Source organism: Xenopus laevis, chromosome 2L, assembly GCF_017654675.1.
Source record: "Xenopus laevis strain J_2021 chromosome 2L, Xenopus_laevis_v10.1, whole genome shotgun sequence".
NCBI lineage: Eukaryota > Metazoa > Chordata > Amphibia > Anura > Pipidae > Xenopus > Xenopus laevis.
This window is the reverse complement of record NC_054373.1, coordinates 101,555,430-101,627,518: the sequence shown is the minus strand read 5'-3', so window position 1 is coordinate 101,627,518 and position 72,089 is coordinate 101,555,430. Positions and strand designations below refer to the sequence as shown.

At 37.4% G+C, this 72,089-nt stretch overlaps 1 protein-coding gene and 1 long non-coding RNA gene across 5 annotated transcripts; one reads left to right on the top strand and one right to left on the bottom strand.

Annotated features, from left to right (window-relative positions):
* The first annotated feature begins 20,244 nt into the window (after positions 1-20,244).
* Positions 20,245-60,192, top strand: tpst1.L (tyrosylprotein sulfotransferase 1 L homeolog). Of its 4 annotated transcripts, none has more exons than NM_001092121.1 (7): positions 20,300-20,559; positions 38,048-38,982; positions 39,902-40,100; positions 51,309-51,359; positions 54,233-54,263; positions 57,224-57,263; positions 59,041-60,192. In NM_001092121.1, the coding sequence occupies exons 2-5, from the start codon at positions 38,144-38,146 to the stop codon at positions 54,260-54,262; spliced, it is 1,119 nt and encodes a 372-aa protein (NP_001085590.1). In that variant the 5' UTR covers positions 20,300-20,559; positions 38,048-38,143; the 3' UTR covers position 54,263; positions 57,224-57,263; positions 59,041-60,192. The 4 variants fall into 4 exon arrangements, with proteins under 4 accessions (XP_041436910.1, XP_018100530.1, NP_001085590.1 ...); XM_018245038.2 differs by lacking the exon at positions 20,300-20,559 and adding an exon at positions 36,668-36,781; XM_018245041.2 differs by lacking the exon at positions 54,233-54,263 and having other exon boundaries at positions 20,246-20,559.
* On the bottom strand, positions 43,681-46,236 carry LOC121400004. The gene is made up of 4 exons (XR_005965466.1): positions 45,976-46,236; positions 44,521-44,579; positions 43,893-43,985; positions 43,681-43,769 (listed from the first exon to the last, which is right to left on the bottom strand). It is a non-coding gene; the product is annotated as an uncharacterized LOC121400004 (long non-coding RNA).
* Positions 60,193-72,089: the final 11,897 nt, after the last annotated feature.

The window sequence follows — 72,089 nt, the reverse complement described above, 5'->3', positions numbered from 1 at the left end:
TTTTCCAATTTACATTTTTTGAACTGTAGTAAATTAAACCAAATTCCATTGCAATAATCATTCCAAACAGAGAGTGACACAAGGGCTAAACTAAGGGTCTTTGAGATCAAATAAACTGTCTGTCTCTTTGTTTCTTTTATAACATAAAAAAAGAAGAATGATACACTGCACATTTCTAGCTTCTACTCCAGATTCAGCTTCATGTTCATTTATGTGATTCAAAGTAAGTTACAGGGCTTTTGGTTGGGCTTTTAAGATTAGGTATATTAATTAAATAGAAAGTGTGGGGAGCTGATTATAGATAACAGACTGTATTGAGCTCACATTACTCTGCTTTTATTATCATCAAGGTATGCAGAGTTATGGATGAAATGTATTAGTATTATTATTATTATTGTTTAAAACAATAATAATACACTACCATCACCTTAGAGAAGTTGGCAGCCTCAGGGCTCCACAGAATCAGTAGGTGCACTGTGAGTGACTCGTCCAAACAGACTGGTGTTTAGTACTGGGATTGTTTTGAATGGTGCCATTTTGCTATGTCTGTGGCTATCTTTGTTTGAGCTCCATCTGTAATAAAAATGATTTTTAATAAAAATGTTTCCTTTCCACTTGAATGTGCTATGTTCGTCTGTTACCTTCTTTAGACATGTGGGATATGTATGGGCTATGCTCAGTAAAATTATTTATATTCACATAAAAAAGAACAGGGTCTATAAACACAGGGTTATTTAAATTCCAGACCTCTATGTCACCCTCTCAAAATAAACACACACTGATCTCTGCTACCTATTTGAAGCCCTAGGGATCCAGTTATTCTTCAAACCCTGCAAAACCCCTTGGTGGTCTCAATATGATTATATTTCCTTATTTATGTGGCCTATAGAAATACAGCTAATGTAAGTAGGAAGTATTACTCCCTTATCATGCAATTCAATGTTAAATACACACAGCCATGTATTATCCACTGTCAGATGACTTGAGGACATGCAGTCTCACCGTGATACAAACACAATATAATGGATATCATGTGCACAAGACTTTAAGTACAATTCCTCTTTTCAACAAACCTGCTGGGAGCAGGAAAGAGAACCTCCCCAAAGCATTTCTGGAAGGCCTACATCACACATTGTTTCCATGATGATGCCCGTCTGGCATTCTGCACTAAACACAAGCTATTTTGTGTGAACTCTGCAAAATGTGTTTATGTATGACTTTTTGCTTTAAAATTAGAGGTTTTTATAGTAAACAGGCTTAGATCTTCTTTCATTATACCAAAGCTTTTAAATGTATTGTGTCATGTGTTTATTTTCCAGGATGTTCTGAAGCTTTTGGTTATAAATATAATATGCAGCAACAGAAAGCTGGCGTTGTTACTGATTCATTGCAATGCTAAACATACAGAAAAGGGATTTTTTAAAAAATTTTTGAATCATTGGTTTTTATCATGGATTACTTACCCTTATTGAAGGTAATAAACCATTTATCTGCTTTGTGCTTCTGCCCCCATTGAACAACATATGGTAGGTTAAAAGTCTCATCTGCTTGACCGCCACTCAAATTCTTGTATCATTGTTTCTTTATGGCAAAAGTATGAATATATTCAATATAGGACACGCCATAAAGCTACACCTGTAGGCTACTACCTTTCATATTTTACACAAAGGTGTATATGCTTTTAAGGTGCTTTTCATATGCTGAAATGTATGTATTTTGAAAACCATTAGGGATGCACCGAACCCAGGATTCAGCCTTTTACAACAGGATTCGGATTAGCCCAAATCCAAGTGCCTGGTCGAATAAAATCTTGAAGAACTCAAAATTTCTTTACTCTTTTTAATCTCTTTCCACCGCATTCCCTAATTTACATATGCAAATTAGGGTATCATTCAGTTTAGTATTCAGTCAAATCTTTCACAAAGGATTCGGGATTCAGCCAAATCCTGAAATAGTGGATTTGGTACATCCCTAAAAACCATACAGACCATATTATTGACAATAAATGCAATCAGTCCCACATTGATTCTAACCTTTAGATCCCTACAGAGATAGATAGTAGTAGTATCATACTATTAGACACAATAATGTAAATAGGGTTATGGTAATTGCAACAGAATCAGGATTCAGAAGTGGTCTCACATTTATCCACAGTGGTTTTTCTACAAATGCAGGCTTTATTTGACGGGAATATCTCCATTGTTAGGAAGTGTAAGCACATGATCCTATCTTCTTGCTCTGCACTGCTGGATTCTGGCCTCTGGTTTTGACTATGGTTTTATAATCTCACAATTCTTGCCAAGCTTACCTTAAAACCATCCGTTCACAGAATCCTTTGGCAATTGATGGTTCATCCCTTTCCATTACCTTCTGCCTCACCATCCCATTTTAGAATCTTCCTTTAAACCTTGCCTGTTCTGTCTCTGCTGTACATACACAGTGAGTCCCAGACCTTTGTTTGTCTGCTGCCTCCTCCTATATTTGCCCTATTGTCCCACTGGTTTCACTACTATTTCTGACTTTGGGATACAACAGGATAGTCTGCTAGAGTAATTGAAGTCTGGTTTCTCATAATGTCCTTAGTTTGTTATGTGCATAACAAAGAAAGAATGTCCTTGATTCTATGCCATTATGAAACATTGTTGGTTTCAACTACTGTGATTTTTTAATGTAATTTTATTTACACACACTCTTAAAAAAATGCATATATTGTGTTTATATGCATTTAAAAAAAATGCAACTAAGTGTTTTTTTCCCAAAAGCAAACATTTATTCTATTGTGTTCTGAACATGCAAGAAAATGCAGAACGTTGCATTCAAAAACAGGAATGCAATAAAAAATCAGGCAGCATATTATTGAATCAGTTAGCTGATGTGTCTCAAATGCTTGTGTGTAAGAGCCCTTAAACAACTGAGAACACTCCTTATATGGTTGCTGTAAATACATGAAATTATTAGATTACCAGACAATACCACATTGTTTTACTCACTGATACATTATTACTTTTTGTGATTGTACAGTCAGTTATGGGAATAATCACACTGGAACATCTGCTGGTAATGTGTTTCCAAAGAACTGAGTATTTGTTTAGGGGTAATTGGCAGTGACTCAAATGACTGCTTTCCTCTCAAAGCCTTTTACATTCCATAATCATGTCATTCCGTGAAATGATAAATAAATAAAAACCTGCATGGATATTTTTCACCTTTGTGACTTTTCCTTTATCCCTGCAGTAATCAACCTCTGTGCAATTTCTATTAAGTTTATAAAGCACTTCATAAGTTATTACAACATTCTAGGAACCACAGTCCAGCAACACCAGGGATGGATTTTTCAAAAACATTGTAAATAACAACTACACATAACAATAACAGTCTGCTAGTTCTCTAGGTTTTTACGTTCAACCAGGGAACTAGTAAATGCAAGATAATCCTTCGATGAGAATTCTGCCTGCTCTGTGTACCCCAAACTCTTGCTGCAGGCATTAAGCACATTACTGTACTAGCACTTTTCTGCTATCTCTGATGTTTGATTGCAAACTAGAAGGCAAGGATGTTCTTTAGATATTCCTCTTACTATTAGAAAAACAGATAAACTACAAATGTGAACTTTTTAATTTTACCATTTTAATGTTATAAACCTGCAGTGCAATAAATAGTAGGTGTAGGATGAAGGGGTGAAACAGAGGATATGAAACATGCATATATGATAATAATTCTCTGGAAGGCAAAGTAAATGTATTTCTGCATTCCACATAGCATGTGCATTTCAGGAAATTATCAGCTAGCTGGTGAGTAAGCCAACTGACAAGTAGAGCAAAATATATTAAACAAATGAGTTGCAGAGAAAGGCATGCATCTGCTAACAAATTTACACAAACACAACATTATAGGGGTTTGATATACAGTTATGGGGCCTGTTATCCAGAATACTTGGAACCTGGGTTTTTCTGGATAATGAATCTTTATACCTTAAGTCTAAAAGAAAATCATTTAAACATTAATGGGGAGGTTCACCTTAAAGTTTACTTTTAGTATGTTATAGAATAACCAATTCTAAGCAACTTTTCAATTGGTCTTCATTTATCGCTTTTGAATTAATTTGAATCCTAGCAGCCAGATTGCTGAAATTTCAAACTGGAGAGCTGCTGAATAAAAAGCTAAATAACTCAAAATCCACAAAAGAAAAATGAAAACCAATTTCAAATTGTCTCAGAATATCACTTTCTACACTATACTAAAAAGTTAACTCAAAGGTGAACAGCCCCTTTAAATAAACCCAATAGGTTGGTTTTGCCTTCAATAAGGATTACTTAAGGTGGCCATACACGGGCCGATAAAAGCTGCCGACAGACCGTGTCGGCAGCTTATTGGCCCGTGTATGGGGGCCCCCGACGGGCTTCCCCGATCGAGATCTGGCCGAAAGTCGGCCAGATCTCGATCGGATGGGATTAAAAATCCCGTCGGATCGCGGCCGCATCTGTTCGTTGATGCGGTCCCGCGATCCGACCGCCCGTTTGGCGAACGCTAGGATCCGATCGTTGGGCCCTAGGGCCCAACGATCGGATCAGCCCGATATTGCCCACCTCAAGGTGGGCATATCGGAGGGAGATCCGCTCGTTTGGCGACATCGCCAAACGAGCGGATCTATCCGTGTATGGCCACCTTAACTGTATATCGTAGTTTGGATCAAGTACAAGACACTGTTTTATAATTATAGAAAAAAAGAATAGTTTTTAACAATTTGGATTATTTGGAGTCTTGTAACTCAGAGTCCTGTAACGCAGAGCTTTCTGGATCATTAGTTTCTGGAGAACGATCTCAAACCTGTACTATAAAGCAAATAAAAATGTTGTATAAACTCTCCAGACTTCTACCTCCAAATTTGGTATTCTGACTGCTACAGAAGTATCACTCTTGGTATACCTCAGCTGGTGCTGTTAGATGAGAATAGTGCTGAGAGCTGTAGTCCCATTACAACTGGAGTGCCAGAGGATTTTCTTTATCTGCAATCCTACAGAAAATATTGGAATATGGATCGGTAACTATGCACTAAAGAAAATATTGTAGGCATTGTGCAACATACAAAATATTCAGCTGGGTAAAGCATAGTGCTTATAATGGTAAGATTGTGTGTGTTCAGTCTTTCTACAGTTTTTATAAATGATTTGCAGCATTGCATCCATCTTCTGCCAAATAAATTGAATAAATTCAACATACAGTCCAGAGCTTAGGTGCATTTTATTGGATTTATACAGTTTCTGGGTGTGAGCTGTAAGTCTATAAAATGTAATTCCCACAAAGGGTGCTCAGGTAAATGTATTTTATGTCAAGCACCAAAAGGTATAAGCACATGACTCTCTGGAATAGATAAAAAATTGGGTTACAATCCAAATTTTTTATTTTCTCTCTTTATACCATCTATTTTTACAACCTCTTTGACTGCCATTAAGTGATTTGGATTATGCACTTAAAACTAAATAAGAATGTGAAAAGGCAAAGCCACATAAAACAGATAGAAAACAGAAACAAGAAGGAAACCATCTCCTGCTGTTTGCAAAGATAAAAGCCATGAATATAAAATAGAATCCTTCAGCCACAAACTCAGACAAACTCATAGAAATAACAGTGGACAATAAGAACTTAGTCAAACGCAATACATTGCTGCAAAAATTGTGCTTTTATCAATCCACACAAACTCACTCTGGCAAAATAATGCAAATGTTATTAAATGTGTTGGTCTTCTGGGTGAAAGCACCATCACATTTTTTTTAGGAAAATATGATGCTCTGACAAACAAAGGGGATATATGAAGTGCAAATGATGCAGTTCAGGTGGGGGAAATGTGCCCTCTATCATACATTATTATTATTATTATTATTAACATGTATTTATATAGCGCCAACATATTGCGTAGCACTGTAAAGTAAATGTGATTATACAACTACATCACATGAATTACATGTATAGAATATATGGCGTAACAAACATCACAATCAATACAGGTACAAAAAGGTGAGGAAGGCCCTATGGATAGGCATACAGTCTAAAGGGAAGGGAGTAATACACAAGGTGTGGGAGTGGGCAAGATCGAAGTAAGTGGGTGAGAAATGTGGTGTTGTATGTGGTATTGCGTTTGGTAGCTAAGCAGAGTGAGGGTAGGATTCTCGAAAGAAGTGCGTTTTCAGAGATTTTTTGAAAGCAGAAAGGTTGGGAGAAAGTCGGACAGACCGTGGGAGAGCGTTCCAGAGGAGGGGTGCAGCCCTTCCAAAGTCTTGAATGCGAGCATGTGAGAAGGTAATGAGAGAAGAGTTAAGTAGCAGGTCAGTAGAGGAGCGTAGTAAGCGAGTGGGTGAGTATATAGAGATGAGTTCAGAGATGTAGGGTGGAGCAGAGTTGTGAAGTGCTTTGAAAGTCAGTGTCATTAATTTGAATTTGATTCTGAAAGGTAACGGAAGCCAGTGCAGGGATTGACAGAATGGCGAGGCAGTGGAGGAGCAATTGCGAGGTGTATGAGCCTCGCAGCAGTGTTCATTATGGACTGGAGCGGTGACAGTCTCTGGAGGGGGAGGCCAATTAAAAGAGAGTTACAGTAGTCTAGACGCGATATGATGAGAGAGTGAATAAGAATTTTGGCAGCGTCTTGGGTGATAAATGATCGTATTTTGGATATGTTCCTTAGGTGGAAGTGACATGGTAGGAAAATGTAGGGTGTGCATTGGGTTGTACACCCAAGTGTTATGCTGTCCACTGCATATTATGTACATTGGAATCAAACATGGGAATAAAGCAAAGACTTGTTCAGTGCTAGGAAACTATGCTTAAAGCTTCCAAATCAAGCTGCAGGAACAAAGAACAGGGAACCAGCTTTACACAGAGATGTGGGGAAACGTTTTGGAAAAGTTCCATTGTGCAATATTACTTTAAGAATACAACCCTGGTTTTGCTGATCTACAGCTCCCACATGCCACAATAACTCATTAATTTGTGGACGTCATAATTGACGCATGCGCCAATTGGATACGCACCTATTTTGTCTAATTGCATGAAAGTCAATTGATGCACGGTAAATTGTCGCTGGCGTCAAAATTTTTAGGACACCACAAATTTTTTCCCGCTGAATTTTTGTGGCTGTTTTTCAAAACTGCAGCGGTGAAACACGGTACTTCGCCACAAATTCGCTCCTGACGAATAAATTCTCCCATCACTATTCATTATATGTAACATTCTTCAGGGATTGTAGTCTAGCAGTAAAGTTAAAGTGAGCAGTGCAGTGCAGCAGGGTTTACTACCCCTTTAAATTTGTATTCAGTGGCCCTTTCAGTCAGTACTGAATATTGATTTCATTGTTATTGAACTGATGGTTACTAAAGATATACAGTAGGGTCCAAAAGTCTCCATCTGCTTCAAGTACTCTATATATTTACATCATGTATAGATTTTTATGAAAATAAGATTTTTTAAAAGGAGTAAAACGTTTGCAAGAATTAACTGACATTAAAAATGTCTCCATATTGGGGTATCAAACAATTACTTTCAGCACAGAGGCCTACAAAAAATGGGCAGATGCAATGCAAATCAGTCGTAATTAGGGATTTGGCCTCTCTGCCCTCACACTAGAACATTAGGGTGATTGCCAGTCCTTGCATCCTTCCCAAAAGCAGTTAATGATATACATCATCATGCTAGTAACACTGCTAGCTATTTTAAGCATTAAAACTTGCAGCACTTTATCATCTTTGCATGAACTATTAATTCTGGAATGTTATTGCTGGCAGTATTTGATTAAGTCTGCATAAATTGGTATGTTTATTTCTGCGATAATGGTAGTTACTGTGATGTTGTACAGTTCCTCAATCCAAAATAAACAGACAATATAAGGGCTTATTTCTGAACACAGGGCACAGTGCAAAATTTGTGAGCAAATGTCCATGTTTTTACCTACAATTAAGTATTTTTTTCTCTGCATTCCAACACAATTCTGGGCCCCCACTGAGTTCACTACCAATGCAACGTATGCATTAAATTACATGCAAGTCACAGCACACTTTTTTCCTCGGTGCTAGTGTTTAAATAAGATATTACTTCATTGTTCCTTCATCTGAATTTTTGAAACATGTGCATTGCCTCAAGAAATTATATTATATATTATGCTATTATTTAATATATTTAAAAATACTGTAGATTGTGCTCTAAAGGAAAATATTTATTGTTTTACTTTTACATGTGTAGTATTATAATCTATTTAGTGGTGCCTTCCCTTCTGTTCTTAAGGGTAAAGCACTGCTACATGCAATTCCACCTCAGCTGGGTCCTTGCATTAGTAATTTAGGAATGACCTTTTCCTTTAGACACCAGATAAGTAAAGGCAGGCACATATTCACAGCCCGCACTGAATTCAAAATGCATATTGCTCACAGCAAGTGCATCTGCCCCTCAGTGTACCAAGTCTCTCAAAAGTTGCTCCAACATTAAGGGGCAGATTTATCACTATGTATAATTAACACTATGTATCACTCCTAAAGATTTCTATAATAGGAGCTACCCGGAACTCTGTTATCTTCATGCACAGGGTTCCTTTGCCCTGACTTCACTAAAGATCAATTTTCCTTAGGGCTCAAACTTTTTTCTGAGGTCTTCTGTCCAAGGCTTCCAGCAACATCCAACCCTTCCTAGTGTCAAGTCCAAAGTAGCAGAACTATTTGCTCCTTCCCACTAAACAGGAACTGCAATCGCTACCCCAAAGCCTATAGGAACACAATCCTCCTTATACTTTCTCATAATAGGGATGGTTAATTCCTTACATCCTCTACATTTGCTTGATCTACTCTTTTATAAACAATATTAACTGTCTTGCATCTATTGAGGATTTTCATAATTATGGATGCTCATAATACATCTTCCTAGATCTCTGCAAAAGTAGTTATTAAGGAATCCTCAGTTTCTTTTTTCTGTTCCTCTTAAAAATATGCGCACCACTTTATATTGTCACATAAATATATATATATATATTCTGCAGAGATTAATTCAGATCCAGTTGAAAATCACTCTCAGGAAAAATACTGTTTTAGGAATGTTGAAATTGTAGAAACTTAAAATGAAGGCAAATATTCCCTAAAACTGTTGCAGAACTATGGCTGTGTGTAATGAGGAAGAATGCTTATTATAACCCTTTAATTTACTGTTTATGAAGGATGGCAAAATCATAACACCAACATCACATTACAGTTATATAAGGTCCAATTAACGATTATATTCTACATTTCTGTCACATACAGAGACTTTATTCGAGTAAGTCAGTAAAATGAAGCAGGGTGGAGACATCTGTTTGTTGCTGAGCCCAGTTTAGAGGAATAAAGCTGAGGAGAATAAAAACGATCTGGCAGAAAGATTCTAAAATAATATGCACAAATCCCTGCTGTCTCATGGGGAAATTAGCAACAGTAAAATAAGCTTCAATAGATAACAGTGACCAGAGCCTTTAACCCTGAAGTACACTTTGCAAACCATTATAGGGGTAGTAAAGAGGCTGTATCACAATGCTACAAAACAAAGCAGCAACTTGAACACACAGACATGTAGCCACTGTTAGCAGGATTGTGACTGTAATACAATTAGGGGCCAATTTACTAATAATTTCTATAGTTTTCTAATTAAATAAATATTGCCATGAAGCTGCATTTTTGGATTCGGAGAGTGAAGCATGAACTAGAAAGACTCATATATGAATACAAATGCAAATTCAAAATCGATTGCAATTGAGGTTGATGTGCAATATGTGCCTTGCTGGGAATCGGACACAATATTTTGCATTGTTTCCGGCAATTGCCTTCAAAATGACATCTGCTTGCTTGTGATACTTTAGGTCTGCTATGCCTATTGACACAGCTAGCAAAGGAACAATGGAATTACCACTAGTTTAAAAGTGGAAGTAGCTCCAGGATTCCCCTGCACTAAACAGAAAGAGGGATGAGCAGTGCAAAACTATAGGGAAGTGTAATAATCATCTTTGAACACAAGTAACTATAATGAATGTTTGATTTGTGCAGTGACTGTGTCCATTTTTGTGGTTGTAAATCAACCTTTTATCTATGGAAAAAAGAGAAATAGAGAATGCTTTGTTTGATGACATTTTCTTTAATGAAAAGGTTTTAAATTCTCCAGAGCTGAGCAAAGAGTATGTTGATTCACTACACTGACAGAAGGCAGGCGGATGATATGATTTTTAATAAAGCTCCTGGAAAAAGAATACACATGATAAAACATCTGGAAATATAAAAGACAAAGCACTCTCCAGGGTAGTCATCATTCCTTTATAAATGATTATGAATTACCATAGCAGTAAACAAAACAATTATATATTTCCTGCTTTTTCATGTATGATGTTACCATATGCAGCTTTTTGAAAACAGATTTAATCTAAATAACTCATATGCTTGTGTTCTATTTAAAAGCTGCAGTGCCTTTTGTTTTCAGATTTATTTTGGTATACCCATTCTTGGCAAATATTATAGAGTACATAAATGGCACTAAGGAAATTAGTTTTTTTATAAAACCAACCAGTCAGCATGGAAATAAATAATCTATAAAAGTGCAATGTGAAATCCAGTACATGTTTATGAGTAAATACAGAATAGATTTAAAATTCCATTGACCCTCTTGAGCTTATCTTACTTCAGTTAGGCTTTGTCTGGCAGGCTATGTTTACGCAGTGATACTTTGTTTGCTTAGAGCAGAGGTTGTCAAACCTGTCCAGTTTAAACCCCAATTTATCCAAGACAATGATAAATTAGGATAGGAAATAAATATGCACCTGAAATCATGCATTAGCTGGACCTTCACTTGTATCTAGAAGACCAAATGGCAATTGTGGCCAATTATTTCCTTATGGGCCTTCTGGCTGAGCCCCACTGCAACTAGCTCTACAGTTTTTTAAACAGTTGCTCTACAATGTCTTCAGTGTGTTGCATAATAGCCAATGCACTACATGTTTGAGAGCCTTATAATATATATATTATAATAAACTTTAGTATGGAAATACATTATTACAGCAAAACCTACACAGACCCAGGTTAATTGGTTAATATTAGCAGTTAGCTGTGTGCATAATTATTCATCCAATATGTTTGAAGCTGATGCAGAGCCATGCATGTACTTGGCACAGATGGTAAAATAAATGATTGGCACAGATTAATGCCGCTGTACAATACAATACAGAGTTCCAATAGGGTGTTACTGTCTCATGCTCTGCATTTACTGGTGTTCTGCAGACTAAGGGGCCATTTAAAAACTAAATTAAGATCCTGCAATCCAGAAAGATGCTAAAAAAACAGAGTGTTACTACAACAATAGAATAGTCAGTATATTACAAAGTATACAATTAAAGATTTTTTTTATGTTTCACTCCAAACTCCAAATTAAAGTTTGATGAATTAATTATTTATTATTTCAACTGATTAGTTCATATGCATGTATGACTTAATTAAGGTCTATTTTAAATTGTTCAGCTATATTTATTAAAAGCCTCAATTGTTGATTTAAGTATTTGATTAACTAATCAAACTGTTTATAATGAAAGCCTAACTTGGATGCAGACTTTAACATGCCTCTCATAAAAAAAATTAATTTAATGAAAAAAAAACGAGGCTGCTCGTTAATTGTAAGTATGTATGATTATGTCAAAGAAATTTGGATAATAAATAAAAGTCACGCAGTTTCAGCATTTGCCCACTCAAATAGCACCTGTAGGATCTTATTTATTCTAACATGAGACATATCTTCACAGCAAAGCAAACTATTTGAAACTCCTTTCAGAGAAAGAAATCAACATGATCACATTTGTCCGAAATATCTATTGACTTTTTATTGCTTTCAATGCTTTTGACAATCATTTTTGTGTTTCCACAGGAGGGATGGAAAAAGAACAGTGGCTGTGGATACATTCCCAAGTCTGGCATTCTTTTCATGCCAAGTCTGAATAAGACCTAAGGATATAGTAGCTATTAAGCTATTATGCAATGACTACTACAGTGGATGCTAATAATGCCATTGTTATTTTAAGTGCATAGTAAGAGAATAAAAAACTGCTCTGCAAAAAGTATATCAGAAATGTTCAACTCACAGAGATGCTGGAAACTATATACATATATATATATATATATATATATATATATATATATATATATATATATATATATATATATATATATATATATACACACATAAATATAAAAACACCTTCAATATGTGTGTGGCCCACTGCCAAGGCCTTGAATATATCAAAGATTAAATACAAAAATATAAAAAACACCTTCAATATGTGTGTGGCCCACTGCCAAGGCCTTGAATATATCAAAGATTAAATACAAAAAACGGATGGGAAGAAAAATCCCGTCGGATCTCGGCCGCATCTATTCGTTGATGCGGTCCCGCAATCCGACCGCCCATTACTATTCATTAGGATCCGATCGTTGGGCCCTAGGGCCCACGATCGGATCAGTCCGATATTGCCCACCTCAAGGTGGGCATATCGGAGAGAGATCCGCTCATTTGGCGACATCGCCAAACGAGCGGATCTCTCAGTGTATGGCCACCTTAAATCTATACAATGTTTATCCTGTTGGGCCTAAAAGATAATCCCTACACTATTCATAAATAATATTTATAGCAAGGTATACAGTAATGTAAAGATGCAAGAAAGCCCATGGTGTGCAAAGTAGGGTCAATTTAAATTCTACTCCTATAAACACACAGATATCTGCAAGATATTCATACTAAAATATACCTAAAACTAAACAGATACATATTTGTTTAATTAATAAATACAGTTTACAAATCCTTCTTGCAAATAAAAAGTTTATAAAAAAATAATCATATATAAATAAAGTATATACGTATATTGCAGTGGAAACATAGTATTAAGCATTCTGAATCACATGGGGGTTTAGAAAAAAAGGCAATGATTTCCTCCTAGTCTTAAGTGCTGGCAGAAATCATTAATCGTAACTCATTTTCCAGAGATGAGTCCTCATTGGTTGAGTCCTCAAGCACCACAAAGCACCATAAAAGTACCTCTTCACCCTGCAGGGTGCATGTGTAAGGAGTAACCATGGTCATTACTGCCTCTAAAAATTCAATGTAACTATGGAATATACATCAAGATGCATAGTTCAGGTATCTATAGTGGGTTGAGATGACAATAAAAACCTGCAGCATTTCCTGGATTGAGATTAAGAATATCCTTTTGCATTTCAAGTACAAAGAGGCCCAAACAACCCTCAATAAATCCTACAGCCTTTCAGTTGTTGTTAGAATTATAACTCCCAGGGGCCACATTTGAAAGGACGCATTTTGGAATGTGCCCTTCATATGAATAATGGATTTTCTAACTACTCACACCCTCATCTAAAAGTGTAGTAAAGCTAGTCTAGAAACTGTGAAAAAAACTGTATAATTCTAGGGTGGCATAACTGGTGCTTTCATGTATTTAGTTTTCCCAAACCTTTCTCTTTCATTACAGAATATACCTAATAGTAAAGTTAACTTTAACAAGTTATTAAACTCAGGCAATGTAATCAGTATACTTCACCACTTTCTGAATCAGAGGAAGGCACAACAAAAAAATGCCAGATAGTTGAGATTTTTAAATGACTGCATATTTTCCAGTATTATGAATAAAATTTAAGATATCATACTTTTTTTATGGATGCTTAAATAAACGTATGAAGTTTTATTCCTTGCTACATTCCTTTGAACTGAGAGGTCATGTAAGAAGTACTTACTGTACATTGATTTCAATGACTATAACTTTGTATTTAGAAGATATTTAAACCAATATTTAAGCAGCAGATATAGCAATTAATTGCACTTTTACATGTAGATTTCTTGCAAGCTAAAAGGTTTAATTAACGCATTGAAATACAATGAGCTCATTTAGATATCTTTCATTGTATCACAACTGGAAGGTACTGAATATAAAGCATTGGCTACCCCTAACAGAACACTTGCAAGTCCTTGCAGCAAATACACTAAATAAGACGTCAGGCAGGCACATACATGTTAACTGCTATTTCCAATAATAAATTACCTAAGGCTTGAGAAATCTGTTACTGTGAATGTTTAGTGTTTCACATAACCACTTTCCATCTTCTTATATTAATTACTTGCCTAGTGCTAATTCTGCTTATTTTGACACATTAGTGCTCATTTATCACATTAGTGCTCAAACACTGCTCATTTATCAAGGGATTTTAAGTAGAGGGGTTCTAAGGGCAAAGTCTTAACCCTTAGAGCTCTGAGCACTTGCACCCAGTCCTTACATTGTGGATCTCCACTCAGGGCTTTGTGTTGGATTGAAAATGGTGACTTGCATCAACCATTACTGGTGTCCCTGGCAAGGGTTTGCCAGGGACATCCATGAGCTGACAATTAGTAATGTGCGGGTAAGGAAAAACCTCAACCTGACCCTAATTCGCAAAATCTTAACCTGCTTCCAACTCTAATCTGCAATATTCTAGGGCACGGCCCAACCTGTACCCAAATCTTCTCACTCTGTGCACTACTTCTATGTGTGCCTCTGGTTCCAAGACAGGGAATCTTCAGGAGCAGTAAAGGAGTGTACTTCCCCCAGTCTGACCCACACACAACACTAATGGTTGGCCAACCGGTGGTCGATCCACGGGTCAATACAGGTTTGAGGTCAGCTCGCATATCACTACTGCCAATTTCCTGCCCCACCTATTTGCAGCATTGCCAGACACAGGCAGCACTGCATATAGAAGGTATGCGTGTTCCATTCTGAGAACAAAAGAGTTGCGACACAAAAAGCAAATCCCACCTTTTTTTTCAGCAATCATTTAACATTAATGACATTTTTCACAACCTTGGAAAAAGTTCCCCCCCTTAAAGCTAATACACAAAGTAACTATTGGTTAATTAACCTAATATCACATATCACACAATTTATGCACACACAGACTTATGCACACACAGAAGGTAAGACTGATGATTAACATCTGATGTAGGCAGTGGTCCGGCTGCCATGAACACTCGACTCAGGCGGCAGCAGCCCCCAAGTTACCAGAGGGTGGCAAAAAGCCGCTCCTGGTAACTTTAAAGTTAAAGCCTAACTAAAAAGTCGGCTAGAAATGTTGTACATTATCTTTTTGGCTTCTGTACCAGCCCAAGGCAACCACAGCCCTTTAGCAGTAAGGATATGTGTCTCTGAAGATGCCCCAGTAGCTCCCCATCTTCTTTTCTGCTGATTCACTGCACATGCTCTGCACTGCTGTCACTTACTGAGTTTAGGGACCAACTCACAATATACAGTACACATAGAATGTCACAATATAAGGCTGAATAGTAATTAATACAGATAATTACTACATGGCAGCACAGAAACCATTGCAACTAGCATGAGAATGTAATAATCAAGATGCTGGATCAGGGTGTCTATATTGCATTCAAGGGTGCCAAGTTTCACATTCATCATTATCCAGTCTGCTTACTCTTTAAATGCCTAGAATGGTATCATTTTGGATTTCCAAGCTTTAGCAATAGTTTAGCAATAGTTTGTTGTGCAGAAGATTTTAGTGAGTACCTTATGCTGAGATTTGAAGCCTTGTTATCTAGCACACCTTCTAAATGTTTCATAATTGTCCATTGAGATGTTTATATTGAAGAAAAGAACGGCTGTTTCAATAAGTGAGTAAGAGAAATTTCTGGAGGGCTTTGTTAATGATAAACTAGGATTAATGATCTGACTGTGTTGGACCAAAGATGAATTACACGTCCCTCTTATTGAGATCAGGTTGCTAAAGCAAACTTAGCTCCAAGCATTTCTAACAAGCTGATATGGTTGAGTTTGTGATTTGAGTAGTTAAAGCAACCTGATCTAAAAAACAAAAAGATTGCTGAAACACTCCAAATTCATTGGCATTTCTCAGTGGCCCTGCAAAGGTATTTAAACTCAAAAATATTTATTAGGAGCTTAACATAGAGATCTGTAAATGTATAGTGTCTGGAACCTCAGGGTGCTTTTATGGAACATTGTTCTGACTCTTTCTACTAATGAATTGTAATAGTGCTGTCAAACTGGTGGCATCTAGGCTATATCTAGCCATCCTTCACAATGTATTGCAGGTGGACTACAAGTCTTGTCTAGGCAACTTACTTCCAGGTTTTTACCAGTATGATGGAGAAGGGGGATATGGTGGCGCACATTAAGTTTTCCCAGGAGCTTGTTGAACAATACAGTGAAATCCTCATTGCAATATTTTATTCTTTCAGATATATTAAAATAAGCTTATTTCGAGAAAGATTGTAAGCAAGCCCAATGACCTGGTTTTCACTACCTTCAACCTATGCAATAATTAGTTGTTAGGTGCACTGCAAAATAGTACATCCTATTAGGTTTTTGTATAGGTTTTGACCAAACACTTACTTAGAACCCATAATGCCCTGGAGAACCCATACAAAAACTTTACTCACAAAATGAAAAATTCACTAATCCTACACATTTGGGGCAGTGTCTCATTGCTGATGCATTATTGCCTATATTTTCTCCTCTCTGGTTTTTAGACTTTTGAAAACCAGACAGCCCTTCTAGAGAAAGGACAACACCTGTCAAAACCAGACAGTAGGCTACTAATCTATATACTCTGTCTTACTGATGAGTGAAACTGACAAGCTCAGACAATCTTGCATAGAAAGACTATTTTCTTTAGCCATTCCACCAATAATTTTTGTTTGCCCTTCAGCATGCCTATTACCTCTTGTGGAATGTGCAGCTTGCATGCCCTTCTAGCTAGAAAATTAGGTACAGCTGAGCTTGCTGTAACTACAAGAATACCTTATGCAAATAAGCATTGAAATAATTGGGAAGCCCGGTGACTAAAATATTTTGGGGGAATGGGATTGTCTTTATGAAATTCATATTGGGGACATACTGTACCAACACTAAAATTCAGCAGCTCCCTTCTGAACCATATAAAAGTGAGGGTTCTTCTGTGACCATATACAGTAAATGTCTGACATGGTGCCTACTGTGTTATATTAAATGGGGTAGTTCACCTTTGAATTAACTTTGAGTATGACGTAGAGAGTGGTATTCTGAGACCAAAAGACTGGAATATGAACAGGAGATTTCCTGAATAAAAAGATAAGTAATAAAAAAGTAACAATAACAATAAATGAGTAGCCTTACAGAAAATTTGTTTTTAGGCTGAAAAGAGTCACAAGAAGAAGGCAAATATATAATTTAAAAAAAACAAATGAATTTCAGTTGAAAAGTTGCATAGAATTAGCCATGCTATAACATGCTAAAAAGTGTCACCACTGTACACAACAGATCCTGGGGTTTCCCTCACTGGCTATAAACACTGGGGGCTTCCTGTGGGGCCTGGATTAATAGTGGAGAAATCCTGCCACAGTAAAGTGGTGCTGCCCTAGACAATGGACCTTCAACCCGTCATAGCACATGAGCAATACAGTCTGCACAAGCATTAATTATTTTAATTATTATTCCTTTTTTTAAAAGTGTTTTTTTTTTAAATATGTATAGGCATCCAACACCCATCCCCCTAAAGCTGCATAGGTGCTTGGGTATCTATATACAGGTATTGGTCCTGTTATCCAGAATGCTTGGGATCTGGGTTTTTTTGGATAATGGATCTTTCTGTGATTTGGATCTTCATACCTTAAATCTACTGATTTTGCTTCCAATAAGAATTAATTATATCTCAGTTTGGATCAATTACAAGCTGTTTCATTATTGGAGAAAAAAGGGAAATAATTTTAATAAATTTGGATTATTTGATTATATTGGAGTCTATGGGAGACAGCCTTTCCATAATTCGGAGCTTTCTTGATAATGGGTTTCCGGGTAACAGATCCCATACCTGTATAAGTACGACCCTGGACAAGTGGAAAAGGCAATATAACTGCTGCTCTCTTCTGCTGCATGGCATGGACAAAAAATGTCCTGTGTGCCATGAAACCTTGTATATGAATTTATATTTGCAATGCACATATGGTCAGGTCAGATGGAAACCTGCCTCCCACTAGCTTTCTCTCAGAGAAGTTGTTGGGATTGTGGTCCTGAATGTGGCAGCTCAAAGGTTAGAACTTTTGTGCAAATTTCTTATAACACTCCAAAACATATATGCTGTTTATCCCTTGAAATTAAATTGTCAGCTCTGCAGGGCAGGGTTCTCCTTCATCTTGTCATCTTGCTGCGGTGTAGAGAGAGATAGATAGATAGCTCTTAAGCTGGCCATAGACGCAAAGATCTGATTGTACGAATCAAGGATTTGTACGATTTTCGGACCGTGTGTGGAGAGTCCTGTAATTTTTCGTCCGGCTGAGATCGGTCGTTTGGTCGTTCGGACAGGTTAAAAGATTTCTGTCGGCTGTCGATAATATCTCTACATGTATTGCCGATCGTACGATTTTCAGAGAGAAACTGTTACCAGCTTTGGTCGGACATAACTTTCGTACGATTGCTGCCAGGGGCAGAACATTGGCTGATCTGTTCTTTTGTATTTGATCCGAATGGTTAGTGGCAGGTCGGGAGATGGGGAAGTCCGATCGTACGTTGATTCGTACGATCGGATCTTTGCATCTGTGGCCAGCTTTAATACCAAGTCAATCCAGGGACTGGTCCGATTGTCATCTTGGAGTAACCAAGGATACCCCCCCTCCCAAATTAGATAGGCTTCAGAAAAAGTTTTTTTTTTGCCTTCTTCTGGATCAACTAGCAGTGTTTTTAGGTGGATTTTATATAGACATAAAAGGTTGAACTTGATGGATATGTCTTTTTTTAAACTTAACTTACTATGTTACTATGTTTCTATTGTATTTGCTGTTTAGTAGTAAACCTCACACAAGCCAACACCTTTAGGAAATGATGTAATAAAAGGTACTAAGTTTGCCCAGGAGCAGTAACCCAAAGCAACCAATCAGCAAATAGACTTTACTGCTCACCTGTTTACAAGAAAATATTTTATTGGTTGCTATGGGCAGGCCCGGACTGGCAATCTGTGGGTTCTGTAAGGTGCCATAGACAGTCACTATTTAATGGGCTGGTGGGGGCTGTTTGGGCCTCTGGGTACTTGGAATTCCAGGGCTAGTGATGGGCAAATCTGTGCGAAAAATTTGGAAAACGCATTGAAGTCAATGGGTGTCAAAATAATTTTGACGCAAGCTACTATTTTTATATGCATCACTATTTGGTCCAAATGCATTAAAGTCAATGGGCGGCCAAATAATTTCGATGCGCAACAATTTTTATACGTCAAATGTTTTTTTTTCCATGGTGGATTTTGCCGCAAATTCATGTCTGGTTAATCTTTTCGCCCATCACTAGCCAAAGCCTGTTTTGACTCCCAGTCCAGGCCTGGCTATGGTTTACTAATTCTTGTTAAACTTAGTGACTTTTAATACATATGGGGGTTAGTGCTTTGTCTGAAAATTAATACAGGCGGCCAAACATTATCCCCAAATAGCTCCTTCTCACTCAAGCCATAGCCAAAATACATCTTGTACATGTTGGGCAACTAAAATTAAAACTTCTGCACTTAAGAAGCCTTGTCTTGGACAATATTTGCAGTTAATTCAAATTAATAAAAGTGTTTCTGCTTCAAAATCTGCTAGTCCTCAAACTGAAGATTTCATTACAATAGTAGAAGATAGAGCAGGGCAGGCCCGGACTGGCAATCTGTGGGTTCTGGCAAATGCCAGAAGGGCTGTTGTATGGTTCCATAGAAAGTTACCATAGAGTGGTCTGGTTGGGGGCTGTTTGGGCTGGTAGGGGGCTGTTTGGGCCTCTGCATACTTGGAAAGGCAGGGCCTATTTTGACTCCCAGTCCAGGCCTGGAGCAGGGTAAGGCCATATTGATTTAATGGGGTAGGAGGGGTGGCACCTGCACATAGACACTGACACACACACACAGGTATACATCCACACTAACACATATAAACAATTGTCAACATGTGTTTATGCCAATGTATAAAATAAAAATACACTTTTTTCCTTTAATAACCAGAGAAAGTATTAATTCTAGTATGTTTTGTGCCATGGTACAGTTACATGTGGAGTAATACAGTGTGAAGAGGGCTGGAGTGAGAAGAGAAGCAGGGGCCATCTTCACTACTGATTTTCCTCGGTCCCTAAGCTGACTGAGAGCAAGGGATGAGAGAGCTGAAAGGGTCACGTTACACGTAGCTGGATAGATCCCTCCCCCTACTAGGAACAGATACACTGGCTGCTGCTATTGAAGCATTTGAAGCAGACAGGAAAGAAGGAGGGGGCACGGGTTGGGCAGTCACGATCAGATTTTTCTTCTGCAGCTAAGAACTGGCACTCGACCGAAAAACAATTTAAATAAAGGGCAACTGCAACCACAGCGGGTCTCCTAGAATCAGCGGGCCCTGGGCACATGCCCCCTTTGCCCCTTTATTAAAGTAGTAGCCCTGGAGGCAGAGAGCAGCGGAGTCCCAGGATGGCGGGGGCTGGGGGGAACCGGAGCTGACAGCGATAGTCTCCGTGGGACACAGACACAGGTAGGCACTAGGAAAGTAGGTTTCTTTGCGCGGCGGCTTTCGGGCAGGCTCACTACTAGTGATGAAGTATGGGTTTACACTGGAAAAGAAGGTAAGCTGGTATGTGTGCGCTCCCCTCATAGCGAGGCATGGGAAGCACAGCTGTATAAAGGGGAAACTCATGGCTGTGTCACAGGAGATGCTGCTTTGTGTGTGTGATCATCAGCGCTGGGAAGTGGATTAGGAAATTGTGCAATGTGTGTTTTAATGGCAGACTCTGATCGTTGCTAAAAGTCAGCTCTTCTAAACAGCGGTAAGTGAAGAGTAATGACTAACATTGGAAACCTTCCTGACCTGGCTGAGAAGCCTCCTTTTGCCTGGAGCTACCCACCAACTGAAATTATACCCACTAAATACTTTGTATCAGATAAGGCTTTAAACTGCCCATAAACGTACAGATTATAGTCTATATAGGACAAACGATCGTCCGACCTGCCACTAACTATTCAGATTAATATAAAGTAGTAAAGAGAACAAATCACACAATTACGTGGGCCATTAACAGATAGCAATCATACAAATCGTACAATCGTAGGCAATACATGCAGAGATTTAATCATTAGCCATTATATATGTACACAAAACAATCGTTTTGTACAATATCTATATTATATCTATGTCTATCTATATCTATGGCCAGCTTAGTGACTTTCGGAAGTTTCTTCTAATCATCAGACATCAGTGCTAGTATCAAGCTTTCTGTACCCAGTTTAGATCCTGTTCAGTTCTGGTATGTTACAGAAAATTGTATACCAATACAGTTTGCCATAGGTATTATCAAAAAAAAAAAAACTGTTTGGTTCCAGTTCTGCTTTTCAGTAGCTTTGAAGTTGCTAGGGTCTCTGTTACCCTCTAGGAACCAGGAAATGGTTTTAAAGGGGTTATTCAGCAGCTCTACAATTTGCAACTCAGCAATATGGTTGCTAGGGTCCAAATGACCCTAGCAACCTTGCATTGATTTGAAGAAGAGACTGTTATATGAATAGGAGAGGCCTGGATAGAAATATGAGTAATAAAAAGTAGCAATAACAATACATTTGTAGCCTTAAAGAGCATTTGTTTTTAGATGGGGTCAACGATCCCCATTTGAAAGCTGGAAAATAACTAAACCACTTACATCTAGCGGTGGCTCAGTATCCAGGTTGAGTTGGTGCCAAACAGTGTGTATCTGTAGAATATATTTTTGCAAAGCATGCTCATCATGTGGCTGGTTCATGATTTTGTATGCCAAGCTCTCCTCGTCAGCTCTAAGTTGCATTGACACTGTGGATCTTTAGTGACAAGTATTTAGGGAGGAAGTACTTCACTTTGTGAAGCCTCACAACTACTTTGAAAAGCAGAGCTTTGTAGATATTGTTTATCATTCATGTAATTTCCTACCCCAATGGAGCTTACAATCTAGGGTCACCATTGTATTGAGCTATGCTGACTTTGGATATTTTGACATTGCTAGAGCTCCTAATGGGTATCTCACAGGCACTTGTCTGCAATATTAATAAACAAGTGTTTAGAGTTCAAATATAGCCAGGATTGTTATTGAATTTAAACATTTTAAATAAGGGACGGAGCAGCCAGAGACTGTGGAGTCGACTGTGATCTCCAGCAAGTTCCTACACCTCAGGCAAAAAACCTAGACTGCATGCTCCAACGGGCAGCAAATAACTTCCACTGCAAGTTATATTATTTCTTAACTTCTGATCCTAGTTAGTGCTATTTATTCTTTGTCTGTTTTATTTAAAAAAAAAACATCTTTTCATAATGTATTTTATTGCACCAGTCAGCAAGTTAGCTGTTATTTGTACAGTTCAGCATCCTGATAAGTAGAAAGTAAAATAGGTTGGCACATCTATGTTTAGTAAGGTGAGGCACATGAAGTAGACTTATATCTTGGTTAATAGTGAAGCAGAGCCAGATTCTGTATGCCAGCCTGTAACGAGAGTAAGTGTAAATCTCTGTAACTAATATAAATTTCTTGGTTTTATAGCTAGCAGCAGTGATTTTGGGCAGAAGTCCTAATTTGGATTTATGATATATCTGTTCTGGCACAGAATGCCATGAATCTTGCATTCTGTATAAGGATTTAGTTTCAAAGTTTTTAGGAGGGTTCCACTGTTTATTAATGCTTTGGATACAGTCAACCATGTAAAGTTAGCTTGAAATTGGAGTAAAATGTTGCTTTACTCCAGAAAATGACCCAGCATCAAATTCACAAATGGCTTTCCACCACTTTTGTATTTTTTCCCAGCACCTTATAGCCAAGAAGTCATACTGACATTCTTCTCACTCCCTACTCACACATTGCAGGCCATGTTCTTCTGTTGAAAAACAACCCCAGTGAACAGCAAACAACTATTCTGATAAGACAGGATTGCATATGGTCAGCCAAGACACACAAAAAAATTGCTGTGATAGATGGCTAGTCTGAAAGCTTTCTTATTTAGACAACACAATCTCTTTGTTGTCTGGAGAATACTTCTGTCAAGACCGAAAAAACCTTTTTTTTTTTTTTTAGAAATGGAAGATTCAGTTTGCACAGTAAACTATGTCATAATATTTTAATGTCTGCTTAAGAGAAAATACAGAAGGTCATTATATAGGCTAACACTATGGGGCCGATTCACTAAATTCGAGTGAAGGATTCGAAGTAAAAAAACTTTGAATTTCGAAGTATTTTTTGGGCTACTTTGACCATCCAATGGGCTACTTAGACCTTCGACTACGACTTCGAATCGAAGGATTCGAAGTAAAAATCGTTCGACTATTCGACCATTCGATAGTCGAAGTACTGTCTCTTTAAAAAAAACTTTGACCCCCTAGTTCGGCAGCTAAAAGCTACCGAAGTCAATGTTAGCCTATGGGGAAGGTCCCCATAGGCTTTCCTAAGTTTTTTTGATCGAAGGATATTCCTTCTATCGTTGGATTAAAATCCTTCGAATCGTTCGATTCGAAGGATTTAATCATTCGATCGAAGGAATAATCCTTCGATCGTACGATCGCAGGAATAATCCTTCGATCGTACGATCGCAGAATTTGCGCTAAATTGAAGGATTTCAATTCCTAGTCGAATATCGAGGGTTAACTAACTCTCGATATTCGACCCTTAATGAATCAGCCCCTAAATGTATTCTGTCTAGTTTCAAGAAATGGATGTAAGCTGTATTGCTGCACTCACTGGCATGTGCCTAGTTGGAGATCTGTGTTGTTTCAGAGGTTCTTGTCTATTGTTATCGCTGTATTATCTCAATTGTAAATACTAGAATTCAGCCTTAGAAATGTCATGGCTTATAAATGTCACGGCTTTAGAGACTTGTAATTATGAGTCATGTGTATGTGCAGCTTCATAAAATTAGATCCTTTTTCTCATGGAAATATTTTATGGCTGCCATAAGGTCTTTGGCATTTTTGCGTATGTTAGTCATGAACATTTTTTTTTTACCCATGTAATACAACTAACTGGTAAATGTTGCATGTATGCTAAGTAATGTGGAAGTCAGTGAAGTTTCAATCCTATAGAACTACTACTGGTCCAACAAGATCAGTTCAGAAATTTTGCAATTCTGCTCATGATGCCAGCACAGTATATGCCACAGGCAGAAGCTGTGCTTGTGATTTTTCATTAACTGTAGTTGGATGGGATTGAATTAGTTTGTGGCCCTTTAAATTGAATTCAATTCCCTGTGCTTTGATTATTGCTACTCACCTGTGCAATAGTTTTTAGCTTGGTCTGTAAGGTTGATTATAATAGTAACTGTGCCACACAGGAATGCTTTGGGGGCTGTGTACTGCATTTTAAGTAGGCTTAATACACAGCACCAAATAAAATAGTCCCCATTAGCCTTCATCAAATCCCAGGTATTAATTACCTGAAAAGAACAATGTAACACCTCTTCTGCTCTGTGATCTGTGGTAAAGATATGTGCATTTAATTTATGAGCAGTCTGTTGCTCAGACCTGGTTCTTTAGTTATCATTATTAATCAGTATTTATTAAAGGATCAGTATAGCCAAAAATGTAAATTATTCATTTAACTTGACCAGCCAATTGCATGGGTCCTATAAATGCAAATATCTTTTTGAAGCAGCAGTACTTTTATTTTTTTGCAGTTGGCTGTTCTGTGTTTTGCCATCTATTAAGTATTTTATAAGGAAAGCCCCATCCAATCTGCATATTAATGGGGGTGAATACAATCGCTGTAGAGAGAACTGTCATGAATTTTTTTGGGGCTTTAGCTGACAATCTTAATTGTTTCTAAAAGTATGGAACTAAAGCTGGCCATAGACGCAAAGATCCAATCGTTCAAATCCTCGACCAATCGGACTTCCCCATCTCCCGACCTGCCGCTAACCTTCAGTTTAAATAAAGTAGTAAAAGAACAGATCAGCCGATGTTCTGCCCCTAACAGCAATCATACGAAAGTTTAAGTCTGACAAAGCTGGTGACAGTCGCCCACTGAAAATCGTCAGATATTCAGAGATATCGGCAGCCGACACAAATATTTTAACCTGACTGAACGACCGATCACCATGGCATGAAAAATGTCGGGACACTCTACAGATGGTCTGAAAATCGTATGAATCGAGGATTTGTACGATCAGATCTTTGTGCCTATGGCCATCTTAATGTAGCTGCTCAGATAAAATGAAACAGTTTTCACAAATGTAAAGGATAATGAAGGATTTGCTCTTCATTATATTTCATTTTGATGGTGTACAATTGCACTAGCACTGCAAAAGGCTAGAGGGTTTCTTTCGGGCCTAGAAGCGTTAAGTTACATGTGGTATTTTTTTTACATCTTTTCTGATGTTTCAGCTAATATAATATGTCCATCTGCAGAGTGAGTGAGGTAGGCTTTTGATCAGGTTTGCAAGATGACATGTCTGACCTTTTCAGATGTACAAGGTCTTAATTTCACAAGCTGTAAAATACACTGCAGTTTCAATATTGCAAAATAAGGCCAAACAAAACACTTTCCCTAAACCATTTAGGGGAAGAAACTGATGGCAAGTTTGTGCAAGTGCAGTTGCATCTGGGGGACAAGGTTCTTGGTTTGTTGGCTCTTGGGTCAACTTTGTAGCATCAATTAAAGTGGGAGTTACTCCAGCAGCTTTAAGTATCAAATTAATTATGGTTCTGTCTGCTTTGGTTTGCTTTCTGTATCAGCCTTTATTGTAATAACCACTGTTTTTAAAGACAAAGAAAATATCCTTGCTAGTTTAGTAGTTGGTAAGTTGACTGAAAGGGGTAGACACTAGTGATGTGCGGGCCGACAAATTGTCAACCCCCACTCGACCCCAAGGGCTCTTACACACGGCCGTTCCGACCTGCGCTCCCCTGCGTTCCGTTTTTTGGCGTTCAGCCGCAGGGGAGCGCAGGAATAGACGCAAGTAATGATTTGAAATGGGGCTGTACTCACTCAGACGGGGGAGGCGCCGAACGCAGGTTCAGACGCAACATGCTGCATTTTTCCTGCGTTCGGCGCCTACACGCGCTTGAGTGAGTACAGCCCCATTTCAAATCATTACTTGCGTCTATTCCTGCGCTCCCCTGCGGCTGAACGCCAAAAAACGGAACGCAGGGGAGCGCAGGTCGGAACGGCCGTGTGTAAGAGCCCTAAAGGTGGCCATAGACGCAACGATAATATTGTACTATGTGCGTGTATAGTGGGAGACAAGCCGACCTATAGCGGCAGAGGACTTGGATATCGGTAGACCAGGCTTTTGAAGGCACCCGAACATCGGCCATTGCTAGTGCTGAATCATCAGATACAGGTAGAATTCTATAGTTTTTACCTGTATATCTGATGATTCTGCTCTACATGTGTGTATTGAAATGAACAATCTTTCTTGGAAAGATCTTTGCCAGGAAAGATCGTAATTGTAATACCTATGGCCACCTTAACGCGCTGCTCTGCACCCGACCGTAACCTGCCACTCCCATTATATTATTCCCCTTATATACTAGTGCCCGACCTGCCTTGTCTCTGACGTCACTGAGCGGGAGGGCAGGCAGGTGCGCGTGTATAAATAGATGCTGCCGGAAGTGGAAGCGGTGCATACTTAGATCGCGGGATGGGCAGCAGGAAGAACTCAGCCTGAACCCGTCCGCGCCCCGAATTCACTGTGCTTGTGTTGGTCTGACCTGACTGACCCACGGGTATCAGGCCGACCTGCACATCACTAGTAGACACATTGCCTAGTGTAGAGACTGATATTTTAAAATAGTTTGTAATTGATTTTCATTTTTATATTTTGTTTTGAGTCAGTTAGGGTTTCTTTGTTAGCTTCTAACTGTTTGGAATTTAGCAGCTGTTTGGTATGGTTTGATTTACCTAATAAACAAGCAGCAATTTGAATAACAGATTGGAAGATGAAATGGAGAAAGCCTGAAGTAAGGAAAAGAAGAAACAATATTATTATAGCTTCACAGAGCAACAGTTTTTTGTTGGCTGGGGTCAATAACCCCCAGCTCCAAATTTGGCTTAAAGGAAAACTGCCACTTTAAAGTGGCCATGTACTGGCCGATGCTGTTCAATTTTTGACCTACCGGTCTTTGGCATTAGGTATTATGTATACATTACTATTGTTCAGTCATTAGAGCAGGTAAATGAAGAGGAGCTGATGATGGCAGACATAGTACATCCGTAGATTAAATTTCCAAACCAGTCTGATTGGAACCAACCAATATCCATGGTACACATATGTGTACTGAAAATCATCATCAAATGTTTAACTTTATTTTCATGTAAACTTAACAGATATAACAGCTCTCTGTGGGTTTGTGTTATTTTCACCTCTCTTTGAAGTCCCTGTGCAGTTCTGGGTTCTCTATCCCTTTCCCCTTTTAAATACTGACACATGCATCTCGTATACACAATACATAGCCAAACATTTTTTTGTATTGTGACAAAGCAACAAATGGGGTGTTTTACAACTGCCAGTAAAATTAACCTGACACCCATTTCCTCTGAACAGATTTAAAGTATTATACAGTCTATTAGGAAATGAAAAGCAATGCCAAATATTCATTGCTGTTTAGTGCAAGCCAACAGATGACAAGGTCTTGAAACTGTTAAAATCTGAAATGAAATTTTCCACCACACAAGTAAGAAAGAGCTGTACAAAGGGAAGTTGCCTTTTAGGACATTTTTACCAAAGCGGTGTTTAAGATCTCTTCCATGTGGGTAAAATGTGGGGCCATTTTTGGGAGATGTTCTTGATTTATTGGAAAACGAATCGCATAAAGTACCAGTAACGCCAAACAATTAAACTATTTTATATACATCTGACCCTTTGCCTGCCAACAACATAGAATCTACATGCGGGCAATGGTTTTAACATAATATTACATATGTAGAGTCTACATTTTCACATTCTATTTAAATGAGTGGGAAAAGAATATTTGATATTTTCATGCCCCTAAAATCCTGTACAAAGTGAATAGGTGAATAGAGAACTGTGGTAAACCATGTGATTTCCATTTGATAATTAGCAACGAGAACTTGTCATAGGGATTTAAAGGAACAGTAACACCAAAAAATTATTTGAACGGAATGACAATATAATGTAGTGTAACCATGCACTGGTAAAACTGGTGTTTGCTTCAGAAAAACAACTATAGTTTTATATAAACTAGCTGCTGAGTAGCCATGGGGGCAGTCATTCAAGCAGAAGCTAGACAGTAGATAACAAAGACATTCTGAAGAATCCCATTGTATACTTCAGGGCTTATCTGTTACCTGCTGTGACCTCTATGCCTTTTCTCCTTTTTTTAGCTTTCAATGGCTGCCCCCATGGCTACACCACAGCTTGTTTATATAAACTATAGTAGAGTTTCTGAAACAAACACATCACTTGTACCAGGGAGGGCAGAGCAACAGTACATTGTATTTCCATTGCTGTTCCTTTAACCAAAGTCTGTAGCTTTAAACCCATCTTTGGTCTGTGGCACAGAGAACACTTTGTCACCCATTCTTAATTATCTCCAGCTTGGGCTACTAATGTTTCCTATTGTAGCCTGAAGTTGCCTTGTTGACTTTTAAAATAACACACCACAATAATGAAATTCATTTGATTTTGGTTTGTCATTCTTTATAATTTTTCTAAGACATTTACAATTACATTTTTCACCTTCTCATGTTTTCCAATAGCAGCTCAGTCAGGCAAGGTGGTCTGATCATGTGAGACACCTATAATAAATGCTGGGCTGCACTGATAGTAAACGTGTGGCATTTAATTTTAATGCAATAAATGCAGCCCTTCTGTATGCCAAACATCAGGAACCCCTGTGATTATATTCACTTACCTTACCTGATACCTTGGGCCTGGGTTCTTTCAGCAAGCACCACGGAGTGTTCCTCTTCCTGCTTCTTTTTCATTCTTTGCATGGGTGCGCATGCCCAGTAGATTGAAAAGCCAAACTTTAACTTTTGCACTCTCCTGTGCATGCGTCAGCCCCGGGATTTTGAAGAAAGAAGCGGTTGTAGTGCTCGCTGAGAAGTACCCCAGGACAATTTTCAGGTGCACCTGCCCAGGGTATTAGGTAAGTGATTACTTGAAGATACTACAAAAATAAGTTGGACGGCTCTGCATTAGTTGATACATTTTTTAACTTCAGGCCTACTGAGCATACTCTCTGAGCTTTATTAAAAGAGATGCAAACTTTCCAATTACTTAATACCTAAAATGTAATCCAGTTACAATATATACAGGAAGATATGGTCTATTTAGCTCTTAATATTTTTCCAGAGTCTCTCTCCCCCATCACTTTTTCCCTGACAGAGCAGTCATGATGAAGTCTCTCTACTGGGCATCTCTATTCCCTTCCCCATGTGTGACATCACCAGACAGGCTTGCCTTTGCATTACTGACAGGCTTGAGCTCACAAAATAAAAACAAATGCTGCACATGCTCACTGGGACCTTCTCTGGCAACAGGCATGCTCATTAAAGACCACTTTAAACTGTGAGTTACAATGAATTGATGGGGCCAGGGCCTGTAGGTAAATGGGGGAGAACTGTGCTGGGTTTTTGTGGCTAATCAGGTAAATGCAGCATAGGGGACAGGGTTCCCCTTTAAAAGTTTTTTCACTTACTTGATTAACAGTCTCCCACTGCTGTCCGAGAGCTGAACACTTCGGAAGGGAGGATGATAGCTCATCTTTAGTCTAACAGCTTTTCCTACTTTTCATTGGTCGCTGAAGTCCCGGTACAGCTGAATTGAGATTGGACAGGCTGGAGGGGAAGTTCAAACTTGACCCACCCAATTCTTCTGCAGCTGTAGCGGGACTTAAACTTCAGTGACCAATCTGGAGTACAGAAAGAATATGCTGGCACCTGAGCTCCCATCCTGCCTTCCGTTGTCTGCAACTCCCTGACAGCAGTGAGGGACTGATAATCAAATAAGTGAATAAATTTATACGGGAACCCTGGCCACCAATGATTTTTTTTAACTAGTAGGGGGGAGCCCTGGCCACCAACGTTTTTTTTTTAACTAGTAGGGGGGAGCCCTTGCCACCAACGTTTTTTTTTAACTAGTAGGGTGGAGCCCTGGCCACCAACGTTTTTTTTTAACTAGTAGGGGGGAGCCCTGGCCACCAACGTTTTTTTTTATACTAGTAGGGGGGGGGGCCCTGGCCACCAATGATTTTTTTTAAATAGTAGGGGGGAGCCCTGACCATCAATGATTTTTTTTACTTGTAGGGGGTGCACTGGTCGCCAGTTATTTTTTTAAACTTGTAGTGGGCAGCCCTGGTCACCAATTATTTTTTTTTAACTCGTTGGGGGGGCTTGCAGCCAATTATTTTTTTTAACTTGTGTGGGGAACACAGGCCACCAATGATTTTTTTTTTTACTTGTGGGGGGGGGGCTGGTCACCAATGTTTTTTTTAAAACTTGTAGTGGGGGGGTGGAGTGCAGGGGGCCCAGGAAATATTGTTGTATGTTATTTAGGGATGCACCAAATCCACTATTTGGGAGTTGGCCGAATCCTTTGGAAAAGATTCGGACGAATACCGAACCAAATCCGAATTTGCATATGCAAATTAGGGGTGGGAAATGAAAAAGTGTGAACATTTTTTTTCACTTCCTTGTTTTGTGAGAAAAGTCATTTGACTTCCCTTCCCGCATATGCAAATTAGTATTCGGATTTGGTTCGGCCAGACACAATTATTCGGCCGAATTCTGCTGAAAAAGGCCAAATCCCGAACCGAATCCTGGATTCGACGCATCCCTAATGTTATTATGTGCATGTGTTTGCCCCAGCATGTCTATTAAAAAAAATACTGGTGTTTATGGAGGATCAGTTTTGATTGCCCATTAAAGGAGACCTGTTAGCCTAAAAAAAAATTCCAAATCCAATTTTATGATGTCAGTCAAACAAAATAAACTTAATTTACATTGCAGCACACTATGTACCGTACAGGGTCTAAATGGGGGGCCCAGGACCATTGGGGGCTGCTGTCGCAGGGCCCCTGCTGCACCGCCACGTGTTTGGGCGTGCGTGGAATCGCTTGCTCGCACTGATTTTGCCGAGACTGGCCCAAACAAGGGAGGTTGGGGCAGGAAAAACAAGCTCAGGGTGCAGATATGGGCCCACAAGTGCCTGGGGGCCACCGGGTTTTTTCCCGGTGTCCACCGGGCTCAGTCCGACCCTGGTACCATACCATACCGTATTGTACTTCTTGCAGATGTGATGGTGGGGGGTGGGGCACCTCAATCGGTGCCTGCAGTTGCTGGTAGAAGAAGCGATCTGGTTCGGCGAGGGCCAGGTTGCCCCGTTGGCCCAGTCTAAACCTCATCCATAATGAACTATTAAAACAAAAGAAAAATACAGATAAAACCTTGATAAACTCCAGTGCAAAGTCCATTTTGAGTTAGCTGTATTTACGTATGCCTCCTTCAGTTGCCACAGCATGTAGCCTTGCTCAGCTATCATACAGAAATCTGTTTCTCATTATGTCTGTACATAGTCTGTGAATCATATAACAGATGTCATTTTTTACTTGGGTGAGAAACTTTTGTGCATTTTTTTTTATAAAGATTCTCTCTGGTTTTTTTTTTGTCACAGTGCCAGAGTTTTACCAATTTTAGTTTAATATATTTTAAAGTTATAGATAGTTTTGAATCCATATTAGTGGCAAAAAAAACCTATTGGGTCTACAGTAGAACCTCCATTTTATGTTTTTCAGAGGTTCAGAATAATGTTTTAAAATCCAGGAAAATGTAAAATCTGAGAAATGCATTATTGATTATATATTGACTGGACCACAAAAGTGCAAAATGAGGGAAAACGTAAAATCAAGGGATGTAAAATTGAGGTTTTGCTGTATTTACTGTTTAAATGATGTATAGCAGACTTGAGGTATGGTGATCCAAATTACAAAAAGATCCCTAATCTGGTAATCCGCAGGTCTCAAGAATTCCAGATAATAGATCTTATGCCTATATAATTAAACACAATTATTTTAGGTCTCCGCTAATTGTATAAAATAAAAACCTTTTAGAGAGCTCTGCGTTTTTCTAGTAAAATATCGGGGACAGCTGTGCTTGGTCAGATCTAAATTACATTAGCAAGAATGTCTAAACAAGTATTTTGTTTAAGGGCAAGCTTTTTATAAAACTCAGAAATTTCTGCCACGCTGTCATCTAGATTATCATCTGTTTAGCAAACCAAAGCAAAAGGCTGTTCGCTTTTAGTTGACTCTCTGTAAGATACAAAAAGATCAACATCAAGACATTGTTTTTTTACCTGCTATTATGTTCCGCCTGAATTTACCAATAAAAAAATTGAACAAGTCTTTCTTTTCATCCACTTCCGGCCTTAATCATAGGCACAATGCATACAATCTTGGTAGCTTTTAATATATATATATATATATAGACACACTACATCAGGGCTATCTTTTTGCTACATTAAATTGATCAAATTGAATAAATGGGCAAGGCAGAGGAGGGTTCATCACAGAGAGCAGGAACTACACACTTTAAAACACTGAATGAACAGTGGAGCAGGACAAGGAAAGGAGGGATTCACAGGGTATTACTAATTTACTAGAAAGTACATAGCCAGCCCAGCCCTATCTGGTAATTTATCAGCTAGGCTGGTCAAATACTTGCTGAGTAGTAACCCAAGTCTCAGGTTTTGTTTCTGGATAAATTGAAGGATTCAACTCATGGTAGAATGGTTTCCAATGAAAAGTGCAACGAATGGCCTAAGGGCAGATAGATATTACTTGTTAGATATAAGGAGTGTGGTCATCATGAGGGTGAGTATAGATAAACCATGGGGTCCAGATCTTTAGAAATTGTGCTTGGTTTTCTATGGTAAAGCTTGTTAATTTTTTATTTATCATGATCCAATCCAAAGAGTAATCTTCTGCCATGAATTGGCAATTGTTTGTTTCTGCTGACTGAATAAACTTTCAAAAATATTGCTCTGTTACAAGTAATGCCTGATCTGTTGTAAGATGGTTCCCAATATTTTTATCACTTGGAGTATAAATTTTGTAGTAATACCACATTGTCATCATAGATGGAAGCATTCTGCATCTTTTGCCGCAGTTTCTAAAGAAGTGTCTAACTGCAATCTCAGGTAGTTTGATTGATATCGCTATGCTATAGTGCTTGCTGGCACAAGGCTCTGAGAACTAGTCATCGTGCAAGAGTTTTTTCTTCGAGGCGGTGTTTGAAGTTTAGTTTTACATTCTCTTTTAACACCAGATGGCCATAATTGCTTTTATTTCATTTATACTGCTAAAAGGGATGCTGCAGCCCTCTCCCAACCCATAAATTCCAGCATCATTATAGCTTCTGCATTTGCCATCAGCCCTATGCAGTGTCAGCTCTATACAAGGAATGCTTTAATTGGAGCTTTAGTTGCCCTTGAAATTCAGTTTATTAATGATGTGTTTTCTCTTTAGAAACAACTACAAAAATGTGCATTGCATCTGGAGTACAACATGTGTATTTATTATAAACAAGTGCTGTGTTTTGTAGCTTGTATTCTGTAACAAATAAATCTGCATCCTTGCAACACTAATTTATGACTTGCATCTTTTCTAATTGTAAAACTCAGCAAGCATGATTTGAAAAAAAGGAAAAATGTTGCTATTTTTTGGCCAATTTTCACATTATTTTAGTAGGAAAATACATTTTACACAGCTCCCATAGGCAGCAATATTAGAACAGTTTGGGTAGATTGGGTAGTGTTTTTAGCAGAAAAAAAAGAAAGCTCTGTGTGTCATCATCTTTATACAGAGTAGCCAACTTCAGTCAGTGTATTTTCAGAATAGAGTAAAAAGGACAGAGGTCCCTTTATTAAAATATACCTTGAGTTTCTGTCTTTTGAAAAAAGATACTAGTGACCTTTTAAGTAAAAGTTGAAAGAAAGGCTTTTATGCTGTGAAGGCTTGCATTACTGCTTTACCTTCATTAACGGTATCTGTTTCCTATAGCTTTTGTCGCTTCACTTTGAATTATGCTCACAAAGTGTGGCTTTTTAACAGGGTATATGCTGAAATGTTTCTACAGTATTTTGACATATGTTGTGGATAAGAGGTGCTATCTCCACTGGGACAGGGATTGATGTGAGCAAGCCTTTTTTTTAACATTTCTTCATGATATTCATCTGGAGTGTCGGACGGGGGGGACGATGGCAACTCCAGGGCCCTTTCGCCTGCCGCAACAGTCCTCCATCCACCTACTCTCGCCCCCGAGCAGCGCCTACCTGATTTTCTTCTATTGGTCTGGGAGGGGAGAGGTCAGGGAGCTTCAGTCAGGCAGAGGCGAGCGAATCTGGGCCACTGGGATCCATCTGGTTTTTGCCCATTGTCCCATCAGCCCAGTCCAACCCTGCATAAAGATGTAAGTAAACTAAAATATATTAATAGATTCAAAAATAAATTATATTTTCGTAAATAAATCCGGACTATTTGTGATTTCAGAAAATGCTTGCTCGTATTTTTCAGGCTCAAATTTTAGAATAACAGAAACTTTTTGATAAATTAGCCCCATAATGTACTATTGCTAGGGTCTCTTCTGCCATGAGACAAGGTGAGAAATTTGCCTCAGGCAGCAGTGAGCGGCCACTTAATTGGGGCAGCAAAAACCCACCTCCTGTAGCTTTAAGTGCCGCGTTAACATTTTTCAAAATGAAAATTCGGCTCAGCTAGTGCAGAGAGCGTTATATCGCTCACTGCACTAACAATGTGGCCCTCTTTGACCCACTCCAACACTAAAGTTTTAAGCTCGGAGTGGGGACGGGGATGGCTGCCTTAGGCGGTAGCAGCCCCAGGATTACCCCTGACTATTGCCCTGCAATCGTATGTATTGCCACCTTAAGAATGCAAAATATAACATTATTTCTTGCTTTATACTTGCATTGGTATGAGCCTTATCTATTATTAGAGTAACACTCCTAAATGCTGGAGGGTAGTAAAAGAAAAAATGAAACAAATGATCCATTTTACTGTAAAATAAAAAAGTCCTTATTTATTTGCTAAAAATAGCTGTATATTATCCATTTTAGCATGTTTGTATTGGTTGTTACTTGGAATGCACTGATACCAGGATTTGGTCTAATCCCAGCATTTTTTCCCCCTTAATTTGTTTGTTAATTTAGAGCTCCTGGCTATGAAAGTGAAACATTTAGAAGATATTTTTCTAGATAAACTTAAATTTGAATATTCAATTTAGAGTTTGGATATGGTTTGGTATTTGGCAGCTTTTGTGCAAGAATTTTTGCATCCTTATTTGCTTATACCATAAACAGTTTTAAGGAAATAGAAGTGGACACCTTTCAGCATTACCTAGCTATTTTATCGGCAGACCTAGATAATGCTCTAATAACATTTTACCCATGTGAAATGCTGTTTTGATGTAGTTAATTGCCTTCATAAATGAGAGCTTGCTGGACATATGTCCACTGTCATTTTCTGCCACCCTTTTATTTATTATCTTGGTTGCTGAAACAGGTACAGCAAAATGATTATGGGTTACTTTATTTTACTGCCTGGTCTAATGCCAAGACATAAATTAATTTATATTAGGGTACCTATGTGACCAGTTAAATTCAAATTTTCATTTTTAACTCTATATCATTTTAAACCATGATGTAAATCAACTATTACTTTCTGTAATTTCAATTGCTTTGACCTTCTCTTCTTCCATCGGCAGAATCTATAAATACAGAGTGTGCGTCAGTCCAGGATAATAGAGTTGAGTTGCTGTGCTGCTAGCTTGTTTTGTGACATAAAAACGTAAACACGATAACAATGAACAGATATCTGAGTCACTGTTGCTTCTCCTTGTCAGATACTGATATGTCCACTTCCATAATATTTTAAAATTCAACAGCAGCACTAGATATCCACACTGAATTTGTCAGGGCTATACTAAGTTGTTCTATCCGCCTCAGTGAACATTATGTGTTTCAGTATTTTTCATTGATAGAATATATTACAGGAATATCTTATATGGGGTTTTCATCTTAAATCATTCTGAGACTATTTGCAGTTGGTCTTCTTTTTTTTTTATTTCTGGTTTATGAATTACTAAGCTTTTTGTTCAACACCTATCTGGTTGATAGGGTCTAAATTACCAGTGTGTGGCTTGGTTGAAAGACTGTATAGGGTAAAAGGTAAGTAAAAAAACAGTAGTATTTTTTGGCTGCCAGGGTCACTGAGCCTCATTTGAAAGCTGTAAAGAGTCAGAAGTAGAAGGCAAATAATTCAATAACTATATGAAATAAAAAATGGAATGTTGTTAAGAATTGCCATTCTATAATGTACTAAATGTTAATTTAAAGGTGAACCACCCCTTTAAAAATTATTTTCTTTGTTGGTCTCATAAAACACAATGCTATATTCTTTAATTTACCTTACTGTTTTTGTAATTTCTTTATCTTTGACAAGTTTTGACCAAAATAAAATGTATCAATTGCTCACATTGAGCCAAAATAAAGAGAGAAAAAGGTTTATCAAATGAAAACTCGTGGCTGATGTTCAAATTTGAGATACAATTCAATTCAGAAGTGCTGTTAGTAGAGAGCTATAGGACCCTGCAGACACCAGGAGGAAAGTCACATGGGCGGAAGAGAAGCAGGAGGGATCTGTGCATGAATCAAAGAGGGACAGAAGGGGAGTTGGACAACTGGTCATTTACACAATGTGGGACATTTCCATACTCAATGTAAGTTGCTTAAAAGCATGCGGTGGATTTGAGCAGTCTACTTTGCTAGGAACTCAGTCTGATTTTGTTTTGGAGAGAGTACAAGCGATGGAACAGGACTTACATGTGATAGTGATATACACAGTCTGTCTGGCACTGGAATCCAACAGGCTGTACATATCAGTCATATATGAGTGACACAATATCTGCTAAACATTGTGGTGTGTTGGTACATTGTACACATTAAGAGAACCAGCAAACCTTAAACTGAAAGGTAAAAAAAGCTCACTTCTTATAAAATGCAAAAAATAAACTGGAAATTAATTAGGAGAAAAGTTTTTCTCCTCAAATTGAATCTCATCTATGAGTTTTCACGTGATAAACCATAAGATAACTTTTTTCTCTCCGAATTGAACTGACCTTATTGGAGTCTAATGCATTCTGTATTTTTTTTTAACTGAAGCTAATAATAATACTTTTCATTATTAATCACAAATAAGTTTTCTTGTAACACAGCATTTCGGCTTTTCACTGGGAAAAATACTGGGTGAAATGTCCTAATGAGCCATTTGTGGGTTAATTCAATATCCTCCTATTCCAGATGAGTAATTTACTCACTACACTGTACTGCTGTGGAATATATTGGATCTTTATAAATATGTGTGTGTGTGTGTGTTGTTAAAGGAGAAGGAAAGTCGCACTTTAGGGTGCCAAATGCGGGGATGAATGTATTGGGGGTGCCAAATGTTAGGCACCCCCATGTGAATGTATTTACTTACCTGAAACCCCGGACCAGTGCTCCTATCAGCAGAAAACTGCACCGGCCCAGGGTTATTCCAGCGAGCACCACGGAGCATCCCTCTTCTGGCTTCTTCTTTCTTCAAATTTCCCGGGGCAGACACAAGCGCAGTAGAATGAAAAAGCCGACTTTTTAGGCAAAGTTCGGCCTTTTCACTCCAAAGCGAATGAGTCGCCGCAAGAAGAAGCCGAAAGAGGAGCGCTCCGTGGTGCTTACTGGAATAACCCTGGGCCGGTGCAGTTTTCTGCTGATAGGAGCACAGGCCCGGGGTTTCAGGTATATAGACTTGGGGGTGCCTAACATTTGGCACCCCCAAGTGTTAAACGACTTTCCTTCTACTTTAATAGTAGTAATAATAATTAAGCTACTGTTAAGTGTTCTACTGTGTAAAAGTTAACATAACAGTTCATTTACATATCTTATCAAAGTCAAGCCTGCAAATAATATATCTGATTTTGTAAAATAACGAAAATTCAACTGTCTTGCAGATGGCAGAGACCTCGTTGGGGGTAGAGGTTTTTTCAGCATGACATTTTAAGGAAAACCGTCATTTCCACATTTTCATGAAGAAGTACTTAATCAAGATGATTGGAAAACTCAAACAAAACCTGCTCCTGGCCTGTCTTGTTATAAGTTCAGTGACTGTATTCTATTTAGGGCAGCATGCAATGGAGTGTCATCATCGGATAGAGGAACGCAGTCAGCCTGCTAAAACTGAGAATGCAAAGGCAACATTAAGAACTGATATCAAAGGAAATTCCAACTTTACATATGATAAGGACATGCCGTTAATTTTTATTGGAGGAGTCCCTCGGAGTGGAACAACACTTATGCGTGCCATGCTTGATGCCCACCCAGAAGTTCGTTGTGGAGAAGAAACCAGGGTTATCCCTCGCATTTTGGCTGTCAAACAAATGTGGGCACGATCAAGCAAAGAGAAAATAAGGTTAGATGAAGCTGGTGTTACGGACGAAGTGCTAGATTCAGCCATGCAGGCATTTTTATTGGAAATCATAGTGAAACATGGAGAACCAGCACCATATCTTTGTAACAAAGATCCATTTGCTTTAAAATCATTGACTTATTTAGCCAAGATATTCCCAAATGCCAAATTTCTTCTGATGGTGAGGGATGGACGTGCCTCCGTACATTCCATGATTTCAAGGAAAGTCACCATAGCTGGCTTCGATCTAAATAGTTATCGAGACTGCTTGACAAAGTGGAACCGTGCTATTGAAACCATGTATAATCAATGCATGGAAGTGGGTTATGATAAGTGCATGTTAGTACATTATGAACAACTGGTTTTGCATCCAGAAAGCTGGATGAGAACTCTTTTGAAGTTTCTTCATATACCATGGAGTGATGCTGTGTTGCACCATGAAGACATGATTGGCAAAGTAGGCGGTATATCGTTATCTAAGTAAGTATACAGTGCTGTTACCTTTTTTATCATCAGCTCATCCATCTTGCCATATCTATAGAAATATGCAACAATAAATGCATGTTTTAAGATATTTTGGTGGGTTTGGAACTTAGTGGGTGCTGGTGGGTGAAAAAGTATCTTATTTTGTTTATGTTCTGAAAAAGTACCCTTTAACTGCTGTTTTTTTTTTAATTTGCTTCCAGATTCCTGGTTTATGGCTATTGATAAATTGACTGTAGTGTGTTTGTGATAGGGACCTTAGATTATAAAATCCACCAGCACAGGAACTGTGATTTTAGCTGCACCAGGCACCAGGGATGCTCTTGCCATATGGCAAGATTACCAGGGTGTCAAAAAGCCAGTCAATTTCTGTTTGTTTTGTTTTTTAAAACAGAAGTTTGTCTATTTTAGTGCAGAAAATTCATCTGGAGTCCAGTGTAAAAAAAAAAAACCGAGGAACTGTGAGGGCAAAATTAACTGGAAAACTTCTTGGCCTGGAAATCCTCCCTGCAGTTTCCACACTAGGGAAGGAGGAGAGATTCGTAAAAAAAAACTAATGGACAGGGGATAAGTGGTAGAAAATTAAGGACAGGACACAAATGTGCAAAGATTAGACAAGAAGAGAAAAACAAAGTAAAAGCAGAGTGAAAGGGGAACGCTGTATGGCAAAGGAACACTTACCTGTTTGTAGAGCTTTCTAATGCTGAAGAGGCACTTTAAGTAGGGGCTTCATTTCATAGGAAAGTGGGGGGGTTGTAGAGTGGCAATCACACTAAAAGTACTTGGGTCTGTTCCTAATACAGGTATGGGACCTGTTATACAGAATGGTTGGGACCTGGGCCAGTGAATCCATAACTTTCTTCTAAAGCTTTGGTTTTGTAAATTGCGTTTATTAACTGCACATTTCTTTTTTCAGAGTTGAAAGATCCACGGACCAAGTTATCAAGCCAGTAAATGTTGAAGCTTTGTCAAAATGGGTTGGGAAAATACCAACAGATGTATTAAGAGACATGCCTGTCATTGCACCAATGTTAGCCAAACTGGGTTATGATCCATATGCAAACCCACCCAACTATGGAAAACCAGATCAGAAGGTCCTTGACAATACAAGAAGGGTAAGTTTATTTAAACTGTTACCTTTTATTTAATTTTTGCAAAGAGAACCTCATTTTAGGTTTAACTTAACATATTGAACCTCAAATACATAACATTGCAGGGCTTATTTACTAAAACTCAAATTAATCAAATTGTTCTAGGTAAAACTCTTATCCACAAATGAAACTCATATATTAATAATTTTTTGTAAAAAAATCTTACGATTGACGTAACGAAAAGTTGATTTTTGGATTTTTCGGATTATCGGAGGAAAACCCTGAATTTTTTTGTACCTCGACAGATTTGAGATGGTTTATTTTCGGATTCAGATTTTTAGCAGCTTTGGGGTATGATAAATCTCTAAAAAAAAAAAAAAATTCCATGAAAAATTTGAATTTTCCCCCTTAAAAGCTCAACCAGGAAAAACTGAGGTTTAATAAATGGGCCCTGTATGTATCATTGGTGTCAGTAACATTTACATGCTCAGTGTAGTCTGGGCAGATGTTGAAAAGCTAAGCTTTGTGGTTACAAATTAACAAGCAGGCTGGCCTGTCTGATGCTACAAGTCTGTTTATTATATTCTGGTGCTAGTTGCACTGTTTTCTGTGCTGCCATGCAATTAAAATCAGAATTAATCATTATTCAACATTGTAACATTCATGTTCTTTATATGCAGAATATTGTGAGCTGGACCGTAAGCTCAGGTAACTGATAATAACAGCACAAGACATGTGTAGTGAATCAGCAGAAACAAAGATGGGGGAGCTATAAGGGCATGAGGCACGGTTATTTACTGCTATAGAGTCGTGGTTGCCTTGGGCTGGTATAGAAGCCCAAAGCATAATGAACAACAATTCTACTCTACTTTAAGTTTACAGGTCTCTGACCTTTAAAAAACTTATATATCACATTTTTGTGATCAGGGAAATGCTGATTCCTCTAGTTTGGCACCAAGGTATCATTTATTTTACATGGTCATTAATGGTTATAAGAGTCGGAAGCAGTGGCCATCATGGCCACTAAATGCTGATTTCCAAACATCGGCCCCATCTGCCATTCTTTTTTGTACAAAACAATGTCCAGATACAGTAATACAAGTCTGCCTATCATTGCAATAGTTGCAATTGCAAAGACTATATGTACTGTTATTCTATTCTTAAAAAGCACTAGGTCTAATTCAATGTCTTTCATAAAGAGACTTTTTTTGTAGAGAGGAGCCCTGATGTTTGCCCCTAGAGCAAAACTCTAACCTCCCGTTTATGGGCCAATATTTTGGGTCATAAGGGATTCCCTTAGCTCAAGAAAGTAATAGATATATGAAAACATTAACACTTGCTCCGCTATATTTATGAGGTTATCCAAAACCCCTCAAAAAATTAACATAATTGTATTTCTGTTCAGGTCCCCTTTAAGGTATGGGGATCCAAATTACAGAAAAATCCCTTAAGCATAAAACCCCAGATCCCGTGCATTCTACATAACACATCCCATACCTGTGCATGAAACTGGTGTAGAAAAGACTTTCCAAACAGCCAGTGCCGGTCTTAGGCCGATTGGACCTATTGCGCCCAATCGGGCCCCGCGCCCATGGGGGCCCCGCACAGCCGCATCAAAACAAGAGCAAGGATTTGCTGCCTTTCTCCCTCACCAATGTTTCCAGACGCGCGCAGTAAGACTGACCGGACGAACTGCTGTGAAGCCCGCCCCCAGGGCAGTATCTGTTTTCTTTTTTTTTTCTCTGTTCGCTGGCTTTGTAAATAGTAGCAGACTAAGGGGGTGTGCGGCGACAGGTGGGACTGGGAGAGGGAGCGTTCGTTACATGCCCTGCGTGCCCTACAGATGACAGCAGCCAATTGCAGGCAGCGGAGAAAGGCGCCATTATACTTTGTTTGAACTCGGCTAACAGGCATGATGGATGATAGACGATGGTGCTGCAGATTCATCCTCTCCCCCCCCCCCCAGACTATCGCTTCAGAAAGAATGCTGGCCCAGTAAGGCTACAAATCACGTTTATTACACTGCCTTGTGAATTGTAACCCTTTCCTTGCTAGCAAAAATTGCATTTGTGCCATTCTTTTGTTATGCATTTTTCGATATTTATTCATGAAATTGCCACTGTGCCACCTAAAGTGATTTTGGGGGGTATTTATACATGCAATTCTCACTGTGTTCATTCTGCTCTTATTTCTGGGGTATTATACATGGAATTGCAAATGTGTTTATTCTGCTAAATGTTTTTTGGGTTTTATAAATCAAATTGCATCAGTGTCTTTTTTCTTAGAATGATGGGATTTGTGCTTTAGTAACAGCTAAATGAAATGTTTAACTATCTATATATTCAATATTTCTCCCATAGGTATTCCCCTGTACTAAGCACAATTCAGCAGGAACAGCTCCCTAAGTTTGCTCATAGTCTGTACAGAGAGATCCCATAAAACTATGACAGCATAGGTATTCCCCTGTACTAAGCACAATTCAGCAGGAACAGTCCCCTAAGTTTGCTCATAGTCTGTACAGATAGAGCCCCATAAAACTATGACAGCATAGGTATTCCCTGTACTAAGCACAATTCAGCAGGAACAGTTCCCTATGTTTACTCATAGTCTGTACAGAGAGATCCCATAAAACTATGACACATAGGTATTCCCTGTACTAAGCACAATTCAGCAGGAACAGTCCCTAAGTTTGCTCATAGTCTGTACAGAGAGATCCCATAAAACTATGACACATAGGTATTCCCTGTACTAAGCACAATTCAGCAGGAACAGTCCCCTAAGTTTGCTCATAGTCTGTACAGAGAGATCCCATAAAACTATGGCAGCATAGGTATTCCCCTGTACTATTTACCATACATACATACATTTACCATACATATTTACCATACAATAGGAGGGTAGTTCTTTAAAAATGGTTGCATATACTTTGGTTGCATATACTGTGAAAATGAGTTCCTGTGCTGTGTATGCAGTTGAACTCAATAAAAATAAACAAGTGAAATGTAGTGAGTAATTATCAATGGACAGAGAGAAAAACAGTTACTATTCGTCATCCAGCCCTGGAACCCTGTGCCAGATGGCAAAACTCCATTTAGAGGGCCCCACCAAAATAGTTCCAATTGGGCCCCGCAGTTGGTAAGACCGGCCCTGCAAACAGCAGATAACCCCCCCTCGAAAATCTACTCTAAATAAATGAATAACTCTCCATAACAGGCCTAAACCTAGCTACTGCTCTGCCTCCACCCCGGGCTGGATTTACTATTTATGCCCTTTTAGATAAATCTATTTTGCCACCTCCCATCATGCTGCTGTTGACCCATGGCCCAAAAAACTACTTCTCAAATAAATAAAAATAAACATCAAATATACAATATTTTTGTGTAAAAATTTATTTATTTTTAAATATTTAAACTTTTCTGCAAAAAGCTTAAAAAAAACAGACAGAATTCACTGGAACGTTAAAGCAACTGCATTGGAAACCCTTCTCCTCCTGCCGTATTCTCCTCCTTCTTTGATTAAAACTTCATCTACAATTCCTCTTGATAGGCGCGGGAATGTTGTAAGTTTCTTTCCAAGGCTTTAAATGTATTACCCAGAAATGGGGTCTTCAGGGGCTTCCACATCATCATAACACTTTTCTGTCTTGACAATCCAGTCTTCCTTCAGACTTTTTGGAACTCTAAAGCCAAGTTGCTGCAAAGTGAAAATATACAAATATTTGTCATATATATATATCTGTATATTTATGACTATGTGAAACATATATATAATAGTAAGTTGTTTGCCAGTCCTTTTTATACTTATTTCCATACTAACCTGCATTTCTTTTTTCAGTGTCAGTAAGAAAATGCAAATTCCAATCAACTCAAACCACTCCATAGTGGCACATTCTTCTCGGAAAGGGAAATCCTAGTTTAAAAATAAATATTACTAGTTAGTTGCCTGCATATGTACTCAGGGCCCATTTTTTAAGGGGCAGATTTATCAAAGGTCGGTGTGAATTTTCAAATGAAAAAAAAAAAGCTTAGCTTTTTTGTTGGACTAGGGAATAGTCCAAATTCAATTTGAATTTCAAAAAAATTTGAAAATTCAAATATCGAAATTTATCATGTACTGTCTCTTTAAAATTTAGACTTCGACCATTCGCCATCTAAAACCAGCCGAATTTCTGTTTTAGCCTATGGGGGACCTCCTAGAACCCATTTGGAGTCAATTGGTCAAGTTTGGGAAAAACTTTCAATCCAATTCAATTGAACGCGCTATTCACTTTGATTCGTACGATCCAATTCGGACCTATTCGATCGAAAATGGACCTATTCGAACTTCGCCTTAATTTCGGTTGGTCTTTTTGAATTCGAATTTCCAAGTTTTTTCAATTCAAAATTCGACCCTTGATAAATTTGCCCTTAAATGATAGAAAAATAACAGTTGAATAATAACTTACCCAGTCAGCAAGCATACAGCTGTGATCGTAGATTTTGCAGCCAATAAACAATAAGCTCACTGAAAGATTAATATGTTAAGGAAAAAGCCTCAAACGATGTTACTAACATCCTAATGATTCTCCTCTCTTCCCCGTCACCCCCTTCTTTCCTGCTTTTCTTTATTTATCCCTCTTTTTAGTGTTAGTTTTTTTTATAGATGTATATTTACTAACATATGAGGGTATTATGGGATGTATATTTACTGACAAATGAGGGTATTATTAGTGATGGACAAATAAATTCGCCTGGCATGAATTTGCTGCAAATTTCCGTGTTTTGCCACCGGTGAATACAATTGCGAATCTCCTGCAAAAATTCCAATTTCCAATTTCCACAATTTTTTCATGAAATTTCTGATTTTTCTAGAATTTTTCGTGAGGAATTCGCCCATCACTAGGTATTATGGGATGTATATTTAGTGACATATGAGGTTATTATGGGATGTATATTTACTGACATATGAGGGTATTATGGGATGTATATTTACTGACATGAGGGTACTATGGGATGTATATTTACTGACATATGAGGTTATTATGGGCTGTATATATACTGACATATGAGGGTATTATGGCATATATGTATACATTATATATATATACACACACACACACACACACACACACACACACACACACACACACACACACACACACACACACACACACACACACACACACACACACACACACACACACACACACACACACACACACACACACACACACACACACACACACACACACACACACACACACACACACACACACACACACACACACACACACACACACACACACACACACACACACACCGGACTCTTGTATTTGTCTATATGTATTTTGTCACTGCCTCATTGCACCCCCACCTAATGGTTTTAAAAATTAGTGGTGTGCACAACTTTCCCATATATATATATACTGTATATATATATATATATATATAGATGCAATTAGGAGCACTCACGGTTGTAGTGATAAAGGAATGTCTTTTTATTGGAGTGTTACAAACTACCCCACATCAATGCGTTTCGGTTCTCTCAGAACCGTCGTCCTGACGACGGTTCTGAGAGAACCGAAACGCGTTGATGTGGGGTAGTTTGTAACACTCCAATAAAAAGACATTCCTTTATCACTACAACCGTGAGTGCTCCTAATTGCATCTATTTGTTCTCCTTTGAGGAGCACCCGGGATTCGATTTACTGAGGGTGAGTGCCGGTGAAGCATCTGTCTATATATATATAGATATATATATATATATATATATATAGATATATATATATATAGATATATATATATATATATATATATATATATATATATATATATAGATATATATATATATAGATATATATATATATATATATAGATATATATATACTGTGTAGCATTATCTATAACTAGAAAAAGGATACAGCATAAGAAAATAGATGTTAAAGACGAGGCAAGTACTACACGGAATAAGAACAGCCGTGTGTTATCCTTCCAGAGTGACAATTTGTAGTAGTAGTAGCAGTGACATGTTGCATATAGATTTGCTTGTCCAAAAGCCAACACTGCTCCAATCAGGTGAAGATATTCATATTCAAACTCCTAAAATAGAAATACACATGTACATGTTTTGTTCATTTTAAAGACCATATACAATTTTCAAAAATAAAATTAAAATTACAATAATGCCCAATAAAACCCAGAAATAAATTGTATAGGGACCTACCTGGAAGTATCCTGCAATGAGGATACCCACGCAGGACAATAATCCACTGCCAAGTATGATCTTGTTATGGAGATCTTTGCCATTAGGATTAGAGAGCTTGAAATACTTATACTCTCCATACATTGTAATAGCACCTGAAAAATAAAAATCAATGATAAAACAGTAAAAAAGATGGAACATTTATTTAATTTAACTAATAAATTAAAAATATTCTTACACAAAAAAATTGTATTGCAAATATCACTACAAGATCATTTAGCTTTAAAGGAAGCAATAACTTGTTTATATATAAATGGTTACGCACATACTCCATGTTTCTTTTAGTTTCCAGTAAACTATATTAGTCTCACTTACCCAAAATGGCAGCTAGAGTACAAACTGCTGAAAATATGTAGCTTTCTGGGGCATTTAATCCAAGGTCGCTGAAAGACAAATAGAAAGCCAATTGTGGGTTTTTTTGGCCAACATTCAACAAACAAAGAGTGCATAAATATATGCAAAAATTCAGTTTACTTACCTTATATATGGCACAAAAGGCTCAAGGTGACCCAAAGTAACAGCTACAATATATCCACTAACAAAACCCAAAAACATTAAAACAGACCAAAGTACTGGCACGATGGCCAAGGTATTAAAACAACAAAATTTCATAATTTAAAAAAAGTAAAAATAATAGATTAATAATAGATTTGATTAATAATAATAATAGATTGATGATAATAATAATAATAATAATAGAATGATAATAATAATAATAATAGATTGATTAAAATAGTTATAAGGGAGTAAAAGTGTGCGTGTGAACTGCTCAGCTATCACTTCCCAAATGACTATTAACCTGTATTGTGTCTACAACTGGTTTCAAATTGTGTCTACAAGTGGTTTCAATGCCATTATGATGTCATTTTCATGTCATTATGATGTCATTATGATGTCATTATGATGTCATTATCATGTCCTCACAATGACATGATTTAAAACCAGTTTTAGCTAGTTGCTTCCATTGCCATGGCAACGTGTCATTGTGATGTAATCACCAATGTTACACTGTAACAGGTATGCTTACAGTTTAGGCACTGAAATTTTCTGGATAATTCTAAACTATAAAAAGTTAATGAAGAATAGATTTACATTAAAACCATTAAAGCCAACTAACAATGTCCATGTTTTTTAAACTTCTTAAACTATTTGCCTTTATTTTTGTCTATCCTCATTTTAATAGATTATTAATTTAAAGGGGTGGTTCACCAAGTTAACTTTTTGTATGTTATAGAATGGCTAATTTTAAGTAACTGGTCTTCATTATTTCTTTTGTATAGTTTTTTTAAAATTATTTTCTTTTTCTTGACTTTTTCCAGCTTTCAAATGGGGGTCATTGACCTCATCTAAAAAACAAATGCTCTGTAAAGCTACAAATGTATTGTTATTACTACTTTGTATTACTCATCTTTCTGTTCATCTACTCATATTCCAGTCTCTTATTCAAATAAATGCATGGGTGCTAGGGTAAATTGGAACCTAACAACCAGATTGCTGAAAGTGCACCCTGGAGAAGCTGCTGAATAAAACCATTTATTACAAAAAAAAAAAAAAAAAGCAGAAATAATACAAAAATGAAAAACAATTGCAATCTTTTTACATCATACTAAAAGTTAATTTAAAGGTGCTCAACCCCTTTAAGGATATGCAAAATGTTAAAGCTGTCATGTTATTATTATTACAGTTTATTATTTATAGTTAACATATTCCACAGCACTGTACAATAACTTGGTATATACATTGAATGCACAGATTACATACAAAAATACACAAGGTCATGATAGATCTGCCCAAAATCTAAAATGTACAAAGATGCAGAATATAAAGAATTTAATATTAAATCTGTATTTCAGGAAATCATTACAAACATGATTTCATCAGACTAAAATTTGACATTACACTTTTGCTTACTTAAAGCAATGCTTACTCTATGACATGAGGAAGTCAACTTATTTAATTAAAGAAATGCAAGCTAGTATAAACATAAGTGGGCCTTTGCTTATGAGAGCTCTAAAATGAACAATAAAACACACTGTAAATATGATAGCATATTAAGCACTTTTATGGTAGCATCAGAATGCTAAAAAGTGGACATTATTTGATGAGTAAGATCCATATAAAGGCACATGGGATGACTTGATATGAAGAGAGACATAATGAACAAGGTCAGCAGTAAATAGGAGCAATACAGATGTTAGACACTACATCTTTACAATTATGTCTGCTTGTTAATGCTTCAAACATGGGAGATACATTTATATCAAACACAAGGCTGAGACTGACTTGAGGGCTTTAGGAGGAAGTTGTGGAGATTATTGAAATTATTCTCACTTGAAAAAGTAAAATCTTTTTAGACAAACATAGATACGTGTGTATTTAGAAATGAGCAGAGCAGGGAAGTGCAGAGCTCTATAGAAGTAACTTTAACTTCAAGATATTTAGAGACAATGAGAAGGTTTGAGAACTGAGCTAAAGTAATATCCATGCAGTTAAAAATTTACATTAGTGGACAGAAGATACTATAAAGATGGAGGTTTTGTATCCAGTTTGAGAAAACAAAGGGAGTTAGATATCAATATGTATACAGTACCTATACTGGGTGTATGATGTAACTTTTTTTTGTTTCTAGGGAGATCAAAAAATGTACTGGCTAACAAACAATATTATTTAAAATAGTGTGTGTAACCGGATCCCCTTCTATAACATGCTTAAAAAAATTGATTGCAACCACAGCAAATAAAAAATCAAGACCAGTTGCAGATTGGTTCACAATTCTTGGGTCACAAGGCTGCTTTCTAGACATAATCCGTACGGCACAGATCCATCTGACTAGGCATTTTGCAGTTGCATAGGAGATCTGAAATTTGATCATTTGATATTTATATTTATATATTTGATATATATATATATCCATAGTATAAAATTAAAACAACAAAGAAAATCGCCGCTCATCCCTTTTTATTGGGTGCACATGGGTCAGGCTTGATATACATACTACTACAGAAATTAAACCCCAGCACTCCAACATTTAGCCCCCTGGGAAAACCTATTTTGCACAACTTTAGGGGGAGAAAGACCATACCTGCTTTTCTCTTTATTTAGCATGATCTCTTCCAAAGACATCATTAATCGGGGGTTGGGAGATCAGGCATTGAGTAGAGAGCCACCTCCTAATATAAAATGAAAACAACAAAGAAAAACGCAGCTCATCCCTTTTTATTGGGTGCACATGGGTCAGACTTGATATATATACTACTACAGAAATTAACCCCAGCACTCCAACATATAAAGATAAAAGCAGGTATGGTCTTTCTTCCCCCAAAGATAACACTTTCTTTTTTCAGTTAGGACTGACGCTTAGACACTGCCTTGATGGGGCGCGTCAGTTTATGCATACTTTGTACAAACTTTGTAATAAAAGTGTCTTTTTTTACTAGAGTGCTGGGGTTAATTTCTGTAGTAGACATGAAATACAGCATCTGCAGGTTATGGTTTTATAACCTCCCTCTTTGCTTTAGTTCTGCTACTCTCCCCACCCTTGTCTATTGCCTCCCTCCTTTGTTTTACAATTGTTTTTCCCCATTCTTACCTTTCTGTTTTCCTCCTCTACCTTTTTCCCATCCATCTTTCTCTTGTAGTCTCTCCCTCTCCTCTCTCTCTTTCTGAATCACAATTATCCTTTTTGAGCTCTATGTTCTTTTCTTGTTTTGAATTTTACCTATGATTTCTTTCTATCACAAACTTTTCCATAGTTCCCTTGTCCTCTCTTGTCTCCTGCACTCATCCTTCCACGTTCTCCTCTGCTTGCCATATTTTAGTGTTTTTCTTTTTCTTTCCACTCTTATCTTCTACCCTTTACTTTTCTAGTTATCAGGTCAGTCCCCTTAATTTTCTTCTCTTTTATTTCCCATTATCCCCCTTTTCTATTTCCTCGTTTCTGTTACCCTAACTTCCCTTCTGCATGCTCTATACTTTTTAAAAGACCAACTGAATATTCCCCCAAGAAACAGCTGCACAATCCGATCAGCATGCCTACTAAGATGTGATACTCCCCTGGTGTTTGGTAGTGTGCAGTGCAGCATGCTTCACTTAAAATATTCTGTGCAAAGACTTACTTTCTGGCAGGACACAGACATGCTGCGATTACTCTCGGCAGACCTGGCTCAGCTGCACAGCGCTTGAATGCAGAGATGGTTTAAGGTTTTCATTACAACTTATCCAGGTGTTGTAGGATAAAGGAGGGTACAGGACCGTATAAATGGAAGAGCATGCAGTGACAGTACATACCTGGAGCTTGTGACCAATAAAAAGCAATAGTCCCTTGTCCTGAAAATAATAGGAGGACGTGAGGCCCACTAGCACAGGTCCCCGCCAGGCTATTACCCTGTATTCTAATAATAAGCCAGTCCAACACTTGTGATAACAAGTGCTTAAAATCATAAGTAAATTAACACCTATGTTAGTAAATTAGTCCTAAGCACATTAAAAGACCAGTTACACCAATATATATGTATTTTAATATGTTACTCAGCACTGTAAAAACTTGCTTAAAACTTGCTGAAACATCACTAAAGTTTATAAACAAAGATGATCATGTTTACACAGAAGATAACAGATGTGATGTGCAGAATACAATGGTTTTACATTTTACACAAGAAGATCTTTGGGAGTCAAATTCCATTCATTATTCTACAGGACTATATAAAATGGAATTAAACATTTCTCGTATTGGGCCAGATTCAATTAGATGAGAAAAATGTATCTCACTGTTTATCGCATGAACAACTCTATTAAAGGGGTGGTTCACCTTTATGTTAACTTTTAGTATGTTATAGAATGGCCAATTCAAAGAAATTTTTCGTTTGGGCTTCGTTATTTTATTTTTAGAGTTTTTAAATGATGCTCTCTTTGCTAAATGCAAAAAATATATATATATATATATTTCACAATAAGACCAAACAATGTCATAATCCTTTTTGTTTGTTTCTTCAGGTTTATAAAGGTGAATTTCAACTCCCAGATTTCCTAAAAGAGGTACCTCAGGTAGCGTATGAAGAACCTTATTTGTCTGAATTTAAATATTAAATATGTTTTCAAAAAAAAAGTTGAGACACTGTAAAAATTAGCAAATCATGTAAAATCTATATTAAATTGCAAGTAGTACAAAGACAATATCAATTGAGTTATCATATTTTGAAAAAGCTATGCTCATTTAGAAGTTTATGGCAGCTACATGTTACAAAAAGGCTGGTACAGGGGCAACAAAAGACTGGAAAGGTTTTTGTAATGAGTTTTCTGGGTCTGTCAGAAGTCGACTGGTCGAGACTATTTTTTATAGTCTGTTTCAAATATTCCCATAGCACTTAGGGATTTAGACTTCATATACATAGTACATAGTAAGTTAGATTAAAGAAAAGACACATAAAACCCCATTTGAAGCCTCTCCAATTTTCCTCAGAGGGGGAAAAAATCCTTCATATTATACAAAGAAGTCTATGGAGCTCTTGAGAAGGCTGTGGGCCATAAAATTCCCTTGGATGGCCATCGGCTGTCATATTATTTCTGCTACAGGCAACAAACAAAAGAAATTATGAGGAGCTTGTATAATTATGTTCTGATTCTCTGAAAATAACAAAATGTTCCTACAGTGCCTTCACACTGCTTTACATAATTTATTGCTATGGCTTAATTAAATAAAGTTGCTCAAAGCAAAAAAGAAGTAATAATTAATAAAATTTGTGCTTAGGATAATTTTTTTCAGGAAATTGACTATTAACTGGCAATAAGTAACCGTTCACAAAGCAAGGCACAAGTCTCTAGTGTTGTAATGTTAATATTTCTGCTTTGGTAATGTCTGCTATGCAGTATCAGAGGAAGGGCAGTTAGCCTTTTGGGACTGCAATGTTTCATTCTTGTTTGTTAAAGCTCTAACCCTCGGTTTCTTTTGTACATGTACATTTCAATAATGAATTATACTGAATATGGGCAGAATGTGTTACTAAAATGTACAGTATAATCCAAAGAAAATACTGCAAGTTTGCTTCACTACCGTCTGTATTTATAGCAAATGTATATGTATGGTTTATTCATTCCATGATTCTCTTCTACCTGGCATTCCCGGCTATCAATGTAAAATCTACTACATAATATGTCACACCAAACTTTCTAATTATTCTAAATCTAGGAAACATATTAGGAGATGTGCCACTGGTATAGATTGTGGCTAAAATACCCACACCTTTTAAAAATGTATTTTAATTCCCATTCATTCATTCATTCTTGATGACTAATATATATATATATATATGTATATGTATATATATATATATATATATATATATATATATATATATGTGTGTGTGTGTGACTAATATACCCCTTAGATCAGTGATCCCCAACCAGTAGCTCGTGAGCAACATCTCGCTCTCCAACCCCTTGGATGTTGCTCCCAGTGGCCTCAAAGCAGATGCTTATTTTTGAATTCCAGGCTTTTGGTTGTATAAAAACCAAATGTACTGCCAAACAGAGTCTCCTGTAGGCTACCATTCCATACAGGGGCTACCAAACAGCCAATCACAGCCCTTATTTGACATCCCCATAGACATTTTCATGCTTGTGTTGCTCTCCAACTCTTTTTTACATTTAAATGTGGCTCACGAGTAAAAAAGGTTGGGGACCCCTGCCTTAGATGATTCATTGCTACAAAATGACCTGTATTGAATCTACTGCAAGTAGTATGAAAAAATGTATAAAGGTGGTGTTAAAAGCAATAAACCTTTTTACTTTTTTTACACCATTATACACCATGTAAAAACAACGTGTTTATAAAGCTGGGAGGTAGCGATGAAACTGCAAAACAAATGTGGATAACAAGTTTTTTTCTCTGCCATAGTTACTAAAATGGCAACAATTATGCAAGTTGTTTAGGCAGTTTTACTAATAACACTTTGATTCAGTTTTCTTCTTCTGCTTATTGAGGCAAAATCATCCATACTGCCCACCGTGCTGGGTAAATTAGATATTTATAATGACTGTAAATTTTTGTAATGAAATGTAAAATAGGTATAGTGGACAAAGTGTCACAATACAAAACTAATCAGATATTAATTTGAATTATTGGTACATGGCAGCATAATCAGCCCTGTAGCATCAACTTATATAACAGGCAAACCTCATCTTCTGCTTGGTGATTTGCTTGACTTCCCAGCAGCTGCACAGAGATCACTGAGCATGTGCGTGTCACTGACCCTCCTAACAAAAATCCAAGATAGTGACCCCCTGTGCACAACTTTGAAGGCCTAAATCATTAATGGTATAGAGATTATCAAACTTTAGGCTGGTGCAGTAAGTTAAGTATATAAAATACAACATTTCTACCATATTTGTTTTTTGGGTTCAGTTCTGCTGATAAATATCCTCAATCATATTTACAAAGGTTCTTGTATCTATACTTTATAGTATATACTTGCAACTTGTAGCTAACAACAATATGCCAGCTGTTATGAATTGTGCTCGAAGAAGCTCAGGATGCATTGAAGCCCTGGATTACTACATTGAAGAGGTATCCATGGCTTTCTTTGCTTTTTGCACCTCCTGTCTGACTTCCAGCTAATGAATCTAATGCTGGAGGCATGCTCAGTGGTGCCTATTGAATAACACCCTTTGCACGCAGATTAATTAGTAAAAAAACAGTAGCACATGATTTACCAATACAGACCATCATTAGCAGCACATAGTACTTGGCATCTGCTATTACACTAGAATTATTGATGATAATGCTGAAGTATAGGTAAAAAGGGGATTTTGCTATTGCAAACCTTTTCAAGAGACATATATTGTTTTGTATATTAATTATATGTACTTATATAAATATACTATACTATATTTATAAAAACCCTGTGGTTCTCCTGTTTTAGCCAAAGAAGACAATTGAAGGAAATCCCTAAGGCAAGACTATATGTGCATGGATTTTTAACATAGATTTTTGAAGGAAAAGTATACTCACATTGGTATATCAATACATCAACTACACTTGAACCATAGAAGATTTTACAGGGAATATGTTATGAATCCTCTGTATGCTGGCATTTAATTAAAGCCCTGTGGCCCATATAAAGAGTTTTCTAATAATGAACCATTCGGTACTTCATTCATTTTGGGAATAACTCCTAGAAATAAAGTGTGGCTGTGCATATACTCGGACTTGGTTGCTCAAAGTGCTAGTTTTTGCCATTTCACATTTGAAAGTCTATAATTATTTTCTTTGACCAATCAATGAAAATAATTTCCTGTTGTTGTCATGGTATTTGGCATACAGAGGGAACCAAAATGGGGGCTTAGTCTGAACAAACTTAACAATGCATGGATGAGCCAGTTGCCTTTAAAATGATAGTAAACTTAGTTTATACAAACACCTGCACATACACATTTCCTGTGCAATGTTTATTCATCTCAGTAATTATTTGGCCAGATTCTAAAATAAGCATTTTTCTTTGCTCTAACTGCCCGAGAGCACCTAGCTTTCTCCTGTGTATCATTTGCACTGCATAAAAATTAGCTGCTTATCAGGATATCTCATATCAAAGTAGCTTCAATTTCCATGTCAGTGTATTTTATCTGGCAGCTCAAATTAAGGAGGTCATTTATGAACAAATTTGCCATTGGGCAGTTACCTATGGCAACCAATCAAATAGTTGCATTCATTGTTCTTAACGGAGCTGCCTGTAAAAAGCTAAGCATTTATTGGTTGCTATTGGCTACTGCTCACTGGCAAATTTCTCTAGTGTTGATAAATGAGCCCAAAAATTTTTAACATAACTGGAAGGTACTGTGCTTTGGGCTTTGCAAACATCAAAACTGGCCTGGTCAGCATTAGAAATGCAAGAATTTAAAACCTCCAGCGTTCCAGTGTTATTTAAAAAAATTTAAATAAAAGAAGACATCACAAATGATTCTATAATAATTCTGCTTGTCAGATATTAGGCTACACACCATGAGTATACTTTTCCTTTGCTGCATATCTGGAATGTATTCTTTAACAAGAAACCCTAACCATTTTCACTGCCTTGGGCTTTCTGCATGCTTCTACATAACCACATAACATAACTTTAATCAGAGAAGAGCAAAAAAAGACACACATTCTGTTTTAAATTACTGTGTGTGCATGCTTTAGTCTGGAAGTATTAATGAAATATGAAATTTGTATTTGTTAAAAAAAAAAAGTAGGTTGAACAGTATTTCCATGGTCATATTAAAAGTACTTATTGATGGAAACTGCTGGGAAGTTCTGGTATTTTACTTTCAACAATTCAGGGGTTTCTGAGGATAGAAATGTTGATGATTACATGTTCTATTTTCTTGGAATAAAGCTTGCATATTATATTACCAGTAGGAACGAATTTCGTTGGCCTCTATCTAGTTCTTTGTTCTCCTTGGCAATTGCTGCAATAAATCCCAGAGCTCTTTATAATCTTTGATGTTTCATAATTTGATTTTTCAATAGCAATGTCATGCTTTCTATTCAAAGTCAAATATAAAAATTATTTATTACTACTCTCAGTGACCTTAGAATATAGGCATTAGCCCCTTTTTATCAATTATAGAATAAAGTCACCTCACTGTTTCTAGTATGTTTATTATTTCCTATATTATCCATAAGAGCCTTACAAGCCCTACCACATCAGTATATATATATATAAATATAAAATAAACACCTTTTTTTCACCTTGGATAAGACCTGTGAGTTCATGCCTTATTTGGGACAGTTATCTTATTGTTTGCATTTTGCACCCAGGCACACTTAACCTTTATACGTGCTGTTCTGGCTTCAAGCAAGTTTTGAGTATATATATATATATATATATATATATATATATATATATATATATATATATATATATATATATATATTATATATATATATTATATATCGTGTTGGCCAATGTCATCAGGCAGAAAACAGAGGCTGGTGACAAAATACCCCTGTTGTTGTACCTGTCAACACTAGTAGTGGTTAGGGCATTGATATGGGTAGTGGTGAGAGGCCACAACAGGTATTTTGCCTGCTACTGTATTCCACCTCATGAAAGGAGTGTTTTTTCCGGATGGTAGGTGGACTAAATAGCAGAAGCTGAAGATGCAGCAAGCAGCTCCTAGTGCTTCTCTGCACAGATTTATCTTTACTAGAGCAATAGAACTGAGCAGAGTCAAGAGACTCTTCCTGCATAAGCAACTTAAGATTCTTATGTCCATCTCTCCACCCTTCCACCATAGGATTAGCTCTTATTTATGAACAAAGTTTTATCCTTTAACTTTGCCTGTCAGTGCAAAGCCAATGGGAATGGAGTTACTACTTCTCCTTCGTTCATCAACTCTGTTCACCAATTTCTGACCTACTTTAATAAATTGTTTGGCCAGCAGTAAAGAAGAGGGCAACATTTACAGAAAGACAGTTTTATAATGTGGATTTACCTTAGCTCTGATCTTTGCCAAGCACATCTCCTGTCTCCGTGCTATAAAATAATGTTAAATGTGCCATACTTCTTCTGTACCCCATGTGCAAAGGAAGACTACCATATGTCAAGTGATAGGTTCATGGTTATAACCTTAAAAGGCTTGGGAACTGGCTTAAGCACTAGAGAAACTTTGACTAAATTATTGGTACAGTACAGTATTTTCTATCAACTTAAAGAATAGAAACATAATATGCATGCGTTTTAACTACCACTATTGTTTGCACGTTAATCAATTTCACTGTTGGGTAACTTACTTGACTTCAGCGTTTACAGCACTACAACTCAGCTTTTGTTAACAACCAGTACTAGGGCACCATTCATTTTGTCTCTAACCTATAGCCATATATACAGATTTCTTTACAGTGCGATTTAAATATGTCTCCTCTTTTGCAGACTGCAGCTGTGGAGTAGAGTCGCTGAGTCTTCCACCAAGGTAACACAGCTTTGAACAAATGTTTATTATGCAGAGGCAGTGTTTAAAATCGGTTTAAAGGGATTATCTGTCTATTCTGTTCATTGCTTGTCCTGTAGCAGTAGTAGTTAACACACCTTGATCCTGGACTCTTTCAACAAACTGTGAAGAAATACCCATTAATATGTTTCCAGGCATTTGTCCCTGAGGAAGAGCACCGTTTGTGCGCTAAACGTTGTATTTTTTGTAATAAAAGTTTTTTCTATGTATTAAGTCCCAGTGAGTGCGGTACTCTGTTTCTTTCTTTATTTTATTTGACCAGCACCCGGGCTAAGATAGATAGATAGATAGATAGATAGATAGATAGATAGATAGATAGATAGATAGATAGATAGATAGATAGATACAAAGTACAGCACTCGCAGGTCTTTTAAGTGAAAAAAAGAAATGGTTTATGCAATGTTTTGGCTCCACTAGAACATGAGCCTTCATCGGGAATAACTGACCATTGAAACTAAGGGATTTATTTACTAAAATCTGGATTTATCTCATTATCTTAATAAAAAAAAGCTTCACCAAACGCCCATGCCAGATTTTGCCTCATTTATTAATAAAGTAACTCAAATAAATTGGACCGTTGAAAACCCAGATAAAATCGAGCCAAAACCCGAATCATGGGATTTTTTCGGGGGTTTGCCTGAAAATATCAGATTATCAAGTTAAATCCAGCACAAACCTCAATAACTTCAAATTGTGATAGGTACATCTCCCACTGACTTATACATGACCTCAACAGGTCTGAAATTTCTGATTTTTGGATTCTGGCTTTTTGCAGCACTTGAGGTACAATAAATCTCGAAAAATTCTAGTTTTTTTTCCCACCACGAACACTTTCAGTTTTAAGTGTACATATAAATACCCCAAAATGTAACATCATCACCCCATCCCCCACTATATGTAAGCAATGGGAAACAAAAAACCAAAAGCAAAATCCAATAGTCCAAGGTGCAACGTAAATTCACATAACAGTGAAGTAAAGGAAGTGTGCTACACATAGCAAAATTAGAGAGCTTGCCATGTGCTAAATAAATAAATAAATAAAAGTGTGAAATATTCTTGATAATAGGTTGAATGCAGAGGACCTCTTGTATTTGTCTATATGAATTTTGTGGTCACAGCCTCATTGCACGCCCGCTTAATAGTTTGTAAATTAGTGGTGAGCACAACTTTCCCTTGTTTCCTATATATAGAAGCACATCTGTAAAGTAGACCAGTAATACTGATCACAGAGCTGAAATCAACCTGTCAATAAAGCATACTCCTAATGGAGGAAAGTGTCACTTATTCAGTGTATCGATTGTCACCTCGTGCTGGTAAGAAGGATTGTGGATAGAGCTGTTGCTGGAGAGTAATCCAGAACGCCCAATAAACCAATGAGCACCTAACTCTCTCACCCTAAAGTGTAAAACCCTTCCCCCAATTATATATTTTTTTTTTACCATTGTTTTGTTTCCCATTGCTTATGTGTGGTGGGGGATGGGGTGATTATGACACACACCAGGATAAAGAACACGGAACACTCATGGGACTTAATTTATGTGCAAACTTTAATGGTGCAAGTCCACATTTTGGTACTGCACAGCGGACCTTTATCAAGACAATTTCTTATTTGATCTCATGGGTATGAACAGATGCACAATGGCCTCTCCTCGCAGAAATATGGCTACTTTTAGCGATGAATCAAAATCATTTAAGGGTGATTCAAATTCAACAAACATTTTGTTTTATTTTGTGACAGGAAAAGACCCGTTGCCCCTTGTGTCAGACAGTTTCATTTCCTTGCTGCAAGTGGTGAATGATACACAGTGGAACATCTCTATCTTGCCATGCCTCCACAATTAGTACTGATTTACCTGTATGAGTAAAGGCACTTCTCACCACCCATTCCCTCGCAGTGGTGTAGTATTGTATTTACCAGCTGTGTTTTGTTTCTATGTACATTTTAATAATAACTATATGTTAAAATGTTGTGAAGTTTATGTTTATCTCTTCTCTCCCAGAGGCCTATCGGGTATAGGTTTGCAGTACTTAAGAACTCTCTATTAAATATTGCTGCTTATATAGCACCAAACAAATCCCATGAGGCTGTGAAACAGATGTATATTTAAGACACAATTAAATACACAACAGTGTTCACCAGCAGTGACTATGTAGCTAGATACTGACCTACAGTACTTATACACCTAAATAAGTATTATTCATTCATTTGCCAACCATAACACCTCAAGAGTCAGCTATAAAACAATCCACAAGACAACATCTAAAACTAAAAGCTGTGTGCTGATTTACTTATGAGAGTATACAAACGCACAGTGTAAGATTGTGTTGCATGAAACTATATGAAATCAGAATTCTAGTAGCATACACTTTCCAGTAAAATATGTCCAGTATTTCCTAAAGAACTGAATTCTTATATAAAAGGATAACATAGTTTTTTATTTATTATTAAACAGTTAACAGCAGAGACTATGAATATTCTCAAAGAACTGAAACATGATTGTTTTGGAGAAGCATGAGGCTGGGGGTTATTTTGATTAGGAATAATTGCCCATCAGTCTGGTTGCTTCCAGTTTGCATATAGAGAGAATATAAAGAGACTCATACATCAGACGCTGCTGTGCAGTGCTCTATTGTACCACACAATTTCCATTTTAAGATTTATCGGGTTTTATAAGAAACACTGAGGTAATATAACTGAAATAGTCCTAAGAGGTAGTGAAAGCCACTAATGAACTGATTGTGTAAAAAAAAGGAATACGCAGATTTCTTTAATTATTTAATAAAATTTTCCAAGGAATTGTGGGTATTATAATTTTAAGAAAATCATGTACATTTACAATTTTATTGACTTTTTGTATTTTATTTTTCAAAATAAAAGCTTTAAATGTGATTTGTCCATGTGTACTTATTTGGGTCCTTTTCACTTTTAAATGCTGGTGCCAATGCAAACAAATAAACTGGGAGTCATAGTGGCACATGGGTCATTGTATATACAAGGAAAAGCCAATCTGCTGACTTCCGCTAGCTGAATATGTGTGCACTGACAGGCAAGGGATCAGCCAGCCAATGGACAGACAGAGCACATTTCAGAGCGATGCAATACAATTTGTGCCAAAGAGTCGGGGCACACGGGCAGATTCGGGGAGATTTAGTCGCCAGACGACAAATCTCTTCTTTGGGGCGACTAATCTCCCCGATCTGCCTTCCGCCCGCTAAAATGAAAATCTCCTGGGGGCAGGCACTCGGAGCTCTTCGTTTTCCGAAGTTGCCGTAATTGCCTCACAAGGTAACTTCGGGCAACTTAGGAAAACGAAACACTCCCAAGTGCCTGCCCCCAGGCGATTTTCATTTTAGCCGGGGGAAGGCAGATCGGGGAGATTAGTTGCCCCAAAGAAGAGGAGATTTGTTGACAGGTGACTAATGACCTTGAATCTGCTTGTGTGCCCCGACCCTGCCTTCGTGCTCTTTAGTTACACAATTGAGATTTTCAGCATCATTGAAAATTAATCGAACATGTGATTTCCATTGGGTATTACTTCTTACCATGACAAAACATGACTAGGACAGTTTTTTTCTAATTTTGGCAGTGCTCAAGAATACATTTTCTTGATCATGAAAACTGATCAATCAATAAATCGTCCCCTTAAAAAGACAACAGGAATATTTGTCATAAAGGATTCATGGATTTTTGACGGTAGGCGCCATGCAAGATCATTCTCCTGGGGGGCAGCCCAGTTTGGTCAATAAATGGCCAGGGTGGCTTGAAACATGATAAAATATTTCTGCCTGCTTTATTAATTACAGAGCTAAAAAGAGAATCAGTAAAAAAACATTAATTGTTTATGTATAAGAGAGCCCAGTCTTGGAGGCTTATCTACAGGTGGTACCAAAGATTATAGTAGGTGGTGAAAAGGAGAAAGTTGTTTTGGTGCTTACCGTACTCTGTTTTAAACCAGTTACATCACTATATGCTACAGAGCCACACAGCAAAATCAGTTTTAGCCCACCTTCCTTATACTCATATATACTTATATATAAATCTGTTTTGGGCAGACATTGAAATTGCCCTCCACCCTTGGAGCACCTTATACTGATGTGCACAAGTGCCCAAATACACTAGTACATTTGATAAATACCATAAGACCGTTCTGTAGTCTGAAAGAATTGTGCATAAAATCTTTAGGAACATGACTAGCGCTATCTATAAACAAAACCAAAATGAACACGCCAGATGTGAAACTTGTGTGCTGTACCAAATATTAATGCCTTTGAACTGTTATGTTACTTACATTAACCTTGGGATATTATGCTGTGAATTAACATATAAGGTGGCTTGTAAACCCAACTCCACACATTATTCCTGCTGCACCTGCATGTGGTGCAATTGCTGTATTGTTTATCGAGAGCCTTGCATTATTAAAAGCACTCTAGGGGCAATGAAAACAGCAAGCTACAGCTCAGAAAGAATCTGAATAGGATTTATATGTACATTTAGTTACTGCAATGCGCTCAGCATGGTAATAAAAAGCAAGGGAAGCAGCTGTTGCTATATCAACAGCCTTGAATTTGTTGAGAGCCTCTGCTGAAAGAGCCTACTACGTATTTGCTTTAAAATGGGCTTTGTACCCTTCTAGTCTTGCCAGCTAACAAAAAAAAAAAACACTACTATTTTCAGTCACATCCATAGTTCTTTTTTTAACAGAATCATTAAAAAAGCAATTTCCTCTAAGCACTGGCTCCTAACAAATATATTTTTTAAATTATTCCTGTGCTTTTATTCATACAAACTATAGTATTGCTATATATTTATATTTTTCTAACAGCGTATTTGCTATGGAATGGAATAATAATCTGTTCATCATGGGTTTTAAGAATGCAGAAGGGTTACATTTTGCCAGCCAACTTGAGAACTGCTTATTATGGATGTTGGAACAATAGTTTATATAACAGCTGCAAAAAATGTGATATAATAATAAACTCTATTTCTAAGCTGCTGTTATATAAAAGTGTCTATTTTCTGTATTCAGACAAGTAAATTCTGCCATTAAAGGGGTGGTTCACTTTTAAATTTACTTTTAGTATGTAGTATGTTATAAAATGGCTAATTTGAAGCAACATTTCAATTGGCCTTCATTTTTTCTTTTCATAGATTTTTAATTATTTGCCATTTTCTTCTCTATCTATAAAAACAACCTAAAACTTATGCTGCTAAACAGGCAAATAAGCAGTTCAAAATCTTTTTAAATAATGTATTTAGAAATTTTGTATTTGTGGCATTTCCGTTGTGTCTCTAAGCAGCACTTTCCACATGAGAATATACCTTTCACCTATTGGGCACCATTGACTTAACAAACCTCGGTGAAACTGTCAAGCTGTCACCCTAATTGCTTTTTTTTTCTGGTACAGGTATGAGACCTGTTATCCAGAATTCTTCTGTCCTGGGGTTTTCCAGATATGGGATCTTTCTGTAATTTGGATCACTATACTTTAAGGGGGGTTATTTACTAAAATCCGAATTTATCTGATTATGTAAATTAAAAAAGTCTGACCAAACTAGAATCCACAATTTGACCTTATTTTTTATTTTAAAATGCTTGATTTATTTGGTTCGGGTAATAATCAGATAAAATCGAACGAAAACCTGAATCGTGTGATTTTTCAGGAGTTTTTTCTGTAATCACTTGATTTCTTTCTGCCTTTTTCCCAAAAAGCCCAAATTTTTCGGATTTTTGCCACAAAGACCCGAAGTAGTCGGAATTCCAGAGCCACAGAAACTTTCAAATAAGATAGGGACCTCTTTCATTGACTTATGTACAGCCTCAGCAGGTCTGAGATGCCGGATTTTTGGATTCAGACTTTTTCCATCCTCACGGTATACTAAGGGGCAGATTTATCAAAGGTCGAGGTGAATTTTCAAATGAAAAAAATTTGTATTTGAAGCTATTGTGTACTTCGACTAGGGAATAGTCCAAATTCGATTCGAATTGAAAAAAATCAAAAATTAGAATATCAAAATTTATCATGTACTGTCTCTTTAAAAATTCGACTTCGACCATTCGCCCTCGAAAACCTGCCGAATTGCTGTTTTAGCCTATGGGCGACCTCCTATGACCTATTTGGAGTTAATTGGTGGACTTTGAAAAATCAAAGTTTTTTTTGAGAAAACCCTTGAATCTAATTCGATCTAATGTGCTATTCCTTCAATTCGTATGATTCGAATTTGGCCGAATACGGACCTACTCGATCAAAAACTAACCTATTCGACCAAAAATAGACTTTCATTTTGGTTGGTCTTTTTGAATTCGAATTCTGAAGTTTTTCAATTCGAAATTCGACCCTTGATAAATATGCCCCATAATCTTTAAAAATTTTAGGGTTTTTTTCCACTAAAAATTTGGACTTTATAGTAACAAAAACTTGAATTCTTTGAGTTTTTGGCATTCATACTTTAATAAATAACCCCCAGGGTCTACTAAAAACACTTGAAGAATTATGTAGGTTTCTTAGGATCAAGTACGAGGTACTGTTTTATTGTTACAGATTACAGAAATTATTTGCTTAAAATTTACTCTACGAGGCACATTTACTAAAGAGCGAATTGCGTTTTTCTGATGAATTTCTAAAATGACAACTCGCAGTGACATCACCTATTTACTAAAAGAGCAACACACTTTGTTAGTGAATTACCTTTTCGCTGGAGAACTTTTGCTGCGTTTCGCCAGGCAAATTTTAACTCAGGCGAACAATTGTAAATCTGATAATTTAGCAAATTGTGAAAATTTCAATTCATTAACCTTTTCATCAAAATCTATTTCGCCAGGTTCTGACTGACAAATTAATAAGATGGAGCTACATCCTCAACATTATTATGTCAGTGACATCATATCCTGTATTCTAAAAAAGTCATAAGAAAAAGCCAAAACGCTGAAGTTTTTTTATATTTAAAGAGGGATTATGTTTACAAGTTGTAACTGTTAATAATATCTTATTTACACTTTTTAAAATGCCATACAGTATTTATTTTAGGGTGGGCTTGTGGCCTTGGACATTTTTAATAAAAAGTGGTCACTTACAGCAATTTCTCCAGCATCACTAATAAATACATATAAATGACCTTTATATACCCACTGAATTAAAATTGATGTAAGCGTAAGTAGTTTAGCTAGGAAGAAAGTAAAGCTTGAGAAAATTCCTTATGAATTTTCGCTCCAACGTCAACGAAAGTACGTCAACGTTCATTTGCCAAGATGTACTTGCACATTTTGATTAATATGCGTATTTCGCACAAAATACCGCCTGACCTAGTTGCGAAAAGTCTGGCGGAGACTTTGAATGGAAAATTCACACGCAAGTAAATGTGCCTTTAAAGGAGATGGCCTTCCCATAATTTGGAGCTTTCTGGGTTTCCAGATAAGGGATCCCATATTAGTATCCGACAGCACCCTCAGATGTGCCTGGATGTTGGATTTTTTTCTTTTGGTGTGATGAAATGCAACATTGTGACAGGTGATGATATCATAGAGCATGAGCAACCAGCAAAGTGTTAATAACTGGCAACTTTCCAAATTTGATATGTTTTCAAATTACCCCTTAATGCTAATGGTACACAATGTCCTAATAACACTGGCCATTCCATTATTTCTCTCAGTGACGTGTGACATAAGTAACAATTAGGAAGAAATCTGTGCATTTTTGTCCTGGCAGTGGATTATTTTTATAAGCAGACAGGTATCTATTGATTAAACCATGATTATGACTATTTTACAAAATTAGCTTATAGTAATTGCCCTTTGAAGCTAAAATTATTTGTAAATCTAATTCTATTGAATGCAGTATATGTCTATCTCCTCCACTGCTGATCTGACTACATCTCTATTAATCTGTTACAATGGAAACACTTCTTAAATATGCAGATAAAATATAACTGCAAACAGTGCAGGCATTTATTGGGAGTATCACTGATGTTTCTGGTAACCCTATGTTCAAAAGCATAATATGCAAATCATTGCTGGAATCAGAGTCTTGGCCGGAGGGTAGGTTGGGGGGATATACAAAAAAAAATAAAATAAAACAAAAGGTGGCTAAAACAGCAGGGCTGTACTGCAGTACAAGCCAGTACTTCTGCATCATTCATCTAAAAGATCAGGAAATGGGCTGTCAAACATCATTTCCCATAGATAAGGGCACTTCTTGTAGATTGGCCTCCAGGCACTGTATTTGATCAGATAATGCAGTAATCTCATCCATTCTAGATTTAACAAGTATTTAGCCCCAGATACAATAAAGATCCAAATCCCAGTTTTAGAAAGGCAAACCCAAACATAAAACCAACTGTAACATCTACGCTTTTAGATGACAAACATTTGAGCCTCTTGCGTCTTCATGATCACAATTTTTAACCATCAAATGTGTTCTTATTGCCACATCAGGCAACTGCAAGCACTTGTAAGCAGAGCTGTGCCTCCAGGTTTTGTATAATTCAACCAATTTTGGACTAAATACCTATTTTTTTTTGCCAAATCATAATCTTTATATCATTGCTTCTAAACCTTATTAGGGGGCTCAGATAAAATGTTGGAGGCACCATTACGATCCAGGAATCTGTTTACAATTAACTATGCATGTTTTCTAACTACTGTTACCAAATTAAAACACATCACTGTGACCTACCATAGAGACCCATTTTTGGCATCTCACCATAGGCTAAGAAATGCTGCTTTGGAAGCCAAGATTTCATAACTTACTCAGGAAAAAGAAGGAGCTAAAACTCTTAGTAGCAAGGGGGATCAATCAAGAAAAATCATCAGAATAAATGGGTTCCTTTATGTTAAAACCCCACTAGACACATAGGAGGAATTCACAAAAATGTTGGTAAAAGAAAATCTAAAAATGTATTTACGCCAACAAATACAGAAACCAATTTTCTGTCATTTTCTTTACAAACAATCTTCAAAAATATTATGCCAAAAAGTGGGCATGGCTATTTTTGTGTCATGTATGCCTATTTGAGAATGGATTGTACCCCCTACATTTTTCAGACATTTTTTTATGCCAAAAATGAAAATGTAAGGGTTGATGGTTTGATGGTGAGTATTGTCATTGACATATCTGAAACTGCTTAATGGCTGGCCTTCTCAACACTTGCCTCACTTCTCACTACAAACCAGCATATGCTCATAAAAGCAGGTGCCTGGGACATGGTGCAAAGGTACAATTGGTACTTACAGTTAATTCCTTTTCTCCTCAGTTCAAAGGTAGCACAGGTTTTTTTTCTCTCTGCATAAGCATATACCTGCATGAGTCACTTTAAAGGACACAGATGTGAAGGGATCTGGTCTTATCTTTATAGGTATATTAATGATGCTGATGGATGTTACCTCTCTTAGTAAGTGCTGCATTTGTGACGGAGAGAAATTGAATATAAGTAGTACACCACACAGGCCGTTGTGCATTTCAAAGCTCTTAGGTTCTTAATCTTTTTCCTCAGGGGACACAGCTTTAGTCCACATATCAACTTTACAACCATAAAGTTGCTTTTGAATCATTGATTTTAGGTTTTGACCAAGAATCCCTGCACTTCAACACATGCCCACACCGCCTAAATTACCCCCGCATGCATCCCTGTTTGAATGTTTGAGTTTTAAAAACAAAAAAGAAGGGTTTGTTCTTCAATTGTGGAAATCATTCATTCAGAGACTACTTTCACTTCGGTGTAGAGTCGCTCAATCCATGTGAATAATCAATGTATGCTTTGAATATCACTGTAAAATGATCCTTTATTTCTGTATGTTGAAGATGCAACCAATAAATAAAAAACTTTTTAATAAAAATAAAAAAATATCTGTACTTCTAGTACATGGTCAGTATGCCACACAGCCTTTAGGGTCAGGGCACACGCACAGATTCGTGGAGATTAGCCGCCGGCTAGAATGTAAATCGCCGGCGGGATGGCAGTCGGATCGATTCGTTTTTCGAAGTTGCCTCACAAGGAACTGCCTTCCCGCCAGGTAGAATGAAAATCACCGGCGGGATGGCAATCGGAGCAATTAGTTTTCCCTGTTGGGGAGATTAGTCACTCCGAAGAGGAGGAGATTTGTCGTCGGGCGACTTATCTCCTAATCTCCCCGAATCTGAGCGTGTGCCCTGACCCTTAGGGTGCCTGATTGTTGATGCAACCTTCTAAAACCCAGTATTGTTGATCTCTGTTTGTCTTTAAAGTGAACCAATACACAGATCCTCTTCAGAAATGAATCTGGATGATTTTTTACCACACTTACAGCACACCACAACTATGTCGGACCACACCAAGTTCTATACCCTGTGAAGTGTAAAAATACATATACATACATAATACAGACTTTCAAAAAACCTGGATGGAAACATGATCATTAGTGCCAAAAATAACATTTTCGGTCCACGGCACAAGAATCATCTCTCAACATGATGTGCTCTGATTCTAATCCTTAAAGGGATACTGTCATGGGAAAACATGCATCAGTTAATGGGACTAGACATATTGTCAGTTTCCAAGCTGCCCCCAGTCATCTGACTTGTGCTCTGATAAACTTCAGTCACTCTTTACTGCCCCAGCAGTCTAACAACAGGACAATGGGAAGGTAACCAGATATCAGCTCCCTAACACAAGACAACAGCTGCCTGGTAGGTCTAAGAACAGCACTCAATAGTAAAAATACAGGTCCCACTGCCACACATTCAGTTTCATTGAGTAGGAGAAACAATAGCCTGCCAGAAAGCAGTTCCATCCTAAAGTGCTGGCTCTTTATGAAAGCACATGACAAGGCAAAATGACCTGAGATGGCTGCCTACAAACCAATATTATAAATTAAGAAAAAATACACTTGCTGGTTCAGGAATCAAATTTTATATTGTAGAGTGAATTATTTGCAGTGGAAACAGTGTAATTTAGAAATAAAAACTACACCATAAAAATCGTGGCAGAATCCATTTAAATTATCAACACTTCATGATGATAAACTGCAACACCAAATAAAAAAAAAAAAAAAACTTGTGAAGGGGACTTACCTTCCTCCAGGCAAATAACTGTACATTGTTTAGCTTGCAGTGTATGGAATAAAACTTTTTATTTTATTTCCACATAAAATTAACAACTTCCAGCGATAGTTGTTTAACGACAACGTTATATTTAGAATTTTCTTTCAAAATCTTTTAAATTGTTGTTTTATTCTTGTTACTTTTATTAGTTCTCACACTGGTGCATAAGTCATGAATCCTCTTGGTGTTGCTGGGTGAAATCTTCTTGGTTATGTTGCGTGTGCCTCTTTATTGACTAGTATAGAGGAGTGGAGAATCATGGGCATATCAATTAGAACCACAGCATATCTTTTATCTTGGTAAGATGATGTTTCTGGATCAAGGACATGGAAAGGATTTGAAAGACTCTTTCCGGTCCAGCATGACTATAGTGCTTTTGAGCTCATTAACTAAATATATGCCTAACTGCAAGGACTCAAAACAAGAAAATCCTAATTACTGCTGCTTTAGTCATCTTATTACCAGCTGATTACTTGCTGTGACTCCATGTACTGCTACAGTCGAGCACCTGTTAGTTAATAAGTCCCAATTTGGTGCTGTTTATCATAATCACCTGCCTTTTAAGGCTCTTATTTATGATTTCTCAGTTTAAAAAACAAAACATGTTAATATGTTATATTTTGGCTTAATATTTTGTTGTCAATTTTGTTGTGTACCCCGCTCAAATGTATACTTTACCAAGACAAATATTACAATGTATTGTTTTTTAATTAATTGTGTTATGTGTACCCATATGTTGAGTTGCTGCTGTCACATGCTAAATGGCACTTTACTGCCATCCTCTGGCTAGACTACAGTATGCAGATCTGGATTTTAATTGCTAATATACAAATTGAATAATAATACAGATGGTGAGAAGTATAAAAAGTATAGTAGGTAACAATGTGGGGCATCTTGACTTAAACATCATATAAATCATAAATGTGGATGGCCAACTGGACTTGTTCAGAACCCCAAGGTGGCCTCTATGAACACAAGGTGACATGGCTGAGCATGTAGATAATGATCTTCTATTTTAACCAAAAAAAGGGACATCCTAAAGTTATTAAGTTACTGTAGTCAAATAATAATATGCAAAAAAACCTTTAAGGGACCAAAGAAAGAAGTAGAAACATACACCTGGCTGGATATCAATCCTGTTGTTCAGAGGTGAGTGATCATCTGAATAGTTAATTTAAGATCCTTTGTCTTGCACAAAAAAAGCAGCCTCTTGCTCAAACCTCAGTAAATGGATTAGACCTGTGACAGTCCTGTGTAACTTCATTGTTTAATTTCCTTTGGGGAAATACAATATTTGACTTTTTATTTCTCTTCTTTGACAAGAGATAAAAGATGGCTCGCACAGGTATTTCTAATGCAGTTAATGACTGTAGCTGCAGTTCTGCAAATTCCAGTGGAACATCTGGTAATTTTGGCTTTCAGTTTCCCATCCCATGTAATGTATATAGCAGGGTTACTAGTTAGTATATTGGGATGTGGCATCCATCCATCAACCATATCATTCTTGCTCAAGTCATCCACACAACTGCGTTGACCCCCAATCTTATTTAATGGCACTCAATTTCCCAGGGTCACTATAACTCAAGTGTACTTTCTGAACAGAACAGCTAGCTAGCAAATAATGCTTTGTTGTTACAGTATGGGATGGAATTGAACTGCGTAATCAATTAGACTTGGACATAGTGTAGCAATTGTGTAATAGAGGGAAAAAGTAACACAGTGCTTTCATTTTCACTTTTATAATTCTCAGGCTCCCCTGCTTAAAAAGACAGAATATGGGTCCTCTGAGTGGAAAGGAGAAACCAAAAAAAGTAACTGATATTGACTCTGGCTTTTTCCTGTTAATAAGTTAGCCTCACAATTCTTGGTTATCTGGTTCTCTCCAGGTCTGTCCGACTATGCCTAGCTCTGTCAATACCAGGAGTCCATGAGTTATATGTTTTGCTCCTATACTCACTCCAGTGAAAGTCTTTGGATACTCATACAGTAACACCTGGCCACACACATAAGTAGTGGATAGCAAGGCCCAAAGCCAAAGGTGGCTGTTATAGGCAGCAGAATCCAGTTACTCCCCTGGGGTTTGGAATAACTTTATCTGACATTGAGAATCAAATACAGAATCACATCTACACAATGGGATTATAATAAATTATGACTCACCCCTGGTTGTTAGGAAATGGGGAAAGAGTCAATATTTCTCCTGTTCATATTTCCTTATCAGCAACTGAGTCCTTGGCATGCTCCCATAAGCAAAATCTGAACACATTGGGGTTCATTTATCAACACTGGACAAATTTGCCCCATTGTATGCACTTTAAGGGGGCTATTTATCAAAGTGCGAATGTTTTTATACCTCAAATGAACTCGAATGGTTTCTTATATAAAAAAAAAACTCGAATGGAAAAAAACTTGACTCTACGAGTTCGATTTGCGAAACCCAAAAACTCGAATTAATTGAGTTTTTGTCAAACCCCCCCCCCTCAAATTGCTCGCATTGATCGAGTTTACAGGCAAAACCCTCCAAAAAAAAACTTGAATGTTGTGCAGGCTATTAACATCTTCAAATCATAATCTCCCGCCTTGATTACTGCAACTTACTCCTCACAGGTATTCCAACAAGTCACCTTTCACAACTTCAATCTGTTCTAAATGCGGCCGCTAGACTCATTCATCTATCTCGCACTCAACATCAGCTGCTCCCATATGCATATCCCTTCACTGGCTCCCAATCTCTTCTAGAATCAAATTCAAATTACTTACACTCACATTCAAGGCCCTTAATAATGAAACCCCTCCCTATATTTCATCTCTAATCTCCAAATACACTCCTTCACGAAACCTACGATCTGCTTCTGATCTTCGCCTCACTTCTCCTCTGGTCACTTCTGCCCATTCTCATCTACAAAACTTCTCTCGGGTTTCTGCTTTTCTCTGGAACTCTCTGCCACAAGCTGTCAGACTTTCTCCTTCTTTCCAAACTTTCAAGCGCTCCTTAAAGACCCATCTGTTTAAAGAGGCTTATTCGATGTACCTTAATTAATCATTGCTGTATCAAAAATGACAAAGTGTTTATATAATCCTAATGTCTCAATTGTACCCTAACCTTTTAGTTTGTAAACTCTAATCTCTAGGTCCTTCTAACCCTATTGTATTCTGTAATCCTCGTTTGTTATCCACCATTTATTCCCTGTTTGCTATAACTGCAGTAAAGCACTGCGTATCTTGACAGCGCTATATAAATAAATGATGATGATGATGAAATGGTTCAAGGGACCTCTGCCGTTCACTTCTACATGACCTCGACAGGTTTTAGAGGGTGTATTTTCGGATTCAAGCTATTTCCAGGGTCGGGTGTAATTAATCTCGAACAATTGGAGTTTTTGTTAATGTGCTCATGTTTAATACCAGGCCATGTACAATCATCTCAAATCTATACAGTTATTAATGGCTATTCATTCAGCTATCTAGTCTTACTGTACAATGTAACAAAAGTGTTAATGTCAATTTGCCAGACTAAACAGACTAAACAGTAAGACAGCTGTAAGTAAGTTTGGATTAAACTGACAGAATCCTACCAAACATCTAGGTAGCTTGATAGGCAATGAAAATTGTGGTCTTACCCAGGGTCCTTCATAATACGATTCTGTATAGTGACCCTAAAAGAAATTTTGTTTTGCGGGTTAAAAGGAATGTAAGACCAGTCGTAACGCTGCC

What these genes read in the sequence shown, in the direction of transcription:
- tpst1.L (XM_018245038.2), top strand. Translation starts at nt 38,123, where the DNA reads ATGAAGAAGTACTTAATCAAGATGATTGGAAAACTCAAACAAAACCTG. An exon ending in TCCTTGACAATACAAGAAGG is followed by an intron (nt 40,101 to 51,308) that starts GTAAGTTTATTT and finishes TTGTTTCTTCAG; the next exon opens with GTTTATAAAGGTGAATTTCA. An exon ending in TCCTAAAAGAGGTACCTCAG is followed by an intron (nt 51,360 to 54,232) that starts GTAGCGTATGAA and finishes CTCCTGTTTTAG; the next exon opens with CCAAAGAAGACAATTGAAGG.